We start from the raw sequence: 72089 nt of genomic DNA on the forward strand, positions 1-72089 counted from the left end.
AATTTAAAAGTTTTTAATTTGTTTCATCTTTCATAATACATGGTCCTAGTATATATAAATCACTCTACCAGTTATTGGCAAGAAGCAAAGCTGTGATGTACCAGAAACTCTTCATACCACAAGTCAGTGGTAAAAAGGGTGGGCATCTACATGAATATCTGGGAGTATAGAAATACTACAAATTTTATATAATTTGTATTTTTCCAAGATAACAAACCTCAGTCATTTATATGGGGTCAACTACCAATCCTGTTTTCTACGACCAACCAATAAAAAACTTGATTGATTATATCATGCTCCTTGCTGGGTAAACACAGCGCATGTTTAAGTACCAAGCCGTTGAAGCGGGACCTTTGGTAAATGACTCAGGTTTGTAGAGCTAAGAAAATTCAAATTATATCAAATTTTTAGTTTATTTCTATGAAGATACAAACTTCTAAGTCATTTATATAGGGGAGTCTTCTGGGGGGGGGGGGGAGTCTCCGTGAAGTTACGAGGTATACCCATCCCCTCTGGAAAATCAAATTACTTTAAGTAATAGCAAGATATCAACGTAAATCGTTAGAGAACAGTATACCTGGCTCATAAAGAGGCAAGGCCAAACTTCCGATTCTTGTCAGGAGTGAAGTCTCTGTAAAGTGAGAGTTATACCCTTCTCTGATACAATTACTGTAAGTAATAGTAAGCAATCAAAGAGAAATGCCAGAGAACAGAGTAGCCAGCTCATAAAGAGGCAAGGCTGCTTGTTCAAATCTAAAAAGGGAATCTTCACCAGGGGTGAGGAGGTATGAACATCAAGTATTACATAACAAAAAGCCATTTTCAGTATACTACTGTATAATCAAATACTAAAGAAATTGGCCACACTTGCTTGCATTAGGGTGAAAAACCCATTGCAGGCTTCAAGTCCAATCAAGATCATTACAGTATCTGCCTTAGAGTTTCTCCAAATAAATAATGTAGAGAATAATTAGGCCTGAGGCTAGAACTGGCATGTGTTCTGTGAGAGCTGACAGTTGGGTTATTTATTGTGCTGTAACACTATCAAGAGGTTGTCCAGAGTCTTGAAAGTCCCACCTTTAAGGTAAATGTTCATAGGTGGGTTTCCCTTCCATCCATCCACCAGCTTAAAAACAGGGAAAATAGCCTAGTGAGGAAAGGAAATAAGGAAACCACAAGAGAAGTAATTAACAGCTACAATAAAACATTTTAAGAGCAATAACAATATTTTAATACTGTTACTGTTCTTAAAATAAATATTTCATATATTAAATATAAAAACTTTAAAAAGCAAGAAGAAGAGAAATAAGATAGAATAGTGCGCCTGAGTGTAGAGCAAGAGAACTCTAACCCCCAGACAGTGAAAGACCATGGTACAGAGGCTATGGCAATATCCAAGACCAGAGAACAATAGTTTGATTTTGGAGTGTCCTCTTAGAAGAGCTGCTTACCATAGCAAAACAGTCTCTTCTACCCTTACCAAGAGGAAAGTAGCCACTGAACAATTGCAGTAGTTAACCCGTTGAGTGAAGAAGCTATGAGGGTTATCGAAAGATTGACCGACGTTCTGGTCTTGTCGAGTACTCTTCTCATCTGACAGAACGGTGGGAATGCGCAATGTTGATGTTGTCCCACTGTTGTTGGTACGAATCTTGCCACAGAGCCTTGAGGTCTGGGACTGGGGAGCAGTACAACAGACGCCTGAAGTTCAGGGCTGTTACAAACAGATCCACAGCCGGAGAACCCCACAAAGTCGGGACTTTGTTGGGTACTAAATGATCCAAAAACCATTTGGAACCCACTGTCTACGATGCTCTGCTCAGATTATCGGCAAACACATTCTTCGTGCAGGGAATGAAGCGAGCTGATAGTAAGACTGAGAGGACTCCCCCCCCCATCTTGGTATCTCTACTGCTAGATGGGATAGAGGGTGCGAAAAAGTACCTCCTTACTTTTCTATGTAAGCTACTACTGTGGTGTTGTTGCTCATCACCACCACAGAGTGACCTGCCAGGAACTGGTGGAACTCTTGAAGGGCAAGATATATGGCCTTCATCTCTAGGAGATTTATGTGAAGGTACCTTTCGGTCTCTAACCAAAGGCCTGAGGTCATATGGTGCAGCACGTGGGCCCCCCACCCTTCTTTTGATGTGTCTGAAAACAGCATCAAATCGGGAGGAAGGAACAAGAAGATAAGACACCCTTCAGCAGATTCTCATCTGCCAGCCACCATCTGAGGTCCGTCCTTTCCTCTGGTTCCATGGGGGTCAGTGTCCAGGGAATCAAAGGCCTGATTCCAATTGGACTTCAGGTGCCACTGAAGAGATCAAATCCTGAGGTGGCCGTTGTGAATTAGATGGTGTCTAATATCATGCCCAGTTATATCAGTCTTTGAGTGGGAAGCATCCCCAGATCTTGGCAAAGACTCAAGTTTGTCTTGGTGCTGAAGAAGGGTTGCAACCGAGTCTGCAAGGATCAGCTGGTCATCCAGGTAACAACGGAAATGGATGCCGAGCCTGTGTGCCCAGGATGAGACTGGGGCAAACACTATTGTGAAGACCTAAGGTGCTGTGGAAAGGCTGAAGCGCAGCACCTTGACCTGGTATATTTTGTTGTAATGTTGAATCTTAGATACTTCCTTGAAGACGGATGGACTGGGATCTGGAAGTATGCCTCCTTTAGATTCAGTGCACACATGAAGTCCTGTGCCCTCATTGCTAGCTGACCGTGTCTGCTGTCTCCATGCTGAACGAACTCTGTTCAACAAGCTTGTTCAGTGCCAAGAGGTCAATGACTAGTCTCCAACCTCCAGAGTCGACTGAAGAAGTCTGGGGACCCGTCAAGGACCTCTTGGAGCGCACAAGCACTGGATTCTTGGTCAGTGGAGGGAGAGATGAGATGAACGGGAAGCAATTCCCTGAACAAATCACGGAGACCGTCCAAGGTTCGGTCCCGAGCTGCATCCACCTGGTCCAGCAGCTTTGAAGGCATCCACCCACTCGTGGACAAACAAAGGGATCGCTTATCCTAGCACTTGCGGCTTCTGCTGCCACTTTTCTGATACTGTCCCCCACCGTTGGACTTGGTGCCATTCTGTTCCTTGACAGGAAGGGGCTTTTTAGACACCTTTATGTTCGCTGCCATTTTACTAGTTGAAGGTTTCGGTCTGCTGGTCTTTGGAAGGGCTGGAGGTCTATACGGTTACGATGTCAGGGCCCTATGAAAGAGGGAGTCCGTGTTGGACTTCCTCCACCTCTTCGCAACCTGGTCGACGTCTTTAAGCTCAAAGAGGAAGGAACCCTCCAGGAGTTCTGGAGCCTGGCGATCTCAGCATTTGGGACCTGCTGGTGGAATCTCTCGGCCATCACATCCCTTCCCTTCAAGATGGTATTGGCCAACAGGTTTACTACCTGGTGGGCCAGAAACTCAAAGGTGCGGCTGCCGGAGAAAAGGAATGTTTCCATAACCTTCCTGGGACTTTCCTTAGAGAAATCTTCGGTCTGTACTAGGATTTCCAATGATCCCATCCAGGGCTGCATTGGACTTTGGAGGCTTCTAGATGCCTAAGACAGTCTAGGACTGTCTCTTTGCCTTCTTGAGGAGCTGTCTCTGGGTCTGGTAACCTGTTAAGGACCCTTATAATGGTCAGAACCTGCCAAAAGGCATGATCTGACTCCCTCTGGTCTTTGCCTGAAGCTAGGCTGGCAGCAATATCATCATCCACCTCCCAGGTCTCGCCCCAGGGTGGGTCGCAGTCATCTTACAGGAAGGCTGACTGAGCTCCTGACCCCCTATGTGGGTCTCTGAGTCCTTGAAGAGGACTTTGGTGCCGTCTTGGAATCCTTCAATTTCATTTTCAGGGGAAACAGGGTTTCCAAGACCGAAGGTCTCGATATAACGACCTCCTTAGCCGGAAGAGAACTGAGACCCTCTAGAGGATCTACGGGAGACACGGAGTTCTCTTTGTGGAGTTTTTCCGCCGGTGACGGAAGGGGAGAGTCCGAAACCGACTCTTTCATCTGAGAGCCTCTTGGTTCGGTGGTTGAGACATTGGTAGGTAGAAGAGATGCTGGGTTTACTGGGGAAACCTCTGATTGTGGAGCCCTGACCAGACTCGGCTTAACTTTCGATGATGGATGTTTGTCAGGAGTTCCTCTCTTCCTCTTCAGGGGAGAAGCAGTCGTGGTCCGTCGTCTTGGGTCGGTCGAAACTGAGGACGTCCCAGAGAAATTCCAGGGGATTACGCAGGTGGCGCAAGGAGCAAAGGGACGAAGGCCTGGGCCACAGCCCTAACCAAGGCGCTGAACCCTGGCTGCTTCCTCATAGAAGCACTATTCGATAATTCCCTTGAAGGAATTGAGGTCGAAGAGTCCTTACGAGTCTTCATTCCTGACGATGAAGTCTTCAGCACCAATGAAGATGGTTCCTGCCTAAGTGCTAGAAGTTACCAGATTCTATACCCCCTGAAACTTGCCTACTTCCTCCTTCCCTGGTGGTCGCATCATTATACATTTGAAGAGAGGGGAATGGGGCGACGGTGAATGGTCTGTAACAACCTTGTCTTTCTTTGTAGCTACAACCACCGCTTTCGGTGGCTGTAGCTGGCAATCCTCGCTTGGATAAGGATCAACACTCACCTTCACAGTCGTATGTTGGATGAGTAACGGCCGTTGATGCATTGGGGAACGCAGAGGAATCTCCGATCCCTGATGTGAAGCCTGGCGATAAAGCGATGGCTGTCAAGTAGGAGGTTGTCCAAGCGTTGACAAGCAATGCCAAGAAATCGCGGGGTCAATCGCTACTGATGGATGAGAGGATGGGCAGTGGGTTGACGATTCACGAGGAGGCGATTATGCAACGCTGGACGGGAAGGATGACAGTGGGACGACGACTCGCGTTGAGGCAATTCACTCACCAACGGGCATTTGCATTTGGATGGTCCGGAAACGCTCCGGCTTGTTGAGTGGTGAGTGAGCGATTCACGAGAGGGTAAAGGCTTACTTGACGTCTGTGAATGCTGTGGAGAACGCAGTCAGGTAGATCATTGTTCCCGGTGCTGATGATCAGGCGATTTCCGAACACCTGGAACAGCAGGAAATGTAGAGCTGCAAGCGGTTCATGCGTAGCAGGTGATTTCGGAGAACATGTAAGAGCAGGTGGTTGTCAAGCTGCAAGCAGTTCACACGTAGCAGGCAATTTACGAGAGGTTGAACGTGCCGGCGATTTACTAGCTGACGGAACGGTGGTCGATTCTCGTGTTGTAGATAGATGGTGAACCTGGTGAGCAGGTGAACGTTGAGCAGATACCTGACGAGATGGAGAATGCTGCCGATAAACTGCTGCTGGGCACTTCAGTGGAGAAATGTGACCCTCATGAGAAGACACATACTCAGGAAGAGATCATGAACGATCCCTTGCAGGCAACGAACGAACCGAAGTTCGTTGAGGAGAGGCCAATGATGAAGGCGAAGGTCGAGAACCAAAAGAGTCAGGCTGGGCAGATTCCTCTGAAGAGGAATACAGTGAAGGCGATGAAGTGAAGAGGCGTCTCTTTGCCAAGGAACCAGAAGCACCCAGAATGCGGAGGGAGGACAGACACGGCGAGGTCTTCTGCCACCAAAACGACTTTGAACGACGAACGTAGAATCAGCAAGCTGACCGTCAGCAGCCCTCCGAAGAGGAGTCTCTATGAGTGACCCTTCACTGGAAAGGGGAACACTTGCAGGAGAGACGTGCCTTGGACTGTGCTCCTCCCCGAAGGATGTTCATCAAAGGAAGGAGCTTAGACCTCGGCGGCGGCAGATGATGATGCAAAAGACGCAGCCACAGGAACCGCAGGCGGGACAGCAGATGTGTCCTCCAACAGTACCACGTTGATTAAGGTCAAAGGGTCGATGGCTGACGCTGACACACCTTGGGTGCAGGAACCGCAGCAATGTCTCCTTGGAAGGAGAACTGGGCAAACCCAACAAAGGCTACATCTGCAATAAAGGAGAATGAGATGAGGCCTTGCTCAGGGGGAGAGCCAGGGCCACCTCACTAGGGGAGGCAGCACCATCTCTCAAGGACCGAGGTTGACCAGGTGTTAAATGGCCCACGCTACTAATTGTCACGCCTCTGGAGGAAACCATCCAAGTAGGAGCCTAGGAGGAAGGTAGGGAGGTAGAGGAAGAAGCCTTGGCTTTCTTCTGCTTCGAAGCAGCTCTCAAAGGAGAAGAGTCCTGCTTACATTTCTTTTTCCGCCTGCACCCAAACTTTTCCCATTGGAAGGCAGATCACTTCTGGCACTCATCACACTTGTTGTTTTCATCACAGCGTTGTCCTCTGCAGACAGCACAAAGGCTGTGGAGATCTGTTTCCATAGTGGACATGACTTGCCGCAGGTGAGGCTCTCCGACCCAGTCCTTTCAGCTTCGCCGAAAGTAATACCCCTATAAATAATGTTGGTTTGTATTCCAGTTATAGAGCAATAGAATGTTATACTGTATAAGCTTAAAAGCAGAGTAAAAATGGAATAGTTCCAAATCTATCCTGAGATGGGGAAGCTGTTTTACTAATGGCGCTATGTTTATCAATTTTCTGAGTACTACTTCAAGTTTTTGAGGTATAACTTCATTCTTCCTGTGGCCTATCAGTGTTTTAACTGTCTAAAATATAGAGTGGTGAAGATGCTCATCTTATAACTTCTTGCATAACATGGCCAAATTACAGAAAAAATATGGATAATGTGTAAGGAATCTTTTTACAGTAGAGACTAACTACTTAAGATGAAAAAAAGAGTGAATGACTACTCTACCACAAATCCCATTTAAAAGAAGTTAATTGGCAACATAAAAGAGGAATAAAACACAGTTTGATATGAATAATTTAAAATAAACTCAAGGTGAAAATAAATAGTAGTTTTTAATAAAACTTACCCTAGTTCAATGCCATTTAGCTCATAACAATCTTAAACTCTAGCTGAAGTAAGCCTAAGTGCGAGTGTTATTTCTTGACAAGGAAGTATGTGTCTGCATCTCCTTTCTCTCCTGCTGTAAATTGTCACCAAAGGTTCTAGGCCAATATCTTAACGAAATATTTCATACCATCTTGACTGGGATACCTGCATGCATACTATGCACTGTGGGCAATATCAAATTACAGTTAATACAAAGTACTGCAGCCAAACTTCTAGCTGTTTTACTTCGCCATCATCTATATTTTCTTTCTAACCAACTTGCAGCAATATACCACCATTAGCTTACATATTGATGGATGAGATGACTGAAGTATCTCTCAAAATATACACCTTGAATATATTCTCAAATAAAAGAAATAAGTTATTGAATACTTCATAGGCATCTCTTCTGTTACACATTTTAAAACTGAATGTTTCTCCATTTTTTATCAAATGTCTAACTCCAAATAGTAAACAGTAAAAAAATCAAAGCTGCTGATTCTACACACTATTGCACCTTATTTTAGTTACCGGTAATTGAATGAACTAATTATGTACTTTACTATGAACATTTAATTCTTCAACTGTTATACAGTTGACCCTCAACTTGCCAGTAGGATTTGTTCCAAAAGGTCCCTTGTACAGTATTCCTGTAATTTCAAATTCTATGAACAAAATATAATAAAGTATATCTGCATACATATGCAAATCTTCCTATATTTAATAAATCATCTCTACATCATTATCTAAAACAATGCAAATACTAAATACTGGTTTAAGGATTCCTGTCGTAAACACAGTATGAAACAATTCTTGACATAATTTTCATATCTGTGTAATTAAATCCTATGTAAGTCAAGGACCAGCTGTAATGTAGAATCCATATTTCATCATGTTTCAACATTCCACTCGTGTAAATATTCAATTTTACACGGAATACAAACAATGCAGTTCTAAAAATAAAAAGTGAATAGTTACAGTATTACAGTATGAAATAAAATCTCAACAAGAAATCTTACTAGCAATTCATTTTTCTGCTTTTTCTTCACAATCTTCTGCTTTCTTCACTTTTGCAGCTTCATGTAACTCATACAACTGATATATCTGCTCATCATTAAACTTATCTAAATCTGCCTCTTCTATTGGTTTACCCAAAGAACGAGCAGTGTGCGCACCACGTAAACCGAGCTGTTTGGCTAGCGTGATAGCATAGTTAGTCCATTCCATCATGAAGGTCTTTGTATGTTCTGCATTTGCATCTTTGTGCCTTTTGAATTCATCTCGGGCATACTGATCCCCTGAAATCAAGAAAACAGTTATAAAACTTACATAACAAAAGGGCCTGACACAAAATTAAAAGCTCCATTTCAACATACAACTTAAACTGAGGCATTAATGCCTATCCACAAAGAATATAAGCATACTTCTCGATGAACGTCGGTCCAGAGGTCTTTCCATTTCTTTACAGTAAAATGTTTAAAATAATTTTCTGACAACAACATTAATGATAATACTGTATTCTCAAATTTAAGAGAAGCGGTTATACTGAGGTTCCGAAAACACATTGCATTATAATCATCATTATTAACATTACTGACCACGCTACAACACTAGTTGGAAAAGTGTGATGCTACAAGCTTACAGCAACAACAAGGAAAGCAGCCCGGTTTCCTAATTTGCCTCAATATTTCTGTATGAACATTGGTTTTAAAACAATTCCACTACCTTGTAATTAAAATTTGCCCACATTACTAATTTCAAGAAAATTACCTATAGGTAATCAGCACTGCACATACTGTATATTGAATGGATTCTCAGATTCACGGTACATAAATGCCTCCCTTTCTGAACTTCTAAATATGGGAACAAGGTTTCTAATTTTCAAATATGTATGGCTCATTGCATCACCAAAATTAATTTCCCCTTCACTATTTACTCAATCACTTACATATACATATATCGATTTTTAATATTCTGATAAAGTCAAGGTAAAGTTTTAGATAACTGGCTAAGTCAGTCTCTACTTTTTGCTGCAATTTTAGATGGTATTTAGGCCTAAGAAGGACTTTAGTTTTACGAAGTTCAGGTGCCATCCTATGTCCTACAATATTCAAATTCGTGTTGTGAGTGTGAGTGGACAATACCTTGTCTCAAAGCCTACTCAAACATGGGTACCTTTGAAATGGGAGGCAACTAGGACTCTACCAACAAGATTCATAAAAGCTATGGCTAGGTAAGGTAGTAGGTTGGCCTGGGGACCAGCCACCCGTTGAGATACTACCGCTAGAGTGTTAAGGGGTGTTTTGACTGGCCAGATAGTACTACATTGGATCCTTCTCCCTGGTTACAGTTCATTTTCCTTTTGCCTACACACACAGACGCACACACCGAATAGTCTGGTCTATTATTTACATATTTTCCTCTGCCTAATATACCTACCTGACAACACTGAGATTACCAAACAATTCTTCTTACTGCACTGTAATTGTTCAGTGGCCACTTTCCTCTTTGTAAGGATAGAAGAGACTCTTTAGCTATGGTAAGCAGCTCTTCTAGGAGGACACTCCAAAATCAAACCATTGTTCTCTAATCTTGGGTAGTGCCATAGCCTCTGTACCATGGTCTTCCACTGTCTTGGGTTAGAGTTCCCTTGCTTAATTTAACTTATGCTAAGTGTAAATTATCCCAATTTGTGTTAAAATATGTGAAAAATTACAAAGCGTGCTTCCCGAAAATAAGCAGCTGTAGTTGACTTCGGCGGATTGTGTTATTAAATTTAGACTTACCATGACGATACTTTACAATATATTCATTCTTTCACATTGTTTATTGACAAAACATATATCTGATGGAGAAATATAAGTTAATAAATAAGTTTTGATTCACATTACTTGGTAATTATTTGAGAACAATGAAGGTGTTCGGACAAAAATACTTCCGACCAATCAAGTATCAGGAACCTTTCCGAGCTAAAAGGACACTCCTGTGAGTCGGTGCAAATATGCACCGCTAAAAAAAAAATAGACTATAGGTAAGCATATTCAGAGTTCAAAATAGGAATATTAATTACATATATACACATTTCCCAATGCTTATCATTTAGAATAGAAAACTATACAAGGTTGCACAAGGGAAATGGTTATTACCTGAAGAGGATGATGTCAGCTTGCAGAGGGACCCATGGCACTGTTCCCCAAGAGAGGGGAAGATGAAGAAAAGAAGAGTCAGTCATTCTTATTCATTCATCCCAGACTTACCCGGGTAACCAATGTCCTCAACCATCTGCTACTTGTCCAACAAGGAGCCCCAAGGTAATTTCAAACCTCTTGTTGTGCAGTCACCATAGGACCTATATAAAATGTATTGAGTCTCCTGTGGGTAACGTCTAGCAGATATTGAGTGGTGAAGGTTGTCTGACGCTTGTATCTACACGCCCCCTTATAACACTTGCAACTCAGAAAAGTTGCATTTAAAGGCCAGGGACGTGCTGATGCCCCTGGCATTGAGTTCTAGAGTGTCGAGCTGGAGGAGGGTCAGGATTCAGAGCAGAGTCCATGACTTTACTAAACCAGGATAATATGGTGTTCTTGGTGACCCTCTTAATTCTACCTGTGCATTTAAGATAATACAGTATCTCAAACTCCTGACTGGGTATAGTAACAGTTGATCTGGGTCATTGGTTACAGAATAGAGACACTTAATTTGAAAGGGCTTGAACTTAGGGTCCAGTACTCCCGGATTTTGAGTCTTTGCAATAAACTCAGGGACATAGCAGAGTGTTACCTCAGCCCATCCCCTTGAATGGGCAGTCATATGAGAGACCATGAAGTTCGCTAACTCTCTTTGTAAAGCTTAAAGACAGCAGGAACGCCGTCTTCAAAGTGAGTTTACGGCCTATTGCATGGTGTAATAGTTCGTAGAGAGGGCCCTTCAAGGACCTTAAGACGCAAACCACATTCCAAGGAGGAGGTCTCATCTCCGACTGGGGCAAGTGATCTCATAACTCCGTATGAGGAGATAAAGCTTCAACGAAGAGGAAAGGTCTACTCCTTTCAGTCTAAAGCAGGGGTCACCAACCTTTTTAGCTAGAAAAGCCATTTACTTGAGGAATCATAAAAATTTAGCAGAGCTAAAGCTGCAATGACCAAAAACAGTCTCTGGATATCTAAAATCAACATCTGCTGTATATCACACATAACAGAATATAGTTCAGTAAGCCTACTTAATAAAATAGTCCTAGTGATATTATTCATTATACTTATGTTCACAAAGCATATTCGGCATCAATGACCTTAGATGTCAAGATGACAGATAACTCATAATCAATCAAAAAGCATAATAGATATATTCTTTCAGTCATTATAATTTCAATTAAATGGCAGCAGTCGTAAGAAATATGAAAATTTTTTTATTTCATTTTGCATTAGTGGTATGAAAGAATAGTAGTGATCACAAAATATAAAAGAAACATGGCTGCATTGCATTCTTAGAAGGTATAAGATCATACCTTTAAAATTGAAGGGGAAAGTATATTATCAAGATTAGAAAATTATATAATCATGTTACATACATACATGTACCAAGGCACTTTCCCCAATTTTGGGGGGTAGCCCACATCAAACAAATGAAACAAAAAAGGGGACCTCTCCTCTCTACGTTCCTCCCAGCCTAACAAGGGACTCGACCGAGTTCGGCTGTTACTGCTAGGATGCCACAGCCCACCCTTCCCCATTATCCACCACAGATGAAGCTTCATAACGCTGAATACCCTACTGCTGCTACCTCCACGGTTATCTAAGGCACCGGAGGAAGCAGCAGGGCCTACCAAAACTGCGTCACAATCGCTCGCCATTCATTCCTATTTCTAGCACGCTCTCTTGCCTCTCTCACATCTATCCTCCTATCACCCAGAGCTTTCTTCACTCCATCCATCCACCCAAACCTTGGCCTTCCTCTTGTACTTCTCCCATTATCTCTTGCATTCATCACCTTCTTTAACAGACAGCCATTTTCCATTCTCTCAACACAGCCGAACCACCTTAACACATTCATATCCACTCTAGCTGCTAACTCATTTCTTACACCTGTTCTCACCCTCACTACTTCGTTCCTAACCCAGCCATACTCCTTAGATACTTCATCTCAAACACATTCAATTTCTGTCTCTTCTTCACTTTCATTCCCCACAACTCCAATCCATACATCACAGTTGGTACCATCACTTTCTCATACAGAACTCTCTTTACATTCATGCCCAACCCTCTATTTTTTACTACTCCCTTAACTTCCCCCAAACACTTTGCATCCTTCATTCACTCTCTGACATACATCTGCTTCCACTCCACCATTTGCTGCAACAACAGACCCCAAGTACTTAAACTGATACACCTCCTCAAGTAAGTCTCCATTCAACATGACATTCAACCTTGCACCACCTTCCCTTCCCGTACATCTCATAAACTTACTCTAACCCACATTAACCCTCAACTTCCTTCTCTCACACACCCTTCCAAATTCTGTCACTAATCGGCCAACCTTCTCTTCCTCGTCTGCAACCAGTACAGTATCATCCACAAACAACAACTGTTACTATAACAAAATTATTTGCTATGTATTGTACTCTTTCATATATATGAGAATGCAAAAAAATAAGACCAGATTATTAACAAAATTTGTGATTTTTGTAGCAGTTACAGTATTACAAGAGGAAAGCAACATTACATACAAGGAAAATATATCACTTTCTAAAAACTTAGAGGAAATTGATTATTGAAAATTCAAATATAATTTCCTAAAATAGTTATATACATAAATTCAATTAATGAGAGATTTATTCCTGTTTCCATAGAGAGCTGGTCAATATGAGGAGTAAGATGTAGTTATCAACTTTAAGCAAGATCTCAAGGTCTCGTTGTGTAATGTACTTCCTAATTTTCCTTTTATTAGATTCATGCTTGAAAATATTTGTTCTCACAAGTAAGTACTGTAGATCTAAAAATGTATAGAACCCCAAATGCAAACTTTGTAGTGAACTCCAAAACAATAACAATCTTATCTTTGCTTCTTTAAATTTAGTAGTTTTCCTTATTTGTATTGACTATCCAATGTTGTTTATTGAGTTTCTAAAGACTCTAGATTATATAGTTAAACTTTAAATTTTGATGCCCTTTAACTTTTTTTCTGCAAACCAGCAATTTCAAACTGAAACATCAGTAAAAGCTGACAAACTTAGTACAGAGATATCTGCCAAAAATAGTTTGATCTGAAAGGCCAGGGTTGTTTTTGCCCTATCTGAATTCTTAAGAACATCCGTTAAAACCTACTGACATTTTCAAGAATGTAGTTTCTTATGACATCAATATCAAACTCACAATCTACAGATTCTTTGTATTTCTTCAGTGATAGGAAGTGATAAAAGAATCCCTTTACCTCAAGATCTCTGACAAACACTGCATGTTTTCTTTCAATTGACAGCACATCTTATTAAAGACATATAGCAAAGTTTCCCTTTCCTTACAATTTCAGGTTAAGATTATTCAAATGGGAAATCATTTAATGCTTTAAGTTTTTTAAAGTATATATACTGTATTTATAATAAAAAAAAAATAAGTAAAATTTATGCCTTTGAAATTTAATAAAATCTAAAGAAATATTGTCTTAATAGTGTTACAGAATCTCTTTGTTTTAAATGGATACAAAGGTTAGTTCAGTGTTTAGAGCCACAAAAGTATCTTGAAAGAGCCTCAGGTTGGTGACCCATGGTCTAAAGGCTAGGCTTATGGCTGAGCGATAGCCTTCCATTGCTGAGACCGAGAGGAGTTTTTCCTCCAGAAGGTATACAACAAATTCCACTATTACTGGAATAGTAGCATCAAAGGGAGAGATACACTTTCCAAGACACTACCCACAGAAGACTGCCCACTTTGTCTGGTAAACCGAGGCTGAAGATCTTTGCAAGTGTCCAGCCATCCTTCTCGCAACTTGTCGTGAAAAGGCTCTCTGAGAGAGAAGATGCTAGATAGTCTCCAGGCGCGAAGCCGTAGAGACGGGAGGGTCTTGCGGAAGATGTTCCTTGTGGTTGTCCGAGTCAATTTTGTCATGGAGGTAGTTGTCTCGGAAGATCTATCAAGAGTTGCAGGTCTGGAAACCATTCTGCATGATGCCATAGCAGGGTTATGAGTGTCATCAGTAGGTTGTTTGATGCTCTGGTCTTGTTGAGCACCCTTCTCATCCAACACAATGGCGGGAAAGCGTACACGTCGAAGTTGTCCCACCATTGCTGGAATGCATCGTGCCATAGAGTTTGAGGAGCTGGGACTAGAGAACAGTATAGCGGGAGCCTGAAGTTCACAGACGTCGCAAACAGGTTTACAGTCAAGAAACCACACATACTGCACTAGAGTCTGAATTTCAGGGACATCGTAAACAGGTCACCAGTGAGGAACCCCATAAAGTCAGGACTTTGTTGGCTATCAGAAGATTCAAAGACCATTCGGAGCACATTATCCGAGTCACTCTGCTCAAGTTGTCTGTGAGCACATTCCTCTTGCAGGGAATGCAGCGAGGTGGTAGGGTCACCGAATGTTCTTCTGGTCCATCTTAGCATCTCTACTGTTAGAGGGCATAGGGGCTACAAAAAGGTAACAGCTTGTTTGTTTATGTAAACCACCACCGTAGTGTTGTCGCACATCAACACTTCGGAGTGACCTGCCAGCAACAGTTGGAAATGCTGAAGAGCCAGGAAGGCTGCTCTCATCTCTAGGAGATTTATGCTCTGGTACCTTTCGGAGTCGGACCAAAGGCCCCCAATCCTTTTTTTTGATGCATCTGTGTAGAGCATCATGTCTGGAGGAGGGACAAGGTCTAGCTCTTTGAGGAAGTTCTCCTCTGCGACCTACCACTGAAGACCCATCACTTGATCCTGTACCATATTGACTAAGGTGTCAGGAGAGCCGGAGTGCTAGTTCAATACGGACTTTAGCTGCCATTGAAGGGATCGTGACCTGAGGCCGTTGGGAACAAGACGAATCAGGGATGTTAGGTGGCCTAAGAGGCACAACCACTGCCGGGGTGGAAGAACTTCCTTATCTGTGGAAGGGCTTTGCCACTTCCCTCAGCCTGTGTACTCTGTCGTCTGATGGAAAGACTTATTTGAGTTTGGTGTCTATAGTCATACCAAGATAAACTAATCTCTGAGCAGGGAGCAGTGATGACTTCTTAAGATTTACCATGATCCCCTCATCACGACAAAACTCTCGAGAAGCATGTCTCGATGATAAGGAAAGGTCATCTCCGAGTCTACTAGAATCAGCCAATCGCCGAGGTATCTTAAGAGACTAATGCTGTTCATGTGAGCCCAGGATGATACTAGGGCGGCCACCCTCGTGAAGACCTGAGAAGGTGTTGAAAGATCAAAACATAGGGCTTTGAGCTGGTAACATCTGTTCTCGTGTGTAAATCTGAGATACTTCCTTGAAGATGGATGGATTGGGACCTGGAAGTATATATCTTGGAGATCCAGTATGCATATGAAATCAAAGGGTCTTACTGCTTGAATGACTGTTAGCCGTTTACATTCCGAACGGAGTTTGTAGAACAAACTTGTTCAGTGGAAAGAGATCGATGACTGGTTTCCAACCTCCAGGTGCCCTTTTCACAAGAAAGAGTCGACTGTAGAAGCCTGGGGACTCGTCGAGAACCTCTTGGAGAGCGCTCTTCTGCAGCATGGCATGGTAAGGACTTCGGCTTGGAGGGCAAGCCCCTTTATGGATCCCTTCATATAGGAGCTCAATGGAATTGGATCCCGAGTCAGTGGAGGGAGAGATTGTGTGAAAGGGACACAATACCCTACGCCAATCACTGCGATCATCCAGGGATCTGCCCCATGGATCTGCTACCTCTGACAGAGGTGTCACAGGCATACCCCCACCAGTGGATTTGTGAGAGGATTGCCCTTCGCAGTTGGAGCAACCACCTCGGCCGCCACCTCTACCACCTCACTTTCCTATGAAAGGTTTGGGACCCTTCTGGTCTTTAGCCAGAAAGGGTCACTTAGAAACCTTGTTGGTAGGTCCACATGACCTAAATGTAGAGGGATTTGATGAATGAGGCTGATCTCTGGGAGGTTGAGAAACCCTGCCATAGGGACGAGACATCATGGCCCTATGGAGGAGAGAATCCATGGAGGATTTTCACCACCTATTAGCTGCCCTCTCTACTTCCTCTGGGTCAAAGAGAGTGATCCTTCGAGGGTCGAGTTCCTCAGGCACGTCACTTCCACTTTCGGCACCTGCCCGTGCAATCTCCCAATCACACTATCCCTTCTCTTGAGAATAACATTTGCCCACAGGTTGACCACCTGGTGGGAAAGGTATTCCCAGGTCTGGCTACCTGACAAGAGGAAAGGCTCCAGAGTGCCTTGTAGACTCCTTGGATAAACCCTCAGATCTTACATTGTAGCCTGACACCCCGAGCCATAGGTCAAGCCACAAAGTAGCCTGCATGGCGTACTTTGCACCTTTCTCTATGTTGAGGAGCTCAGTTGCTGAAAGGGAAGCTCTCAAGAGTCAAAAGTCTCTGCACAGAGAGACCCCTAGTAAGGGATTCTATGGAGGGATCTAGGGTCAGGGCTGGGAGGGGCTCGTTCTCGATCTCGTAATACTTCCGCCGTAAGATGAAAGGAAGTGGGGGCACCCTGGATGAGGAGCCTGCCCTCCGCAAACTGGGTGCGCCTGCTACCTGAGAGAGAGCTTTCCTTCTGGCCGCTGTCAGTCCCTTGGACCAGGGCAAGGCTGCACTGGTCTTAGGGGGGTCTCTGGGTACCAAACAGTTGGTCCAGGACCATGTCCTTGCCTTCCTGAGTAGAGGTACCAGAGACTGACAGCTTGTTAGTGGATCTCATACAAGCAAGGATTTGCCGGAAGGAATGTTCTGACTCCTTACGCTCGGCTTTAGGGTGAAACTTTGGACTCGCTGCTCTGGGGAGGTAGTCACCATCAGAGTCTAGAAACTCATCTACCTCCAAGCTCTCACCCATACTGGGGTAGGTTAAAGTCGTCAACATTATTAGGTTCTTGGAAAGATCCCGCTACAAGGGATCTCCGATCTGTCTCAGGCCTGCGAGTCTCCCTCCATTTCGTGTTGTTATGAGCCATCTTTGAGTCTTTAGACTCTCTACGAGGAGGAAAATGCTCTTCCAGAATGGACGGTTTGGGAGGAGTTTGTGGTTCCCCTGGAACATGAGACAGAGTTAGGAGATTGCTTGCCTCAGGGTGGTTTAGAGACGGGGCAAAGTTCCGGAGGAGTGATTTCCAGAGGTTGAGGCCTGAAGGGATGAAGGGAGATATCTCAGGTTGAGCCTATATCTCTACTCCCTCAAGATTGGAGTTGATGCACCCGAGGTGGAGTACCACGCGGCATCCTCCTTTTCTGTCTCGTTGTCATCCTAACTCCCAAGCATATCGTGGTAAAAGGAGGTTGACCAATGTTTGATGCTGACTCGAGATCACTCCTGTCCGCACCTCTAGGTCTAGGTGGGGTAGACAGGTAAACCGGAGGTTTTTCAGGCTGAACAGGCAAGGCAGGTTTCCTCCTGGAGTCAGAATGGCTTGCGGAGGAGGACGAAAGAGATAATGACCTCTCTAGCGAGATCTTAGGAGTGGTCCTAATCCATGGCTGTTTGGGAAGGGTTGGAAAGTGAGCCAATGAGAGAATTCCGCAAGTTAGCCACCGAGGTGACATACCAGGACGGAAGTTCACAGACTCACGTCAGGTATGGGATGTCTCTTGGGAGACCTTGGGAAGGAGCATGTCTCTTAGTAGGATGGTGGTTCGGAGCCTGGTCAGCTCTAGGAGACAATCTTTCAGGTATCAGGTCTTCCTTGGACAGTCAGAAGAGATTGAAATGCTCGCAAACTTGTTCTGGGGTTCTTTAAACACTTCTGTGAAGGGAATGGGTCTACTGCTAGATGTAGCATGAAATATTTGTGAAATCGGACAATTCACACGTGAACATTGGTGATTCACCATTTCTCAAGAAATTGACGGCAAGCAAGGAAGAGGGAGCCTCGGTTGCCTTTGTAGTGCTAGAATCGCTCGTCCGAGGCAGTGGAGGAAACTTCAGCATGGGGGCAACACGTCATGTCGGCAAGAGACGCGGTGAGTGTCACGTAGGGGAACGCCTAGCAATTCCCTAGTTTGCAATTTGGTTTTCGTAAAGGCCTTGGAGCATGTGATGCCCTTCTTACAATTGCCAATGCTGTACAGAAATTCCTTGATTTTGGTCAGGAAGTTCGTATGATTGGCCTTGATTTTAGTGCTGCCTTTGCCCGTGTTAATCACTTACTTACTTTTACTTTTAGAGGTTTATTTCTCGCCCTCCGTCAAACACTAAAGGTCTGTTCAGGCGGGCCTTGGTGTATGAAAAAATAATTCCTTACCAGTTAATATTTTGCTCTGTATCGTTATCAGTTATTTCGCTAGCATTTGTATTCAGGCTTAATAGTTTTCAGGTCACTATTATAACACTTTCTAAAAAGATAAGTCTTCAGGTTTTTCTTGAAGGCAGCCACATTTGTTTTCAAACTCAAACAGTTGGGAGCGGGTGGGTTGTTTCTCAGCATTATTACTGATTTTTTAAGTAATAGATCTCAAAGAGTTGTTGTTGATGGGCACCATAGTGAGTATAGGAATGTGATAACTGGTGTTCCACAGGGTACTGTTCTTGGCTCATTACTTTTCATACTATATACACATGATATGTGGTTTGGCCTAGAAAACAAGCTTGTTGCATATGCAGATGATGCTACTCTCTTTGTATCAATTCCATCCCCTGAATGTAGACCTGGGGTTGGTGAATCCCTTAATAGAGATCTAGCTAAAATTAGTGCATGGTGCAAATTATGGGGTATGAAGTTGAATCCTAACAAAACTCAAAGAATGATTGTAAGTAGGTCAAGGACGGTGGCTCCTCAACATACAGATCTCAGTACTGATAATGTTTCTTTAAAATTGTATGACACATAGAATTTTAGGTGTGATTCTCGACAGCAAATGTACTTTTGAGAAACACATTAGGTCTGTGTCTTCTTCAATTGCACAAAAAATTGGCTTATTTAGAAAGTCTTTTAAGATTTTCGGTGATCAATCTATTCTAAAGAAGAGCTTTAATATCACAAATTATTAGTAATTTATATTTTTCCTAATATAATTACCTCGAAACACTTTCTTAGGAGTTACCTGGAACCTCCTCTGAAACGACCATAGTTTTGTGTAGTTTACCCTACTCCCATTTTCTATAATGATAGGCCTAGCGGAGGAATACGTGCCCTGAGGGCAATACCAAGGCAGGCCACATGTTTCCCAGGTCGTGGGCTTCAGTAAGTTCTATGTAAGTAACAATGCTAAAGATCAGTGAGGCACATGGGGGAAGGATGGGGGGTCATAACTCGAAAGTGTTTCTCGCTAAGTATATTAGGAAAAATATAAATTACTAATAATTTGTGATTTGTTCCAACACAGAGACTTACCTCGAAACACTTTCTTAGGAGACTTACACTTTAGGAGTTGGGAGTGCCTCCCTGACAAGGACCCCAACACATGGAAAGTAGGATAAACTACACAAAGAGCTCATTAATTGTGCATATAGTACTCACGCTACAAAATTCCTTGATGTGCTTGATGAATTTTGAACATAACTTGAAGTGCCGGTCTACTGGCTAAGACCTCCACAGACGATGGACAATACGAGAAAAAGAAAAGGAGAAATAATAGATAAGAATGCTTGTGTCTAGAGAGTTTGAAATCCGCGATTGAACCCGGGGGCTTGAGCCGTTAAATCGGTTGGAGCGCTGAGATGACTTGCCCGATCGAAAAACCATCCAATGATTTCCTCGTACAATCCTTGAGGTAGTGAGCGGTGAATGTCGACTGATTAGACCAAGTTCCCGCTCTAAGTACCTGAGCAACAGACATGTTCTTTTCAAAGGCTAGAGAGGTGCTTAAACCTCTAACATCATGAGCTCTTGGCTTTCCTGGAACTTTAAGTCCAGCACTAGAATAAACTTAAATTATAACTTGCCTGAGCCAAAAAGAAATAGTGTTCTTTGAAATTTTCTTTTAAGTCTTACCCGTGGATACAAAAAGATTCTTAATTCCAGGACGGAGATTCGCCGTCCTCTTAAGATATTTCCTAATAACCCTGACAGGGCACAACTTTAAGTCTTCTTGATTTCCTGAGTTTGGAATTGCTGGGATAGAAAAACCCTCAAACCTAGGATCCCAAACGGATGGATTCTGGGTCTTGGCAATGAACGATGGAACAAACTTAAAGGAGATATCCTTTCATCCCCTTGAGTGTTCTACTTCATACGACAACCCATGAAGCTCACCCACTCTCTTAGCTGAAGCCAATGCTTATAAGAAGACAGCTTTAAGCGTAAGATTTCTGTCCACAATATCTTTTAAAGGTTCAAAGGGTGGCTTACTAAGCATGTCTAGAACTCTAGCCAGATCCCAATTTGGAACCCTAGGGGAAGAGGGAGGACATGATTGCTCAAAACTCTTGATGAGCATGGAAATATGTCTGGAAAAACCCAAATCTATTCCCTTCAAAAGAAAGACTTGTCCAAGGGCAGCTCGAACCCCCTTAACTGCTGGAATCGACATGCCCAGCACATCCCTGAGGTGAACGAGAAAATCTGCGATATCGGGTACTGATGCTTCTAAGGGCTCTATCATCTTTGAAGCACACCATTTAACAAAAGTTGTCCATTTTGCTTGATAGTCTGCTGTGGAAGACTTTCTCAAGTAACGAGACATTCTCACAGCTGTCTTTGACGAATACCCTTGTCTTTCAGCAGACACTGGATAACCTCCAGGCATGAAGACGAAGGGATTGAGGATTTTCGTGAAACCTCTGGAAGTGTGGCTGCCTCAGGAGGTCCGGTCTGTCTGGAAGAGGCCACGGAGGGAGAATGGCGAGGCCTTTTAGGTCTGCGAACCACTCTCTCTCCGGCCACCAAGGCACTACTGTACCAAAGTCATCTTTAGGTTGTTGGCTGTCCTTACTCTGTTGAGGACCTGTCTTATCAGGGCGAAGGGAGGAAAAGCGTACACGTCGAGATTGTCCCACTTGTGTTGAAAGGCGTCCTCCAAGACTGCCTTTGGGCCTGGGACAGGAGAACAGAATACGGGGAGTTGCGCGTTCAATCGTGTCGCAAAGAGATCCATTACCGGAGAGCCCCACATCTGAATGATGTAACTTGCTACCTCTGGAGAAAGGGACCATTCTGTCCCTACTACCTGGCCTACTCTGCTGAGGCCGTCCGTTAGAACATTTTTCTTCCCCAGAATGAATCTCGCCAACAGTCTGACCTCTTCGTTTTCCGCCCACTTCAGGACTTGCAGGGCGAGATCGCACAACTCCTTCGACTTCAACCCTCCTTCCTTCTTTATGTACGCCACTACTGTTGCGTTGTCTGACATCAGAGCCACTGAATTTCCTTTCAGAACTTGAGTGAAGTGTAGGCAGGCTTCCTGAACCGCTCTCATCTCCAGGATATTGATGTGAAGATACTTTTCTTCTTCTGTCCATTTGCCTCTCGCTGTTTTCCCCCGAAGATGAGCAACCCAACCTTCCTCTGATGCGTCCGTGAAGAGTAGAAGTTCTGGAGGCCCGGAGGACGCATCCCTTTTAGAGCGTTTGCACGGTTCTGTCACCACTAGAGCTTGTTTGGTTTCTGGAAGAACTTGAACAATCCTGTCTGGGGAACTTCTCTGATCCCACTGATCTTTTAAGTTCCATTGTATGCTCCTGAGGTTCTGCCTTCCGTGTGGAACCAACATTTTCTGAGGACACCAGATGTCCTATTAGCCTCTGCCAATCCTTCGCTCTTCTGGGCTGGCCTTCTAGGAAGGGACAGAGTACTTGGTCCAGGTTGTTCAGCCTGTCTACTGATGGAAATGCCTTGACCTGCAAAGAATCTAGAACTATCCCTAAGTACGTCGTTTTGTTGGTTGGAATTAGATGAGATTTCTCCAGATTGACGGTAATGCCCAGATTTTTGCATAGTTGAAGAAGGGCTGCACCTTGTTGATTCAAGACTTCCTTTGAGGATGAAAGGAGTAACCAGTCATCCAGGTACCGAATTAGACGAATACCCCGTTCGTGAGCCCAAACGGAGATCGTCGTAAAGATTCTTGTGAATACCTGAGGAGCTGTAGAAAGTCCGAAGCACAGGGCCTTGAATTGCATAATCTGGGCACCCCATTTTACCCGGAGAAACTTCCTGCTTGCTGGATGATGTGAAATCTGGAAATAGGCATCCTTGAGGTCTATGGAAATCATAAAATCCCCTTCCCTCAAGGACGTCATGACTGTTCTTGGGGTGTCCATCTTGAAACTCGTCTTTCGTATAAATTTGTTGAGGGCTGACAGGTCTATCACTGGTCTCCAACCTCCTGTTGCTTTCTCCACCAAGAAAAGACGACTGTAGAACCCCGGACCCGGAAGCTTTACCGTCTCCATAGCAGCCTTCTGCATCATTGTGGAGACTTCTTCGTCCAAGGCAGCTCTCTTCAACGGGTCTTTGGGAGTTAACCATTCCGCCTGGCTTGCTGGGATCAAAGGAGGAGGCTCCTCCAGAAAAGGAATCCTGTAACCCTCTTTCAACACAGATTCTGTCCATGGATCTGCTCCGTGGAGCTTCCATGCTTGCCAAAATAGTCTGAGGCATCCCCTTACCTGAGGCTTGGGCAGTGGAGGGGGGCCTCTCACATTACCTCCTACGAGAGGAACGTCCTGATCGGCCTCTCCTGGAGGACGAGTATGAACTCCTGTAGGTGGAAGGAGCTGAAGTAGCTCCCCTTTGGGAGGGATTCGTAGACTGAGCCCATTGATCTGAAGAAGGGTCTCTTCTTACTTGAGACGGAGACGAACGAGAAGTAGAAGGTGCCTCCGCTACAGGTCTCCTAAAGACGGGATGTCTCGCAGATTGCGACTTGGGCACGATGACTTTCCTCTTCTTGGACATCTTCTCCGCTACTTCTTCAGCTTTCTTTACCGGGAACAGTTGTTCATCCCAAACCGAGATGTTCCGAAGAGCCCTTGCTTCCCTGTCAGAGATTTTCCTCGGGAGATTCTTCAACAGCGAATCCCTTCTCCTCAGCACCCAGTTCGCTGAAAGAGCCAATGCCTGAAACGTGAGGAATTTAAGGGCAAGGTCACCAGATCCGACCAACTCATTCAGGGCCTCTCGTTTGGCAGGTTCCATCGAGTCTGTCGGAACCTGCAAACCCACCAAGGTAGTGGCCCACCAGTCCAGCCATGATGCAACGTTAACCACGTCCTTCGACATCTCCTCCATCATCACGGCCTCGGTCTGGGAGAAGTAAATGGGAGCTGTAGAGACCCTCTCTTCCGTGGAACCTTGACATAAGATCTCCAGGACGTCCTCCATCTTACTTGCGCCATGAGATCGACCCTCCAAGGCATAATACTTACTCTGGGACTTCATCCCCTGTAAGAGCTTAGCCGCACTATGCCCTTTAGAAGAGTCGCCATTGCGGGCTATCACCTTGCCTATATGAGCTCGCCCTAGCCTGACATCTCTCGCCTCCGGAAGAGCTAAAGAGGGCTTCTTTTGGATGGGCGCACCCAATATCCTGTTTAAGCCAGAGGTCCAGTCATCATCCTCCTGCGGTAGAGATTCCACTAAATTACTGTGACTCCTTATCAAGGAGATCACCCTCCTATAAGCGGAGTCCTCCGTAGAAAGCGCTGCCTCTTCCTCCACGTCCTCCGTCCTACGATGGGGAGAAGGATCTTCACGGGCACCTCCGCTCAGACGGGACCCTCGGCTCTTCTTCTCATTAGAGACGGGCGCCTCTGTCACCTTTATAGGCTTTGATGAAGGGACAGGCTCCTCCGTGAAATTGTTCGACGGAGGGGCCCGTATTCCTCTATCATCTTGATGGGCAGACCCGTCAAGGCTGCCCGTCCTAGGAGACGACTCCCTCAGCTGGGCGGGTTGAGTGTCTTTAGGTCGGGACTTATGCCTGCTAGACGAGGCCTTACGGTCAGCGGCTGACGCCATCATGAGGCTACTGGAGGCCCTTATAGGAGGACTGTCTCCTAACAGTTTGACCACTGAGCTTGAGACTGTAGTAAGGTCTCTCAGCTTGTCCTCGGGTACGAAGACCCATCTTCCTTGAGGAGAACCAGCTCTCCTGCTCTTCTTCTGCGGAGAACGGGATCTTCTTCTCCTACCTCCCGATACAGAGGGAGACATAGAAAGGGATCTCCTCCTCATGGACCGTTCCCTCTTCCTTCTACGCCTCCTGCGGCGTTCTTCCTCAGACGAGACTGAAGACTCCTCTACCGACGAGTCTGACCCACCAAGGAACCGAGACCACACAATAGATGGAGTCTTCCTTGACACCTGTTGGGTTCCAGACGTCGATGGCTGTAAGAATTTTTCCGGGACTACTGACGAAGGCGCCGGAAGCGTCGACGGACGATCCAAGAAAGGGAAGGACTCGCTCAAGCCTTCTTCCATCCTCAACGGAGACTTGCCCGGAGTCCTCGGCAAACTCCATTCCAGGGGATCTTCCTGCGGGGAATCTTCTCTATCCAGGGCACCCTCCGCTGCCAAAGCGCCAGACACATCCACCCAAGAGTCTTGGGAAGAAAATGGCACATTTTTATTCCACATGGGGTCCTCCAGCGAGACGCGCTCCCTTGCACGAGAGCAACGTCTCGTGAACCCCCACTACACATACTTACAGGCCCCTGGTTCGCCGTAAAAGAATCTGAAACCCCTGCAACAACATTCTCCTGGAGAAGAGGCACCAACTTCTTCCCTTTCACTGACTTACCTCGTCCCCTACTCTGGGTAGGGGAAGACGAAGGAACTCTACATGATCCCTCACCCGCAGAAGACGCAGGAGAAGACATATTGGTTTTCCTGGGAGACCGCTTCGTAGACTTCTTCTTTTTGGTCCCAAACTTGACCCATTGGACCTCACTCCAGTCAGCACATTCCGGACACGTGTCCGAAGAAGAACACATTTTACCCCTGCACGAGGAACAAAGCGTGTGCGAATCAACATCAGGCTTAGACAAAAAAGCCCCACACATTTTCCCGGCTCTAGGCCCAGGACAACGGCGAGCATGCTCCATCGCACACAATCACAAAAACCGCTAGACACAAGCACAACAAAAGAATGAGAACAATAAACACAATGAAAGCACAAGGAATGAAAGCAAAAGCACACAGATAAAGCACCAAGCGCGCGGGCAGAGCACAACGGACCATGCAGTAACCACGTGGCCACGAGACACAAAGGGTCACACTGAGATCAGAGGAGCGTCGTGTGATAACGCGACGCGACCAGAGATCTTACTGAAGCCTACGACATGGGAAACATGTGGCCTGCCTTGGTATTGCCCTCAGGGCACGTATTCCTCCGCTAGGCCTATCATTATAGAAAATGGGAGTAGGGTAAACTACACAAAACTCTGGTCGTTTCAGAGGAGGTTCCAGGTAACTCCTAAGAAAGTGTTTCGAGGTAAGTCTCTGTGTTGGAACAATCTTTCATTCTGCCTTGTTTTGAGTATTGTTCTCCTGTCTGGTCTTCAGCTGATGATTCTCATCTTAATTTGTTGGACAGAAACTTACAGTCTATTAAATTTCTTATTTCTGATCTAGATATTAATCTTGGGCACCGTCCTTCAAATAGTTCATTATGCATATTGCATAACATTTTTCATAACTCTGACCATCCTTTACATTTAGATCTCCCTAGACAATTCTATCCTGTTCGTAATACTAGGCAGGCAGTTAATTCTAATATTCAGGCCTTCTCCATCACGAGGCTCAATACTACACAGTATTCTAGAAGTTTTATTCCAGCTGTGACAAAGTTGTGGAATGGTCTTCCTAATAGGGTAGTTGAATCAGTAGAACTTCAATTGTTCAAAGTTACAAATGTTTTTATTTTGACCAGGCTGACATGAGTCTTTTTATAGTTTATATATGACATATCTGTTTTGACGTTGTTACTGTTTTTAGAGAGTAGAGGTCCCCTTTTTTGTTTTGTTTCTTGTTGATGTCGGCTACCCCCCAAAATTGGGGGAAGTGCCTTTGGTATATGTATGTATTGTTAATTTGTTCTCATCATTTATTTATTTCCTTATTTCCTTTCCTAACCAAGCTATTTTTCCCTATTGGAGCCCATGGGCTTATAGCATCTTGCTTTTCAAACTAGGGTTGTAGCTTGGCTAGTAATAATAATAATAATAATAATAGGGTACTCCAAACTGTAAAGAGAGCAGGGGCTACATGATAAAGAGGACGTCTATCTGGAGATTTCCGTTCGGGAGATCGTTGTTCGAGCGTAGATCGTCGGGAAGGAGCAGCAGGAGATCGCGGGGTTGGAAAGCGTCACGTCAATCGTGAGGGCAAACACCTACGTTGTCCTCATGAAGAGGATCATTTCAATCGTGATCGTGAACGTCTTGTTCGCGATCCTGAGCATCCTGCTCGTAATTGTAAGCATCTACCTTGTGACCATGAACATTCAGATCGTGATCTTAAGCTTCTAGCTCGTGAGTATGAGCTTCTAGCTCGTGAGTATGAGCTTCTAGCTCGTGAGTATGAGCTTCTAGCTCGTGAGTATGAGCTTCAAGCTCGTGAATGAGAATGCCCTCTTGAGGAAGTGTCGAGATCGTGATGACCTGCAATCTCTTGATCTATGGCAATCACTGGAGCGTCGTGAACGATGTCATGAAGGGGACCGTCTGGAAGGACAAGAAGATGACTCGTCTCGTTCTGCTGATCGGAGAGCGGGTGGAGAGCTGGCCATGTGTCAACAATCAGTATCCCCAGCAGGCGAGCGTTGTACACACGGGCTGGAACAATGCCTTTGGAGAGAGATAAGAGTCTGCAGGATGCTAGGTGACAATGTAGCCTGAGGATGGCGAGGAGACTTGTCGATAACAGGAGGCCATCGGATGGGCAAACAGGAACGCTCACCTTGGAAACGTGTGGAGGGGCCATGAGAGGGCAAGAGAGGGACCTGGCAGACATCTAGGGCATTAGCTGTTGAAACGACTGGCAAAGGGTCTTTCTGCTCTCCGTGCTGAAGGAGAGCTTCCTTAGAAGAGGGGGCAGCAACTCCCAAGGACAGCCATGCCTGCAACACATCTGAAAGTTAAAATGGCTCCCCACCGGCCGGAGCTGAAGATGTTCCTCTAGGGGAAGCAACAACCTCTCAGGTACCCTGAGGTTGCCATGGAGTTAACTGGTGTGCGCTCCTACTCGATTGTCCATTGGAGAAAGACAAGCGAAGAAGAGCTTCAGAAAGAGACCTAGGTCTGTGAAAAGAAGAAGCCCGAGGTCTTTTTGCCCTTGAGGAAGACCTTATAGCGAGAGAGCTCTCTTGGACTTCTTCTTCCTACAACGACTAAAATTCTCCCACTGGTAGGCAGGCCATTCTCTACACTCAGCATAGGGTGAACCCTACTCACAGCAACTGCCCCTGCAGGTCGGCCACAGTGAATGAGGATCGGTCTCAGCCGACAACATGAAGGTGACACAGGAGCACCCTTCACAATCAGGCCAGGTACGTATGGGAGCGTCAAAGAGAGAAACAGTCACCCCTGAAAAAGAAGTTTTGTGCATAAAGCGACAGTCTATACAGTATATGGCAAAGCCTTGAGGAGGAGGGAATGGAGACTTCCGTTATCTACCAGCCAAAAGAAAAAAAGTGACGTAATTCAGAGATGAGTGAATAGATACAGGCGGCTGGGTAACCCCCAGCCACCCCCTACCCTCCCCGCTATAGCGCTCGGGTAGGGTTGCCACCTCGCATTAAAAGTCTATTGGCTAACCTTCCAGCTTCACTGTAAGATATCCCTATAAATCACGTAAGGTTTGTTAGTAAAGGAACAAACAGTACATATATTTTGACTCCTTATTGTGAATTATTAATTTGTATTCATTTCTGGTGTTAGGGGTTATAAATTGTTCAATAATTAGCATTACAAATCTTTAAAAATTAGTCTATACAGTACTGTATGTGCACTGATGGATGTGTGGAATGCATGGGTTGAATTTCCTTTATTTCTTTAGGTAAAATTTCTTTCAGTTTACGTGTATTTTAGTTTGTGAGCAAGCAAATTATACTCGTAAACCGAGGTACTGCTGTAAGTGAAAACCAGTCGATGTGTACTACACATTTATGAATACATATATACACTAATTTTTAAAGGTTTTGTAATGGCAATTATTGTAAAATAACTCCCAACATCGGAAATTAATAAAAAAAATTACAAATTTTAAAAGTAATTTGTATTTTCCTAATTATACAGACCTGAGTCCTTTAAAAGAAGCATGACTCCAGCAAAGTTAGAATGTAATATGACAAATTCGAAGATAATTTGTATTTTTCCTAACCATACAAACCTTAGCTATTTACAAAGGGTTATTACTTTTAGCGTAGCTGAAATGGCGAGCCATTAGAATTTAACGAGGGTGTATTACCCCCGCGCTAGTTAGCGGGGGGGTAGGGGAGTGGTAGCTAGCTACCCCTCCTCCCCCTCACACACAGGTGAATACTCACTTTCACTTAGAGGTAGGACTTGTCTTGGGGGACAGGGCTGGCGGGCAAATATGTGTAAATAGCTAAGGTTTGTATGGTTAGGAAAAATACAAATTATCTTCGAATTTGTCATTTGTTCCGTAACCGAAATACAAACCACGCTATTTACAAAGGGTGACTTATCCCTTAGGAAGGGTGGAAAGTCCCCAGCCATACTGGCTTTGGCTTTACCCGGGGACTCAGAATCCGAGTGAGTCGCACTCGAGAAAAGGAGTCCCTGCACCTCACAAGTTCCTTGCACCGCAAGGAACCATGTGGCCTACGTAAGCTTGTGTGTGAAGGAAGAAGTTTGACCCGTCTTAGGCAGTTGACCTGGAGTTCCAGAAGGAACTCTGGGTTAGGACGTTCCCAATACCACCTCGTCAGGGTATGGGGGACGCGACAGTATTGACTCAATACTCGGAACACAAGGAAGCATGGTTTACCTGCAGAGGTTCGAGGTCAGCTATGCAGAGACCAGGATGCTGCTTCCCCGTAGAGGGGATGATGAAGAAAGAAGTAAGGGCCAGACATACTTCTTTCGTTCATGCAGACTAAAACCTGATAACAATGCCCTCAACCTTCTGCTACCTGTCCAAAAAGGAGCCTGAGGTTAGACCAGCTGTTGTGTAGCCACCACAGAGCGATAGAAAACGTATCGAGACTCCTGTGGGTCACGCCCTGCAGGAAGCGGGCTGCGAAGGTCATCAGACGCTTCCAGACTCCAGCTTGTAGCACCTGCGTCACAGAGTAGTATTACTCGAAGGCGAGGGACGTTGCGATGTATCCAACATCGTGCTGTAGGGCGACGTGACGGGGGAGGGTCTGAAGACAGGTCGAGATGAATGTCCTTGAGTCCGGGCTGAAGAGGTATACTGGTGACTCTCCCCCCATGTCCTCCTTGTGTTCCCAAATCGGCTGCAACTGAGGCCAAACTGCAGCTGTTCCCAGCGCTAACCTCTCGATTCCTGTACTGGCAAGAAAGAGAAGGTCTTGGGACATCAGACACAGAATGGAGACTCAAAATCTTGAATGAATCGGACCGAAGGGTCGGGACCCTCAGATTCTGAGTCTAGCCAACAACTCAGGAGCGAGCCTGAATGTTGCCTTCCCCTCTTCCTTAGAAAGGGGGGGAGTAGTAAGAGACCAAGAAGATTGCTTACACACTGGCCGTGGCCAGAGTGAGCAGAAGACCCAAGGCGGAATACAATCCGAGGCCTGTCGTAAAAGGGTCTTGAGAAGATCTCTTAAAGGACTAAAAGTCCGAGCCATGCTCCAAGTTGGAGGTCTTCCTCCGACTAGGGCAGGGACGATCGTAGCTTCGCATGAGCGAGGATAGATCCAGCGGGCAGGAAAAAGTTATTCCTTTAAGCCTGAAGGTCAGGGAAAGGCTGAGCGACAGGCTTCATTGCCAAGAGCGGAAAGGAGTTTCCTCCCGCCGAAAGGCAATAAGACCGTTATTGCTGGAGAAGAGGCCTCACGGGAAGAGGTATATCTCCCACGGCACCAACCACCTTAGACTCTTCACTTTGCCTGGGAGACCCCTGTGGATGACTATCGCAGATGACGCGACCTCCGTACCGCGACTGTAGCGGGTTGTCTCTTCTAGAGGAGGAAGCGTAGTGTCTCCAGGCATGAAGCCGAAGCGACGCCCCGGTTCGGGAGAGATGTCGCAGTGTGGTTGCTTGAGTAGTCTGCGCCGTGGGAGAAGCTCTCCCGGGAGTTCCGTCAGGGGAAGCAGAGGGTCCAGAAACCGTTCTGCGCATAGTCCCAGTGGAGCTCTCCCATTGAAAGGTTGACAGACAACCTGGTTTTGTTGAGACCCATTGTCCGCAGACAAAAAGGAGGGAAGACGCAGGCGTCGAAGTTGTCCCACCATCACCGGAATGCATCTTGCCAGAGTCTCGGGGTCTGAGACTGGGGGGAAAACTAGCGGAAGCTTGAGGTTCCAAGCTGTCGCGATCAGGTCCCCCAGACCAGCACTTGCTGGTTACCCAAGGTCAAAGACCCCTAGGTACACTCTCTCTATGAGGTTCTGCTCGGATAGTCTGAGAGAAACATTCCCCTGCCTGGAATGAGAGAGCCGATGGTGGAATTGAGAGAATCTCAATCATCCCGGTATCTCTACTGCAAGATGTGAAGGTGTGAAAATGCGTCCCCTGCTGGTTAGCATGAAGTCGACACGCAACGGGGCGACTTGGCAGGAGCGGTAGGATCTGAAGAGGGGCCAGACTAAGGCCCTTAAGCCTGCCTGCATGATGGAGAGGTATCCTTCAGGTCTTGACCATAGGCCTGGACCGGAACATGCCCCCCCCCCCTTTCCTTTGACGAGTCCGAGAACCGCATCAAGAATGTGGGGAAAGGACGAGAATATCCACTACCATCAAGAGGCTCCATAGGTCAACACCCATTGCAGGTTTAATAGTTCCGCTGGTCCCATAGGGCCAGGGAGTCCGGTTAAACATTGCCTGAAGCCACCGGAACTTGGATCGCCCCACATGGAACTTATCCTGAGGCGACCGTTCGGACTATAAACGGGTCAATGAGGAAAGAAGAACTAGGAAACGTTCCAAGGTAGGGCTGAAAACTCTGCTTGACTGAGAACAGGTACTGCGACTCTCCTCAGTCTTGCCACAGTCAACCGAAAGGAAGGCTCGGAGGATGTGGTAACAGAATCTGGCGTCCCCAGGTGGTCACCCATCCAAGTACCGACGTTGCTTAACCTCGCTGGACGGACGAGAAGCGGGGTTTCCAACGTGGTAAGGCGGTTGACTCAATATCATGGCCAGATACTCCAGATGTTGAGGCAGAGGAAGAGAAGGCTCCAAGCAAAATACCATGAGCCCACACTCATGGTCAGCATTCGGAAGCTTTTCCCGGCGCTGAAGAAGGTCGAAACCCGAGCCTACCGGAGTTGACCAGCCCTCCAAACAGCAGAGGAGGCGGAAGTCTGCACCTGAGCGGCCAAGAGGAAGGCAGGGAGAGTTCTCTGGGGAAACAAACCTGCTATGCCACGGCGGGATAGCCACACTGCATCATAAGCAGGAATACTTGCAGTTTAGGCTGAATTCGACGAGCACCCTGGAAGATGGATGGAATGGAAACTGAAAGTACCCGTCCTTCCGATCCAGGGTTAAAGGAGTCCTGTCGCCTCGTTACCAGTCTGATCGATTCTGCTGGTCTACGCTGGCCGAAGTTTGTTCGACAAACTTGATCAGGGCTGAGAGGTCGACTATGGACATCCCCTCTCAGATCCTTCCTTACCAGAAAGGATCGACTGAGGGGGCCGGGGGTGAAGCCGTCGATGATCCTAAGGAAGACCTTCGCCTAAGGTATGGATCATTCTGCCCAACCGGGCAACTCTGCTGATGCTATGGCATAGAGGTTCAGAGACACTGAATTCGCTGACAGAGACGGCAGGCGCGATATCCTTGGCTACTCACAGAGATTGTGCGGGAATGGGCATCGGGAAGCTGTCATTCGGATGAGTAACCTTAAGCATCCTCCCAGCGAAAAAACCTGCAATCCTAGAGTTCGTGAACTCCTTTTAGGACTATGCCCCCCCCCGGGGGAGTCTCCCGTGCCATCTGTTCCTGACAGGAGGAAACTGCAATTGGACACCTTGTCCCAGTTGTCGTAGCCGATAACTTAGGCCGACGTGGTTGAAAGAAAAGGGAGCTGGAGCCCTGCAGAGTCTGGAAGAAAGCGCCTTTCCAGATGGTACAACATCGAGCTTGTCCGCAAGTAGATACTTAACGACGAAAGGCCAAGGTGCCTGAGCTCGAGAGGAGGAAAGTACCCTTGATCTTTCTGTAGCTTCCTTGAACCAAACCTCGGGCCGTAACCGAGGAGGGAAAGAACCTGGTAAGCTCCCAGAGGAAGAGGTAAGCAGTCACCCCTTGTCCGATGGAGAAATCTTGAACGGAAAGCCCCCCCGCCAAAAATCCTTCCAGGGCGGGAGAAGGAGAGAGTACTCGTGCAGGAGAGGGGACCCTCGAGACCGACCTCTTGGGAACCAACTTCGCCCTGGGGGAAGTCACCACGAAGTCCACTCCTCTCTTTCTCTTCAGCGTAGGAGAGACAGCCGCTGGTTTGTTACCCTGGCCGGTGAGTGCTGGTTTCATAACCCTCATTAACGCCCGTGCCAGCGGATCAAACCATGTCTGCTGCTCCAAGGACACAGAGTCCGAAATCCTCGCTAAGGTGAAAGGGATCGGGCGATCCTTTGGAGAGGACACGACAGTTCCTGCCTGAAAAGAAGGTGGGAAGAATGCTGTACTGACCTGTCTTCGTCCTGCACTACCAACCTGTGCTTGGATGGAGGTGATCCCGAGTGCCGCCTAGGAGCACGCGTCCCTGCTGCTACCACCGGCTGTGGAATTCGCCGCGAACTATGGTCGCGCGAGGGCGAACGGTCGCGCAAAGGCGAATGGTCGCGCGGGCGCACAGGCGAGCGGTCGCGCGGGCGCGCAGGCGAGCGGTCGCGCAGGCGAGCGGTCGCGCGGGCGCGCAGGCGAGCGATCGCGCGGGCGAGCGATCGCGCGGGCGAGCAGGCGAGCGATCGCGCGGGCGAGCAGGCGAGCGATCGCGCGGGCGCGCAGGCGAGCGATCGCGCGGGCGCGCAGGCGAGCGATCGCGCGGGCGAATGGGCGTGAGGGTGGGCAGGTAAATAAACACGTGTTCGAGGCGACGAACGCAAGCGATGGCGTGACGGCGAGGGATCGTGCTGCCGCGTAGGTGAAGAAGATCGCTGGCGGTAAGCGATGGCGAGCAGCATGTGTAGGTGAATGATCGCGTGATAGGGTGCGATGGTGATCAGCATCCGCAAGAGGGCGAGCGTTCAGGGTTGTGCGATGAGGAGCAGCATGCGTAAGCGGGCAATCGTGCAGGGTTGTGCGATGGCGAGCAGCATGCGCAGGTGAATGATCGCGTGAAAGGGTGCGATGGTGATCAGCATCCGCAAGAGGGCGATCGTTCAGGGTTGTGCGATGAGGAGCAGCATGCGTAAGCGGGCAATCGTTCAGGGTTGTGCGATGGCGAGCAGCATGCGCAGGTGAATGATCGCGTGAAAGGGTGCGATGGTGATCAGCATCTGCAGGAGGGCGATCGTTCAGGGTGGTGCGATGAGGAGCAGCATGCGTAAGCGGGCAATCGTTCAGGGTTGTGCGATGGCGAGCAGCATGCGCAGGTGAATGATCGCGTGAAAGGGTGCGATGGTGATCAGCATCTGCAGGAGGGCGATCGTTCAGGGTTGTGCGATGAGGAGCAGCATGCGTAAGCGGGCAATCGTTCAGGGTTGTGCGATGGCGAGCAGCATGCGCAGGTAAATGATCGCGTGAAAGGGTGCGATGGTGATCAGCATCCGCATGAGGGCGATCGTTCAGGATTGTGCGATGAGGAGCAGCATGCGTAAGCGGGCGATCATGCAGGGTCGCGCGATGGCGATCAGCATCCGCAGTTGAGGGTTGCGCGATGGCGATCAGCATCCGCAGTTGAGGGTCGCGCGATGGCGATCAGCATCCGCAGTTGAGGGTCGCGCGATGGCGATCAGCATCCGCAGTTGAGGGTCGCGCGATGGCGATCAGCATCCGCAGTTGAGGGTCGCGCGATGGCGATCAGCATCCGCAGTTGAGGGTCGCGCGATGGCGATCAGCATCCGCAGTTGAGGGTCGCGCGATGGCGATCAGCATCCGCAGTTGAGGGTCGCGCGATGGCGATCAGCATCCGCAGTTGAGCTAGTAGCTGGCGAACCATGTTCCTTCAGAAGTGTTGGAGAACGTTGGCGTGCCAGCTGTAACACACGTGGGCGATCCGGAGATCGCTGGCGAGCTGATGATCGCTGACGAGCTGACGATCGCTGGCGAGCTGATGATCGCTGACGAGCTGATGATCGCTGACGAGCTGATGATCGCTGATGAGCAGAAGGCTACGCGTGGAAGCCTGCGCAAAGAAGAAGAGTCCTTGACCCCGACCTGAACCGAAGTTCTAGATCGCGAGGGCGAACGTGGGCGCACAGGGCACGTAACAGGAACCGCAGGGAAGATCATCTTGAAAGCGCTGACGAACAGGAGAGCGCTGACGAACAGAAGGGCGCGCAGGGAAACCCTGACACGCAAGGGAAGAACCCCCGTGGGGGCAACCCTTTGCCCCGAAGGGATCGTTGTCCGCCGGGAGACTGATGTCCGTCGGAAGACCGCTGTCCGTCGGGAAGACCGTTGTCCGTCGGGAAGACCGTTGCCCGTCGGAAGACGAGATTAGACTGCTGTCCATATGCACCAAGACGGAAGATCGAGAAAAAGAAGTTGTAGGCTGCAAACGGAGATTCAAAAAGGCGCCTCAAGCACCCTTATAGGGAGATGAGAGGCCCTTACGACGAGGCGGACGGAGGGCCTTACGGCGAGGGAGGCCAACAGCAACAGCAACAGAAGAAACCTCCGAAGAGGAGTCTCTATGAGTGTACTCTCTCGCGAACGAAAGAGAAACACTTCGTGGAAGAGACTGGTCAGCCAGTGACCTAAAAGGGGCAATCCTCCGAAGAGGAGCTCCTGCAGTTGCCCAGCCCCTTGAGCGAAACTGCAGGTGCGACCGCTCAGCACCAAGAGCATAGTCGCACGAAAAAAAGGCAAGAGAAGAACCCCCCAAAAGAGGAAAAGCTCAAGCCTGGACAGGAAAAGAAACTTCCCTCGGAAGGAAAGTTATCCGCCCAAGGAGGCAAGCCTCCTGACTGTTCTAAAATGAACTGGAGAGCTGTCCGTCGACACGGGAGTACTACCAGTAGAAGGAGACACGCCCCTGACGACAATACAAGGGGGGAGGCAGCAACAGCCGAATCCCCAGGACTCAACCAGACAGCTCACACCGTTGCTATATTACAGAAACGAACTAGATCGGTAACTGTAAAAAAATAAAACAAATAATATTAGTACACATTCATTCCCCCGGGAAGGCTCCGAAGAGGAATCCCGAGGAAAAGGAACAAGAATTACACAACAGGCACGTGCCCTCACAACCACTTACACTCGCGGAAGGAGAGCTGTAACCAAAACAGAATTATAACAATTATAATTATGTAACTATGTAATTATGTAATTTAAAAATGAATGAACACTAAAGAAAAAACGAAAACCCCGAAAGGAATCGTTCTACAAGCTGAAAAATTAACAACTACAATTAGATTCATAAACTAATTGAGACAAAATGTACGGCGTAGCAACCCCACCCACACGGGAAGGAAGCTACAAGGGCGTAGTAAAACATAGTAAAAGGGTGAACGACCTCAAGAGAGAGAGAGAGAGAAAGACCGAAGTCAAACTCGATCGCAACCCATAAAATTAGGCCGTGGTGGCCTAACTGCCGAGGCCTCCACGTAGATATCGTACACTACACACACACATCTGAAAAGGAAACTTACTTATTTCTATACTCAAATATATATACAAACATGAAAACATGTTTACATATATATTGAGTAAAAGAAAAGTAAGCGATTAAGTAAAGACAAAACAGACAATGGCTGCCAAGCGAGGACCAAGACAGAGACGTCTGTCACAGTCCGAGCCAAAAGTGAAAGTGTGTATTCACCTGTGTGTGAGGGGGAGGAGGGGTAGCTAGCTACCACTCCCCTACCCCCCCGCTAACTAGCGCGGGGGTAATACACCCTCGTTAAATTCTAATGGCTCGCCATTTCAGCTACGCTAAAAGTAATAACCCTTTGTAAATAGCGTGGTTTGTATTTCGGTTACGGAACAATTCAAACTTTGAACAAGTACTGATTGGTAGAGGGTAACCCCAGCCCACCTGCCAGTGAGAGAAACCATCACATTGACCTTAACCTAGGATTTGTGGGGCGGTTGAGGAGGGAAGCATAACTTAATGGATTCAGGTTTATGTAGTTGTGAGAAATACAAATTATAGTACTTTTAAAACATGATTTTTTTCTTACATGAATACAAACCATGAAACTTTAATACGAACCTTACCCTAAGAGGACTAAAGTCCATATTGTTGAAGGGGCTGGTTTACCAACCCAGGATATGTCAATGCGCTTTCTGTCCTTTGGAAGAGAAAAAGTGAGGACTCATGTCAACCTCAATAATACCCGAGCATGAAGATGTTGCATGTGCTAGGCTAAGTCCCTTTTAGGGAACTGGTAGGCAGGTATGAAAGTACCTATATCCCTAAAGATACAATGACCTAAGGTCTGGCCATTTATGAAAAATGGGTTTGCATATATTACACCTATCCTCACTCTTATCTAAAAGGATGAGGGAGATACTTTATTACAACAAATTCGGAGATAATTTGTATTTTTCCTTAAATAATACAAACCTGTAGTTATTTATGTGGATATTACTTTTGGCGGAGCTAGAATGTTGCCATTAGATTTAAAGTGCGAGGTGGCAAACCTGCCTTATCACTTGAGTGGGTAGGTAGGGGGTGAGAGGGGTATCCAGCCACCTATTCTGTATAGTACTCTCACAGCTGTGAGCTACATCACTTTTTTATTGCAGGCAGGACTTACTGAGGGACAGGTGATGGCAGGCCAGTTTATATAAATAAATACAGGTTTGCATTAATTAGATAAAAATACAAATTAACTCCGAATTTGTCATTTGTTCCCATACAAACCTTTCCTTATCTATGAGGATGACTCACTCTTAGGAGGGTTGTAAGTTTGACTACTGGCTTTAGTCATTGACCAGGTTTACCTTGTACAGTATTAAACAGTAATCGCGGGAAACCTTGCCACCTCGCTTATCAATACAAGTGAGCATGATAGCAGGCTGAGCAACCCAAGTATTTGTGAGAGATATCATATGAAGGTCTAGGTAAGAATGTTCCTAGTTGGGACGTGTACAAGTATACAACAATAAACTATACTTAGTTATACTGTACAAGGGAAGTGGTTATTACCTGCAGAGTTTGAAGCCAGCTTGCAAAGGGACCCATGGCGCTGTTCCCCAAAATAGAGGACGATCATGAAAGTAAAAGAGCCAGACATACTTTCATTTATCCCAGCCTTACCCCGGGTAACCAATGCCCTCAACCTTCTGCTACTTGCCCAACAAGGAGCCCAAGGTATTCTTACACCACTTGTGCAAGAAACCATATTGGGTCTTCTGTGGGTGACATCTTGCAGGTAAGGTGAAGTGAAGATAAAACATGCTTTCACTCTACCAACGGCAAGGTCTGTGTCACAAAGGAGCTGCTTCTAAATGTTATGGATGGATTGTGCCCTAAAACATTATGAGCTCTGGGTCACCTCTATGAGGAGAAGGAGAGGGATTCCGTGACTGGTATAAGACCTGTGTCCTAGTCACGAATGAGATCCTTGATTCCTTTGACCTTCCTAAAGTTAGTGAAGCGAAGCATGTTGAACCTAAGTAACGAGCTCTTTTATTGTTTTCATGAGGTATGGCCTCAATATAATCACTGGCGTGAAAAGGAGGAATCAATGACGGCTGAGAGAAAGGGATGGGTGTATTGGACTGATTGGTAACGTCTCTGCCTGGTGTTTGCCAGACATGGGTTTGAGTCCCGCTCTGACTTATCAGTCCCTTTAGCGTCTGCAACCTTACCCTCCTTGGGAGCTAAGTTTTGGGGGGTTTGAGGAGCCTATAGTTCTATCTGCTGAGTTATCAGCAACTATTGCCTGGCCCTCCCTGGTCCTAGCTTGGATGTTGAGGGGGCTTGGGCGCTGATCATATAATATATGGTCAATATTTAGGGCATTGTCCTGCTTGCTAGGGCAATGTCACTGTCCCTTGTCTCTGCCATTCATGAGTGACCTTTAAACCTTTAAACTAAGGGAAGACCATACAGCCACCTTCTCCAAACCACTCCCAAAGGGTTGAGAGCAGTCGCCCTTCCCCCAATAGGTTTCCCCAGAAGAAGAAGCCTCGGAAGAAAACGCAGGGGAAACAGCTGGTTTCGTTCCCAAAGAAGGGACGTTCCCAAAGAAGGGAAGAAAGAGCAAGTGAGTTTCTTCGGCTTCAACTTGGGCATACCCTTTGATGCCAAAGAATCCCCTAAACTACTTTTTAAATTCCACCCACAGCAAAGGATACTTCTCACAGGAGATGATAAATCACAAATTACATGCTGTTCCACCTTCAGTTTACTCATATACCAGCCACACCTGAGGCCTTCTTTACTAGGGAAGAGATCACAAACACTATGGAAATAGAGAAATAAAGTAATCATTGTAACTGCCAAGTCAAGGAACGCAATTGTGTACATGTGTACTTGACAGCGGCCAAAGGCTAAGTGAGGGCTGCTCTCTTTGTAGGGTAAGCGACAATGTTTACCTTGTTAAAGTTTAACAGCAGTTCAGTTTCACAGACTCTTATGCTTCTATTGAAAATTAATGATTTGTATCACATGTAGGAACAAAATAACATTGATAATAGATAGCGTGTACAGTATCAACAATATGAGTTACTATTTGGCTTATTACTGTATGAATGAAAAAACATCTACATCGTATTTTGGCGCTTGCATAGAAAATATGAATTCCATTCCATTTTGCAGCAAGTACAGTAATTTCTAGCCCTGTGGGTAAGTAGTATTTTGGCATTACAGTATTCCAATTATCTAATTAATCACCTAGTTCAATTGGCATTTACTATGATGTGGCTCCTCTTCTTGGCAAGTGGTACATGCTACTCTATGCATGTTGGCTGGGTGGGTGGCTATTTTGGAGCTACTTCAATTATCTAATTAATCATTAGTCTAATAATCTAATTGGTCTTTGCTCTTGATAAGCATAACTTTTCTTGTTGTAAATGTTAATATAAAGTGTATACCTGTATTGCAAACTGTACTTTGGCACTCACATAGAATAATATAAGGTATATGTCGCAAACTAAAGTAGATTCATAACACCTAGAAAACAAGTCAAAGTAGCACCCAATATAGTATACCTAGGGCTTGAAGTTCGAGAGGCATTCCGCGATGTAACTTCAGAATAGTCTTGTACAAAAGTCGAACTCGTTGGGGATGTGTGAAAGCCTGCTGTGCAGCCTTTGCTCCCCCCATGACAATCACCTAAAACATAATCATAAATTACTTTACAAAATGTAATGACAACACCTCATGGCTAACCAAGTTTCCCTTAAATCATTCAGTACAGTACAGTATATCCATTAAAAAAAAAAAAAATGGAAAACTTCATTTCATAAAATAAATACTTTTTCATAATAAACAAGTTTTAGTGGAAATTGGGTGATCACAAGCACAATTAAAAATACTGTACTGTAAAACCATATAACTATCCCTTAACCAGGTTTCATTTGAAGCTGCTCTGAACTAAGAAATTGAGATGTAAATTACACAAATGTAGAAATACAGTGATCATTTGATAAATATAAAACACCATATAGTTTCAAAGCAAAACTTTGCAAACAATGAACTACTTGGATTATGCAGACAGAAATTCTATTATGGAAATACTACACATTTTAAAAGTAATTTGTATTTTTCCTATTTATACAAACCCAAGTCATTTATATGGGTTGGCTCTGTAACAGTTTTGTTACGACCAAATTAAAGAAACATTATGGGTCTGGTGCTAACAGCTTTGTTATCACTTGTTCTCACTTTGTTCATGGTCGGTACAAGTGGGGTGGATATGGAATGAAATATTTGTATTTTCCTAGCAATAAAATCTTGATTCCTTTAATTAGCAAATTACTTCAGTGCAAGGTGGAATTGGTCATTGATATTGGATAACAAGCAGTTATCCGATCAGTGAGGGAGCAGGGCAAAGCCCCACCCGCCTTCCAGTCAGTTGACTATACTGTTTTACCACTTCAACCCAGTACTTAGAGAGGTGGTTTGAGGAGGGAAGTTACATTAAAGACTCAAGCTTGTAAGGCAAGGAAAAATGACATATTACTTTTAAAATTTGGTATTTGTACTTACATGAACATACAAACCCTTGTCTTTTAAATAGGGATATTCACTGCTTAGTGGGTTGGAAGTCCCCCTTATATCAAATTGGAAGATTCTTTAAATGTCTCTGGAAGTAAATCATGCTTGGTCAGAGGAGAGCAAAGTGAAACCAAGACCAACCCCCTATCTGTTTATCATAGGGATGATACTGTACATCTGAAAGGACCTGGGGTGTACTAGAAGTACAATACTGTACCAAAATCAAAGCCAACCTTTTCTCCTCAAGAGATGTTGGCAAATTTGTATACTTAGCATAAGAGTAATGGGTTAGTAAGGTACTAGATTCATCATTCCCCAGCTTGCATGGGGATGGGGAGATGTAATTCTCTGGTTCAAAGAACGGAGCTATGAAGTTCAACTTGACGGCATCTAGTCCAACCCAGCTTGTAACGCTTTGACCGCTGATCCCCAAGAAAGAGGCAGAAGAGTTAAATAAGACAAGCCAGTTATACAGTACTTACTTTCAATCCCGACAAGTCAAAACCAAACCGTAGACAAAATGCAATTCTGTTCTTGTAATGAGCTGGGCTTGCTATACAGTAGACTGAGCAGCCACCACAGGTAAAAGTATAAAAGTGTCAAGGGACTTGTGGTTATAATCTCTTGGGTAAAAGGCTGTGATAATGGTCTGTATCTTCCTGACCCCTACCTTCAAAATTTAGACTACTGACAAGTTCCTCTTGAATAAGAGAGATGGGGCAATACAACTGACTTTATGAACTCTAACCATGACCAGAGCTTTGGCACTCTAATCAGCCAAGCCATAGGCCCTCCTGATTGTCTCGCAAAGCCAGAAAGTTATTATGTTTCTTGACACCTCTTTCTTGGACCTGCCAGTGCTCACGAAGATTCTCCTACTCTTAAGCCCAAGATGGGTCCTCTTTAGATAGCACAGCAGTGACCTTATGGGATATAAGAGCATCTTATCTTCATCACCACCCTATACCACCTAGAGGAAAGGGATGGCAATGGACTCAAACATAAGGTGCCACAAACTGGCACAAAATTAAGAGACCTCTTTCCATTTACTAGAGTGGGTAACTAAGTAAGTGACCGTACAACTCTCTCCATCTGTTCACCAACACTAAAGCTAGCAAGAAGAAAGTGGCTACTTTCCTCTTGGTAAGGATAGAAGAGTCTTTAGCTGGTAAGCAGCTTTTCTAAAAGAACACTCCAAAATCAAACCATTGTTTTCTAGTCTTGAGTAGTGTCACAGCCTCTATACCATGGTCTTCCACCATCTTGGGTAGAGTTCTCTTGCTTAAGGGTAATCTTGAGTACACAATTCTTTCTTAATTCTCTTCATCTTGGGATTTTTACAAGTTTTTATAGTTTATAAATGAAAGACCTATTTTAATCTTGAAGTTCTAAAATCATTTAATATTAATTGTTCATTACTTTGCTTATAGTTTATTCATTTACTCATTTCCTTTCCTCATTGGGCTATATATCTCTGTTGGATCCCTTGGGCTTATAGAATTCTGCTTTTCCAACTAATGTTGTAGCTTAGCTAATAATAATAATAATAATAATAATAATAATAATAATAATAATAATAATGATGATGATGATAATAACAGAGACCCTCCGACGAGAAATACCCATTCTACGACACCAATTGCAGAATAAGGCCCACTTACCCTGGTAGACATCTGTCGCAGACCTCCAGAGATACCCAGACATCTCCTATGCAGTGCCTCACAAAAATATTTAAGCTCGGAGATGTTGGATAGTCTTCACGCGTGAATGGTGGTACCTCTGCTGGTGCGGCTGATAGAGAAGAGTAGACCAGTGGGGTAGTTCTCAAAGGATCTCAACCAGAAGAGCAAGCAGACTGGGATACCACATAGCATGTGAGAATCTGGGATCCACCAGGGTCATACTGATTCCTGGCAGAGCCAACACTGTTGATTACTAGCTGAATCAGACTAAACGGGAGAAAGGTGTAGATGTTCAGATGGTTGACCAGGGGTGTTGGACAACCCATCTTCGAACACAACCCAAAGATCTGGGATGGGAAAGCAGAAGAGGGGGAACTTCCCATTCAGCCAAGTAGCAAACAGGTTGATCACTTAAGAGCATTACAGGGCAAGCAGCCTTTCCGCTACGAGAGGATGTAGGGACCACTCCGCTCCTACAACTTGCCCATGACGACTGTGTGTGTCTGCTAGAATATTCCTCCTGCCAAAAATGTATCTTGCTGACAATTGCAAAGCGTTAAGCACCACCCAGATGTGCATCTGCATCTGCTAACGCCCCCCTGGCGACCCCCCTTTCACTGCCATATTCTAAGTTAGCCGTAATCATACGTACAGGTGGCCGCTATCATACATATGCACCAAGATTTGTTTGACATTATATACCGTTTTCCCTGTATGTTTTCCCCAACCAAAACCCGGGGTTCCCACTTGGGGTTCCCCATTACCGGCAGATATAGATGTACATGTACTGTGCTGTATATATATTTCATTAGGTATGTATTTGGGGTAAAAATATATGTCATTTTCTAAGGAAATGGGCATTTTCCTAAAGGAAAAAGTTGTCTTTTGGTAGAAAAGTTTTCACCGTCCGTAACTATAATAAAACCTGAAAACGCAGGATTTAAAGTTTGTATAAAATTGAATAATCATAAATGTTTATATAGGTTTGCTAACTCATTACCAGTGCATTGAGCCCTAACATTATACCTATCCTAACCTTTGGTAGGGAAATGTAATTAATCAACAATGACTATAACGTGTACAAATCAACATACAAAACTGTTTTTACACATCAAAACTTCTAAAATTCCACACGAGTAAAGTTATACTCGTAACGTACCAAAATATGGGTTCCCACAAAACTGGGGTTGGCATTGGCCTTCTTGATAACTTGTACTTGGACGCCAATATAAATGTTAAAATTACTCAACTACTCTCTGAAAATATAAAATGGAGCATTTGTGGTTTGTTGGGACAAACTGAAAAATCTCATTTTACAAAGACACTAGAAAAGCCACCTAACCGAAGGTTCTCCTCCTAACCTAACCCTAACCTAAGGTTCCCCACCTAACCTAACTAGAAGCCATATCCTTATATACTTACACACCGGGAGAACGTCGCAACCCCCCCCCCCCAACTGCCTTAAAGTTAACCTTACCTAACCCCAACCTAGGGTAACCTACCATAACCTAACCTAAGGTTCCTCACCTAACCCAACCAAAAGTTCCCCACCTAACCTAACCTAGGAACCATATCCTTACATACTTGCTCACTGGTGGCTATGTCCCCCAGGGAACCCATTTAGAATGGCGTACTCTTAGCTTACCCTGTCCCAACGAACTACAATCACCCCTATGAAATGAATACGAATTAACCTAGTCAAAAGAGTAAATTGGCCAATATAGCCTATAATGGAACGATAAATAAACTTGTATATAATAGACTACCTACCGGGTAGGTTAGCCCTAACCAGAAACCGTTTAATAACTTTCTATCCTGTATTCTTGGATATTTCTTCTTTAGTAATACTCACGCAACAAAATTGCTGGTTAAATAATAGAAAATTGCTTATGTGTCGTAACTATTTTGATGAATATTCTTAACGTTTACTGTTACACAAGTTAAAACTTGGAGTCGTCAGAACGTCTACACAATTCGGCTGTCTATCTGTATTTTCAAGTCTGTGGAACTGTTGGTTACGTAACTTACGTTGATTACTATTTATTATTATTATTATTATTATTATTATTATTATTATTATTATTATTATTATTATTATTATTAATTGCTGAGCTACAACCCTACTTGAAAAAGTAGGATGTTAGAAGCCGGCGGGCCCAAAAAGGAAAATAGCCCCATGAGGAAAGTAAACAAGGAAAAATGAAATACTTTAAGAAGAGTAACATTAAAATAAATATTTCCTGTTTAAACTATAAAAACTTTAACCAAACAAGAGGAAGAGAAATTATAAATTAGCAAGAGAACTCTAACCCAAGAGACAGTGGAAGACCATGGTACAGATGCTATGGAACTACCCAAGACTAGAGAACAATGGTTTGATTTTGGAGTGTCCTTCTCCTAGAGGAACTGTTTACCATAGCTAACAAGTCTCTTCTACCTTTACCAAAAGGACTGAACAATTACGGTGCAGTAGTTAATATATACACTTTCAATGCCACTCTAATTCACAGATGAACCTAATCACTTTAAAAAAAAATTACTGGTAATCAGATTTACTATTGAAAGCTTAACTATACATTTCAAGTTCTAAATATTCCTTGTAAATATTCATCGTAACTGTACAACTCAAAAATTTTAAGTATTTCGAGACAGGAAATTTACTTTTGAGAAACATTAGGTCGGTAAAAAAAAAGGCTTATTGGGGAAATCGGTATATTTTTAAAATACTTTATTCTAATTATTTATTTCTCAGATTGTTTACTTATTTCCTTTCCTCACTAGGCTATTTTCCCTGTGGGCGCCGCCACTGGGCTTATAGCATCCTGCTTTTCCAACTAGGGTTGCAGCTTAGATGATGATAATAATAATAATAATAATTAATAATAATAATAGTAGGAGGAGGAGGAAGAGGAGGTTGGCCAGGGTACCAGCCACCCGTTGAGTTACTACCGCTATATATATATATATATATATATATATATATGTATATATATATATATATATATATATATATATATATATATATATATATATATATATATATATATATATATATATATACATATATATATATATATATATATATATATATATATATATATATATATATATATATATATATATATGCATATATATATATATATATATATATATATATATATATATATATATATATATACATATATATATATATATATATATATATATATATATATATATATATATATATATATATATATATATATATATATATGTGTGTGTGTGTGTGTGTGTGTGTGTATATATATATGTATATATATGTATATATATATATATATATATATATATATATATATATATATATATATATAGGTATATATATATATATATATATATATATATATATATGTATATATATATATGTATATATATATATATATATATATATATATATATATATATATATATATATATATATATATATATGTATATATATATATATATATATATATATATATATATATATATATATATATATATATATATATATATATATTATATATATATATGTATATATATATGTATATATATATTTATATATATATATATATATATATATATATATATATATATATATATATATATATATATATATATATATATATATATATGTATATATATATATATATATATATATATATATATATATATATATATATATATATATATATATATATATATATATATGTATATATATACATATATATATATATATATATATATATATATATATATATATATATATATATATATATATATATATATATGTATATATATACATGTATATATATATATATATATATATATATATATATATATATATATATGTATATATATATATGTATATATATATATAAATATATATATATATATATATATATATATATATATATATATATATATATATATATATGTATATATATATATATATATATATATATATATATATATATATATATATATATATATATATATATATATATATATATATATATATATATATATATATATATATATATATATATATATATATATAACGGATTTTGAGCGAAGCGAAAAATCTATTTTTGGGTGAGATAGCCATGGCGTCCTGATGGAAGGTTCCTTTTTGGTAGCTTCCTTGGGTATAAGACTACTAAGATATTCCCAGAGAATTTAACCACAGGTTATCACAGAATTCTAACTTCTGGAGCGAGTATCTCAAAGGTTTCCCTTTAAGACATCGTAATACAACAGGGGACGCGCATGTCTGAACGCGCCACATAGCTATCTTCACCCCGAACAGAGTTAATGCTTCGGTGTGTAAGGACTGAGAATAGCTGGGAGCCGTTCCACAGCTAATCTCACTCGTGGCTACTACTGATACTCGAGACGTAAACAAACGGACGCCATTGCTCTAATGACGTCACGCCCGTCTTCATCCTGAAGCCAGTTGCTGCCCATCACCATGATACAATTGCGTAGGGTGGGAACAAAACTGGACGAAGTAGTAGGGAGGGTCCATCAGGACGCCATGGCTATCTCACCCAAAAATAGATTTTTCGCTTCGCTCAAAATCCGTTTTTTGGGCTCAAGCCATGGCGTCCTGATGGAAGAGTACCAGAGAATCAATGTATCGTGGTAGATTTTCCCCCAGTATTAAGTGCCTAGGCATTGACAAAACAGCAAAGTAATCTTAGATAAAGAACCATAGGAACGAAGTATCCTGCCCCCCTTGGCAGGAAGTTCCCATGGGCTATGCCGACGTCAAAGTGGTATTGAAGGGCTATTCATCCTGAGAGAAGAACTTGAAGAACTTAGAGATGAAGCGGAATGTTTGGTATTTGTATAGGAACATTCTGAATTAGACCAGTGGTGGTTGGGCACTGTGTATAGAGTTCATCTCTTGGTTATCAGAAGTAAGTATTCGTGTAGGAACCTTACTGAGACAGGGTGAATATAATTTAGGATTAGACATCTTAAATTCTTCATAACCATAAGAAAGGAGGAATAAATAAAACTATGACAGTATGTATTTCATAGTAAGTAGGAGCTGAAAGAGACGCATAAGTAATAAAATAGAAATTTTATTTCACAATGCAGAAATTAAATAATTTACAGCAAAAGTAAAGTTCATTTACAGTAATAATAATGTACATAGAAATAAAGGCTTGCTCTTGAATCTGAAAAGGAATTTCAGGATTAGTAGGTACTCGTTCTCGAGGAACGCAAGTCTTTAAATAACACATCATGCTCAAGGCATGCGGCACTTGTGTGACACTATGACATTTCACCTGGGATAAGAACAGTTATAAAAGCACTAAGTGTTTTTAGACATCACTATGAATCGCTCGAGGGTCAACATAGGCACCCGAAGAGTTAGAGTCCCAAGTAACTCACTGTTCTACGCAGAGTTAGGTGCAGGTTTCATAACACTACCTGCGGCTACCACAAAATGTTTGACTTCGTGCACTTGTTTCGCATAATGTTTAAAGAAAACTCGCGAGGACTTCCAGCCCGTAAAGTTTTTAAGGCTTTCAAAGTCCATGCTCTGAAAGAAGTTCAGAGAAGATGCCACTTTTCTAGGATCATGACCAGCGGGTGTACTGTTCGGATCCGCTCTGCGAATGAAGTAGGTGATTTTCGCTCTTAATTGTTTCAGTGACAGGTCGCTGCCCGATGTTTCTCCTTTGAAGAGTTGGCCTCCACCAAAGTTCGAAGTTCTGCGAAGATAGACCTTGAGACTCTCTACTGGACATAGAGAGACATCCTCCTTCAGGGGGCATATTCTCCAAGGGCCCCATCTTTTGGTGGGTAATTCGTTTTTAGCGAGAAACGTCGGATCAGGGGAGAGGGTCACTTCTCCTGAATCGGTAAACAGGATGTGTCCTTCTTCTCTTGATAATGCCACTATTTCGCTGACTCGAGCTCCCGAAGCGAGAGCAAATAAAAATATAACTTTCTGAGTCAGATCCTTGAGGGGGCATGAATCATTGTCCAAGTTGGAGGCGAAATGGAGTACCTTGTCTAGTGACCAGGAGATCGGTTTCGGAGGGGGTGCTGGACGTAGGCGAGCACATGCTTTTGGTAATTTGTTGAAGATGTCGTTGGACAGATCAATTTGGAAAGCATATAGAATTGGTCTAGCCAAGGCCGATTTGCAGGTTGAAATCGTATTGGCTGCTAATCCTTGTCCATGAAGGTGAATGAAGAAGGACATACAGAAATCAATTGTGATTTCTTTAGGATTTTTTGCCTTGACAAAGGAGACCCATTTCCTCCAGGATGATTCATATTGCCGTCTCGTGGATTCGGTCTTGTATTCCTCTAGGAAGTCTAGACTTTTCTTCGAGATCCCAAACCTCTTCTTTGCGGCAAGGGAGAGAAAATCATGAGATGAAGGTCCTTGATTTTCGATGATGAAGCGAAGACAGTCGACTTCTGTACTTGTTGAGAGAGAACTGGGCCCGGGAGAGGGATCAGCTTGGGCTGCAGCTCCAGGACCAGGGGGTACCAGTTGCTCCGGGGCCACTTGGGAGCCACTAGGGCCGCTGTCCCTTTGAAGGTTCTCAGTTTGGAGAGGACTTTCAACAGAAGGTTGGTGGGAGGGAACAGGTAGATCTTGGACCACCTGTTCCAGTCCAGTGACATGGCGTCCACCGCTTCTGCTTTGGGGTCCTCGTACGGGGCTACGTACAGAGGAAGTTGATTGTTGTCGCTCGTTGCAAAGAGATCTATCTGAAGTTCTGGGACTTGGTGAGAGATGAAGGAGAACGATCTTGCGTCTAGAGACCATTCCGACTCTATCGGGTTTGTCCGAGATAGAGCATCCGCTGTCACATTGCGGAATCCTTGTAGGTGAACTGCAGACAGGTGCCACTTCTTCTTCTCCGCCAGACGGAAGATTGGGAGAAGCACCTGATTTATCTGGGGCGATCTTGAGCCTTGGCGATTGAGACAACGAACTACCACCGAGTTGTCTAGGGTTAGACGGATGTGGATCGAGGGCGGCGGGGATAACTTCTTCAGAGTTAGAAGGACCGCCATGGCCTCCAAGATGTTTATGTGGAACGTCTTGAATAGTGGAGACCAGGTACCTTGAGCCTGTTTCTGGTGGGAGTGACCTCCCCAACCTTCCAGTGAGGCATCCGTGTGGATGTTGAGTGATGGAGGAGGGTGTTGGAGAGGAATGGACCTTTTCAGGGCCTTTTCTTCCGACCACGGCTTTAGGAGGCGTCGTAGTCTGTTTGGAAGCCGTCTCTTGAGGTCTCTTCGAGCGATGGATGCCGAGCGTCTCCAGACTCCCGCGGCATCCTTTAGCTGTGCACGAAGCACTGGGTTTGTCACTGAGGCGAATTGTAGAGAGCCTAGAACTCGTTCCTGCTGTCGTCTTGAAATGCGTTTGGATTTCAGTAGTCGCTTGACAGACCCTGCTATTTCCTTCCTTTTCTTCTGGGGGATGGAAAGGCGGTGTGACTGAAGATTCCAGTGGATTCCCAACCACTGAAACTTCTGAGCTGGAGAGAGGCGAGATTTTTTCTCGTTGATCTTGAATCCCAGGTGTTCTAGGTACTGGGTAACTTCGTTGCAAGACTTTGCACACTCTTCGGGCGATGGAGCCGAGACTAGCCAGTCGTCGAGGTAGGCCATCACCTGGACGTTTCTTAGGCGGAGCTGTTGTACTATGGCATCCGCCAGTTTTGTGAAGATCCGAGGGGCCACATTGAGGCCGAAGGGCATGGCCCGGAAGGCGTAGCTTTTCCTTTGGAGTCGAAATCCTAGGTAGGAGGAAGCGTGATGGTTCATTGGAATGTGCCAGTAGGCATCCGCCAGGTCTATAGAGACCGTGTAGGAACCTTGAGGCAGAAGGGTCCTTATTTGTTGAAGCGTCAGCATCTTGAATTTGTTGTTCTCTATGAACTTGTTGAGGGGGGATAAGTCCAGAATGACTCTGAGTTTGTCTGAGTCCTTCTTGGGAACACAAAACAGTCTCCCTTGGAACCTGGTGGACTTTACCTTCCTTATCACCTTCTTGTTCAAGAGGTCTAGAACATATTCTTCCAGAAGGGGGGTTGATTGCTGGAAGAACTGCTGGAAGATTGGGGGTGGTTGCGTCCAACTCCAGCCTAGACCGTTCTTGATGATGCTGTGTGCCCAGGGATCGAAGGTCCAACGATCCTGGAATTGGCGGAGTCTTCCTCCCACCGGAAGCACTTCATTGCTTCTGGTGTCCCGAGGACTTGTTGCCTCGGCCGCTAGCTCCCTTTCCTCCTCTACCTCTGGAGGGACGGCGAGATGCGTCTCTGCTTGCACCCCTGAACGAGCCTCTACCTTTGGCATGAAAGGTAGTTGATGGTTGCTCAAAGGCAGGGGTGAAGACCGGTGACTGTGACAACACCGGTTGGGGGACCAATTGAAAGGTCTGTTGTGGTTGGGCAACCACTTGGGAGGTAGCGGGTCCCGGAAACTGACGTCTTTGCTGACGTTGCTGGGGTTTTGGCTTCTGAGGTTTCCTCTTAGGCTGAGGTCCATCGTCCTGAGAGGGTTTCCTTTTCCTGGACATGCCCCACTTGTGGAGAAGGTTCCTATTCTCCGTGGCGGCTCTGTCAGTTATTTCCTTCACAAGGTCAGAAGGAAACAGGTGCTTTCCCCAGATGTTGGAGGAAATCAGCCTCCGGGGTTCGTGTTTCACGGTGGCACCGGCAAACACGAATTCACGACAGGCTCTTCGAGCCTTTATGAAGTGGTACAAGTCCTTCATTACTGTCAGTAAGTGGGATTTGGAGAGTACCATGTAGTGATCTGGTACTCTAGTGTCACAGGCCATAACTTCCAGTTGGACTTGATGAGAAAGAGATGCCGCAAGCCTCTCCTTCGTGTCTTGTTCCCGGCGAAGGAGGTGATCGTTGAGCTTAGGGAGGTCTTCATTAAACTGACGTCCGGCGACGTCAGGATCGAGCCTTCCCACGACGAAAGTATGCTGAACATCTTTCCAGTGTCGAGCGTCAGGGGGGGTCACGATGGAGAAGGGTCTGCACTCCTCCAGTGCAGGGCAGGGTTTCCCTTCTTCCGCCGCTTTAAGGCATGCAGCTAAGGCCTTTTCCAAGAATGGAAGAACCGCAGTGTCAGGTGCAACGTACGTAGGGTGCTTCTTGCTCAAAGCCGGAAGCTTAGAGCAGGTAAAGCCTCTACTCTTAAATGCGGAGGCTAGCATAGCCTGGGCCTTTGTGAGATCGAACACTATCTCTTCTTTAGGTTCGGTCTCTTCCTTCGAGGCAGGTTCGGAACGAAGCCGGACGTAACAGTCCGGGTAGGCCTCAAAGCTTGGGAAGAACTCCACATCTTCCAAAGGGACCGTGCCGATCTTATCACTGACAAAGATCCTGCCGGTCGCAATAACCATATGCTCTGCATACCTCCACGGGTTGGCATGAGAGCAAGCGGGGAGATCCTTGACCGAAATCTTCTTCGGCTCTCTGGATCCAATCATCGACCTGATGGACTCCTGGTTCTCCTTCAGCCTGTCGTCCATGACGGCTCTAATCAGCCGGATCAGTTCTTGAGTAGAAGAAGAAGGATCCGGAGTCGAGGAGGTAGACGGAATGGACATTTCCGTCGGTGTAGGAGTAGGAGGGGGGATGGACGAGGGAGCAGCTCCTAGCTCCGACTCGGTGTACTCCACCTTGTCTTCGTCCTCTTCGGCTCCTTGAGCCATAAGCGTCTTCTCCGTGTCTTCCGAGACGTCTGAAATCTGTTCATCATCCTCGGAATCTAAACGACACTCGTGCATGGACTGAGCCATGACCACATCAGGTTCCACCGTAATTTGGACAGTGGGGATCACATCTTTTGGTACCACTGAGTCAGGGGAGGCCTTAGGGAACAATAGTGACCTCAGTTCTTCGGTGGCCAGGTACGGTCCGGTAGCATTTTTCTGAAAGCCACGCACCCACTTGCGCAGCTTTTCACGAGAAATGTCTCTAACCTCCGCTGAAGGAGGGTTATGGAAGGCCTCAACTAGGTGGGCCTGGCAGACCGTACAATCCAGTGGATTCCAAAACTTCAAATCCCCTTTCTTGTCTGCACAAGGGGCGTGAGTCCTGCAAGCCGTATGCCCGTAAAACTGCGGGCGTTTCACAGCGCAGAAGGCGAAATCACACTTCATCTGCTCCTCCTGTGGAAGAAAGAGAAAATGAGTATGGGGGAGTCATAAGAATGGCTCTTAAACTAAGTTAATATTAATAATTAATTTTAACTTAAAGAAGGTGTGATGCATAGAGAATGAAAACAGTCAAGGAGAACATGCTCCATGCATCTCGCCCGGCTGGTTACCATAAGCTTGGTCCCTGGATAATCCAAATGACCGAGGTCACTGGATATAGTTTCCTAGAATTCCAAGTATTTTGGAATTCCATGGAAAACCAAGGACAAGATTGGGATCGAATTCATTCGGTTCCCAGTTAAGGGCCAGAAGGCCTCATTTAAAAGGTAACTGCTTCTGGCAACCAGCCGTGCTAAGATGCACATAGCATGCTGGAATTAGAAGAATGCAAAGAGACAGCATGATCACTAATAGAGCAGTACTAGATACTGATCTTAATAGCAGAAGCAGCTTATCTGTTTGCGATATAGGGCTATCATAGTCTTATGATAGCTACAGTAAGGGGGTGCAAGTATTCTTGACGCCTCCGGGGCATCCGGCAAGCCGCCGGCATGCCGGAGCTCGCTCCAGCATAGATTCTGGCATTAGGACAGACAATTTTCAAAAGTCAGTTAAATACCAGGATGGCGGCCGCCGGCACAACGGCGGCACGCCGGCAGGGAGCGGCGGCTCCGGCAGTCGGAGGATGCCAGGTTGGTGACTGGGATAAGGATGGTAAAGGCTATATCGGGTTGCCGGCAGTATATGCCGGCACTCCGGCGATCGACCGGCAAGCGGACGACTAGATAGGAGTAGGAGAGCCGCCGGTAGTAGCCGGCGGCAGCCGGCAGTCCCTCGGTACACGGGGGGTTGGCGGCAAGGTTAGGGAGAGTCACCAAGTAGGAGGCAGGTATTGCCGACAGTAGAGGCGGCAAGAGACCGGCACCCGGATAGGGAGAGAGACAGGGGGGAGGGGGGAAGGGATGTAGGAAGTACCATCAGGGTTCCAGACATCTCTCCCCCTCCCTGAGGGGGTGTACCCATGATAGAGGCAGGCTCTAACATCCATGAGCAGGGGTCACTAGGGACCGGGAGCAAGGTAGCCCAAGGGGGGGCTAGGGAACACCCAAAGAGGGGGGGGGGGGAGACTCCCATATGCAGAACTATACTAGTAACTAACCTTATAGGACACTATGAAGGTATATGTACCAGAGCGGACTGCACAAGGAAGCTCGGGTAGCCCTACTCTTCCACCCTAAGGAGGAGTTGTAGGACAGGGGACAGATGAGTATAAACTAACCTAAGCATAGGCTAGGCTATACAAGAGATAGGTGGGGAGGGAGAAGAGAGAAGTCTTCCCAGGAAGGGTTTCTGTACCAGAGCGGCCACTAAGGAAAGGGAGGACACTCCCTAACCTAAGATCAGGCAGATCGGCTAAAACGGTGCAAGAGTACAGTTTCAGCATGGAACAGAGAAACCTTCCTAACCTAACCTAGAACAGGGCTAAGAGTCCTGAACTAGGAAAGGAAGAAGACATATCGCTATCGCAGGAAAGTCATAGACTATCCTAGCCATAGAGGTAGGCTAGCCTAACCTCACTCTCGGACGCAGCCCTAAAGGGGGTTCATTCCTTTAGGGAGGACAGAGAGGCGATATATACTCTATTAGACAATTAATCCCTTTACTCAGAAAAGGAATCAAGGCTAAATAGAGGGAATGCCAAGGCAGGGGATGAAGGAAGCATATAGGGGTCCTAATATTAGGTTAGGCTAGAAAGAGTCACTGACTAGCCTATCCCCTATATGGTCCCTGAAGGCGAAAACATTTGCATCACTGTCAAAAGTATTGTAAAATAATATTGCCACTATCTTCATAACTTAGTCTAGGATCACTAATAAATCATGCATGAACACTTGTATGTAGGCTCCTGGCCTGGGGGCTATAGTAGCCGACTGGTATGAGGTCAATCGATGACCGATAAAAAGCGTCTAAACACGATATAAAAGTTCCTAGCTATGAAGACTAAATAAACTAATGTATTCGATTAGTATATAATGCCGGAAACGTTGTTGTGGCTAACTAAATAAGACATGCATAACAACAACGACGCCATAAAATTGCGGGTCCGGTAGAGGCACAGCTCTGCCACAAAACAGCAATTATTTCGAAAAGTAATATTTACTTTACGGCCAGAGCTTAATTAAACAATACTGGAACCTTGTACTCAACTTTCCAGAAGAAGGCGAGGCTGAAGGTAACGACATAGCGAAGATGCAAAACGATAAAGTTAACACAGGGAAAATCCGTCTAAGTAGGGCAGCTACTAAACAAAGGATGAAGACGGGCGTGACGTCATTAGAGCAATGGCGTCCGTTTGTTTACGTCTCGAGTATCAGTAGTAGCCACGAGTGAGATTAGCTGTGGAACGGCTCCCAGCTATTCTCAGTCCTTACACACCGAAGCATTAACTCTGTTCGGGGTGAAGATAGCTATGTGGCGCGTTCAGACATGCGCGTCCCCTGTTGTATTACGATGTCTTAAAGGGAAACCTTTGAGATACTCGCTCCAGAAGTTAGAATTCTGTGATAACCTGTGGTTAAATTCTCTGGGAATATCTTAGTAGTCTTATACCCAAGGAAGCTACCAAAAAGGAACCTTCCATCAGGACGCCATGGCTTGAGCCCAAAAATATATATATATATATATATATATATATGTATATATATATGGGGTGTTTGAATGTGCGTGGATGTAGTGCGATGGAGAGTAAAAGATGTGAGATTGGAAGTATGTTTAGAAGTAGAAGGATGGATGTATTGGCCTTGTGTGAGACAAAGATGAAAGGAAAGGGTGAAGTGATGTTTGGTGAAATGTCTGGTAGAGTGTCTGGGATTGAAAGGGGAAGAGCGAGAGAGGGTGTGGCGTTATTGCTGAGTGAATGGATGACAGGTAAAGTAGTGGAATGGAAGGAGATATCATCTAGGTTAATGTGGGTAAGGGTTAGGTTGGGTTGGGAATGTTGGGCGTTTGTCAGTGCGTATGGGCCAGGTAGTGAGAAAAGTGAAGAAGATCGGAATGAGTTTTGGAATGATTTAACTAGGTGAGTAGAAGGACTGGGTAGAAGGAATTATGTAGTTGTTATGGGTGACTTAAATGCTAGAGTGGGCGCTGGAGAGGTAGAAGGTGTCATTGGTAAGTATGGCGTACCAGGTGAAAATGAGAGTGGTGAGAGACTGGTAGACATGTGTGTTGAACAAGAGATGGTAATAAGTGCTAGCTTCTTTAAAAAGAAAGATAAAAATAAGTATACATGGGTAAGAGTGGCAAATGGAAGAGTAGTAGAAAGGGCATTAATGGATTATGTGTTGGTAACTAAAAGAATGTTTGGAAGATTGAAAGACGTGCACGTGTTTAGGGGTATGGCTAACGGTATGTCTGATCATTTTTTGGTGGAAGGAAAATTAGTTGTAGCAAAAGAGTGGGGGAATAGAGTAGGTGGATGTAAAAGGGAGGTAGTGAGGATTGAAGAGCTAATAAAACCGGGGGTAAAAAGTAAATATCAGGAAAGGTTGAAAATGGCGTATGATGAGGTGAGAGTAAGAGAAACTGGTAATTTAGAGGAGGAGTGGAAGTTAGTAAAAGAAAATTTTGTTGGGATTGCAAGTGATGTATGTGTCAAGAAGGTTGTTGGAGGCAGCATGAGGAAGGGCAGTGAATGGTGGAATGAAGGAGTGAAGGTGAAAGTGGAAGAGAAAAAGAGGGCTTTTGAAGAATGGCTGCAGAGTAATAGTATAGAGAAGTATGAAAAATATAGAGAGAAAAAGGTGGAAGTAAAGCGCAAGGTACGTGAGGCAAAGAGGGCAGCTGACCTGAGGTGGGGTCAGGGATTGGGTCAGTCATATGAAGAGAATAAGAAGAAGTTTTGGAAAGAAGTGAAGAGAGTAAGGAAGGCTGGCGCAAGAATTGAAGAGACAGTGAAAGATGGAAATGGAAGGTTGTTAAAAGGAGAGGAGGCAAGGAAAAGGTGGGCGGAATATTTTGAAAGTTTGCTGAATGTTGAGGATAATAGGGAGGCAGATATAATTGCTGTTCCAGGTGTTGAGGTGCCAGTGATGGGAGATGAGAATGAGAGAGAGATAACAATAGATGAAGTGAGGAGAGCACTAGAGGAAACGGGAGTAGGAAAAGCATCTGGTATGGACGGTATGAAAGCTGAGATGTTGAAGGAAGGGGGTGTGACTGTACTTGAATGGTTGGTGAGATTGTTTAATATGTGTTTTGTGTTGTCAATGGTACCAGTAGATTGGGTTTGTGCATGTATTGTACCACTATATAAGGGTAAGGGAGATGTGCATGAGTGTTGTAATTCAAGAGGTATTAGTTTGTTGAGTGTAGTTGGAAAAGTGTATGGTAGAGTATTGATTAGTAGGATTAAGGATAAAACAGAGAATGCAATCTTGGAAGTACAGGGTGGTTTTAGAAGAGGTAGGGGTTGTATGAATCAGATTTTTGCAGTTAGGCAGATATGCGAGAAATATTTAGCAAAAGGTAAGGAGGTGTATGTTGCGTTTATGGATCTGGAGAAAGCATATGATAGAGTTGATAGGGAAGCAATGTGGAATGTGATGAGGTTATGTGGAGTTGGTGGAAGGTTGTTGCAAGCAGTGAAAAGTTTATACAAAGGTAGTAAAGCATGTGTTAGAATAGGAAATGAAGTGAGTGATTGGTTTCCGGTGAGAGTGGGGCTGAGACAGGGATGTGTGATGTCGCCGTGGTTGTTTGACTTGTATGTTGATGGAGTGGTGAGAGAGGTGAATGCTCGAGTGCTTGGACGAGGATTAAAACTGGTAGGCGAGAATGACCATGAATGGGAGGTAAATCAGTTGTTGTTTGCGGATGATACTGTACTGGTAGCAGACACAGAAGAGAAGCTTGACCGACTAGTGACAGAATTTGGAAGGGTGTGTGAGAGAAGGAAGTTGAGAGTTAATGTGGGTAAGAGTAAGGTTATGAGATGTACGAGAAGGGAAGGTGGTGCAAGGTTGAATGTCATGTTGAATGGAGAGTTACTTGAAGAGGTGGATCAGTTTAAGTACTTGGGGTCTATTGTTGCAGCAAATGGTGGAGTGGAAGCAGATGTACGTCAGAGAGTGAATGAAGGTTGCAAAGTGTTGGGGGCAGTTAAGGGAGTAGTAAAAAATAGAGGGTTGGGCATGAATGTAAAGAGAGTTCTATGTGAGAAAGTGATTGTACCAACTGTGATGTATGGATCGGAGTCGTGGGGAATGAAAGTGATGGAGAGACAGAAATTGAATGTGTTTGAGATGAAGTGTCTGAGGAGTATGGCTGGTGTATCTCGAGTAGATAGGGTTAGGAACGAAGTGGTGAGGGAGAGAACGGGTGTAAGAAATGAGTTAGCGGCTAGAGTGGATATGAATGTGTTGAGGTGGTTTGGCCATGTTGAGAGAATGGAAAATGGTTGTCCGTTAAAGAAGGTGATGAATGCAAGAGTTGATGGGAGAAGTACAAGAGGAAGGCCAAGGTTTGGGTGGATGGATGGTGTGAAGAAAGCTCTGGGTGATAGGAGGATAGATGTGAGAGAGGCAAGACAGCGTGCTAGAAATAGGAATGAATGGCGAGCGATTGTGACGCAGTTCCAGTAGGCCCTGCTGCTTCCTCCGGTGCCTTAGATGACCGCGGAGGTAGCAGCAGTAGGGGAGTCAGCATTATGAAGCTTCATCTGTGGTGGAAATGTGGGAGGTTGGGCTGTGGCACCCTAGCAGTACCAGCTGAACTCGGTTGAGTCCCTGATTAGGCTGAGGGAACATAGAGAGTAGAGGTCCCCTTTTTGTTTTGTTTCATTGTTGGTGTCGGCTACCCCCCAAAATTGGGGGAAGTGCCTTGGTATATAGATAGATATATATATATATATATATATATATATGTATATATGTATATATATATATATATATATATATATATATATATATATATATATATATATATATGTATATATATATATATATATATATATATATATATATATATATATATATATATATATATATATATATATATATATATATATATATATATATATATATATATATGTATATATATATATATATACATATATATATGTATATATATATATATATATATATATATATATATATATATATATATATATATATATATATATATATATATATATATATACATATATATATATATATATATATATATACATATATATGTATATATATATATGTATATATATATATATATGTATATATGTATATATATATATATATATATATATATATATATATATATATATATATATATATATATATATATATGTATATATATATATATATATATGTATATATGTATATATATATGTATATATGTATATATGTATATATATATATGTATATATATATATATATATATATATATATATATATATATATATATATATATATATATATGTATATATATATATATATATATATATATATATATATATATATATATATGTATGTATATATATATGTATATATATATATATATATATATATATATATATATATATATATATATATATATATATATGTATATATATATATATATATATATATATATATATATGTATATATATATATATATATATATATATATATATATATATATATATATATATATATATATGTATATATATATATATATATATATATATATATATATATATATATATATATATATATATATATATAGACTAATTTCCCCCCAACTAGAAGACGAATAATGACTTTGGTGGAACTGAAGATATACCCTTAACTATTCTGTCTTATGAAGAAAGTTACCAGTTAACAATTGATTTATTTATGATCCATACTTTGTTGTAGTTTAAATTTATGAAAAGTGTATGCTATCCAAGGGCAGCATTGAGAACTATGAAGGCATTCATTTACCACATCCAATTGCGAGAAAATCCATACTGTGAAGTAAAAGATCCTGGATAGCAAAATCAGCAAAATGGAAGTGTGAACAGAAATATGGTATAAGGATATACTCAAGTAAATACCACAGTAAACAGAAAACTCAAGGGCACTGACAGCAATGACCACAACCTCCTAAAAAAATACAGGCTATTCCTTTTGCAATTTGGACATAGATTTCAGCTATCTATGTTTGAGTTGGGGCTTGTGAGGCCATATGGGAACTCAGTGGTTGTAATCTCTATATAAGTTAGAAAAAGGCTACACAAGATAGAAGGAAGAATAAAATAGGGATGGAGCTAAGCATCATTTAAACTCTTGACATAATACTCTGTCTCCCAAACATTTTGGACATTCAATGCCATACAACCAGAATTAAAATATTTTTTTTTTTAAGTGTTAAAAGAATATTTGTTAGCCGAGTTTTTTCTCCTACCTTTTTATTTTCCTGTTTCTCTTTAGTCTATTGTATGCTTTGTTGATAGCTTTCAAGTTTTTTTTTTCTTTGTAATAATAATGATCAGATTAACTTCATTTTACTTAACCAGATACTAATGGAAATATTCCTGCCAATCTGTGAAATAGATTTCATTTAACCCTGATCATTACTGCTTCTTCACTTCATTAGAACTTTGATAACATGTAATAAACAAAAAAAATAACCATAATAAACAATGTATTTTTAATACTTTATCAATAACCCCAATTCAGCAAGGTATTTCAAATATTGTTTTTCTTTCCTGAATTCTATATTCTTTTTTAGCCCACACATTCCTTTATTTGTCCTAAATTAAAGTTCTTTATTCACTTAGTAAACCGTCCCATTCGTTGACATGTTTATAATGTACTATTCTACAGTAAAGACATTATACAAGACGATTTGCTGCATGCAATTTATCTCTCATACTCAATTACTCCTTGTAAAGTTTACTTCCTAAATGAATTGCTTTTATTATCATGGACTTAATGAGCAACAGGCAAAACACCAAGTAATGGATTTAGAGAAAAGTTCACCCTGGCTAAATTTATACGGTACAATACCTATCATACTTTTCCCCCAAAAAATATTTAATACATCAGGAAATATGCTTGCTCTCATTTATGTGTGCATTTGAGTCATCTCACAGTCCTCTCCTTAATACAGTACTGGATAACTCCTACCACAATCAAGCAGATATTCAATTCTCTCACTTTCAATCATACTCGCAGGTAAAACATGCATAATCTTTCATACATTCTGAATTTCCCATATAGTATATGCACTACCTGTCCACTATATCTACTTTTACAACTATCACAGGCACAATCTGTCAATATATAATAATAATAATAATAATAATAATAATAATAATAATAATAATAATAATAATAATAATAATAATAATGTTTATTGGACAAAAAAATATTTACATTCAAAGATTTACAAAAAGAAAAAAAAGACTCAGTCCAAGCCCATGTGGAGCAGAGCTCTTCGGGCAATAATACTACGGGCCAACCAAGGGAAAGGCCCGTGCCAACAACAAGTGTTGGCTTTAATACCCCAACAACAACAAAGGGCAATAATACAGCAAAATAATATCATCAATTAAGTAAAAATAAAAAATAAAGTAAATATGGATATCGATATACAAAATGTACACATACATATACATAATCATATGTATAAAAATAGATACATATAAATGAGAATCTTAGCCTAAAAACAAATGGAAATGCATATTTATATGATAAAGAAAGATGGTATATGAAAGCTAATGGTATATACATTGAAAAATTGTAGATATTAAGCAAAAAACTCAGTAAAAGAACTAGTTTAACAAATAAAAAATATTCTAAACAATGAAACATACTTGCGTTGTGGTTAGGTAGGCAAGTATAAATATTTATTAATAAAGCTTAATACCCAGATAACAGGAGATTTGTATATGATTTCTTAAAAGACCAAAAGCTAAGCAGTGCCTTTAGATAAGCGGGCAGAGTATTCCAAAGTTTAATACCTTGGTATAGATACGATTGCTCGCATCTATTAATACGTATGAAAGGAAGAGTTAAGTTTGAATTTCTTGTTCCATATGGATGAACTGATTGTTCCTGAATTATTTTTTGTCTTAAATCTGGAAATTTGTTCAAAATAAGTGTTTTTAAACATCATATTCATTAAGGAGAGCTTATAAGCGTCTTCTAGCTTCAATATCGAGAGAGACCGGAAGAGTGGCGATGTATGAGCTAAGTAATCACTGGAGCTTATGATTCTTACCAGTCTTTTTTGAATTACAATTAATGGTTGCAAGACATTTCTACTACTACTCCCCCACGCCGTATTGCAGTAATTTAGGTGAGGAGATACTAACGAGTGATACAATTGTTTTATAATATATAAGGGGAAATACTCTTTTAATCTATGTATGATACCCATTACTTTGGCAATTTTATTTAACTGTCATATTTACATGCTCACAGAAAGTTAGTTCATTATCAAGAATTATCCCTAAAAATTTACCACTGGACTTCTGATCCAGAGTGTGATTTCCTATAGCAACCCTTATGTTATACGGAACTCTACGTAGAGAAAAGATTATGAAGTATGTCTTTCTTTCATTTAAGGTTAACTAATTTGCTAGTAGCCAGTTTTTTACACGAGTTAAATCATTGGTTAGTGTATCACAGAGGGAGTAGATATTTTTATGTCTAAAATGAAGGGTAGTGTCATCGGCAAAGAGTATGGAGCTTAACCTGCCTACTGATCGAGGTAGATCATTGATATAGGCGAGGAAAAAAAAACGGTCCTAAGACTGATCCCTGGGGAACACCTATTTTGACATCCATAACCTCTGAGAGATGGCCATCGAGGGTCACAAATTGTTTTCGACTCGTTAAGTAGGATTTTAGTAAGAGTAACGCATTTCCACATATTCCATAATGTTCGAGCTTTTTAAGCAGCACATACATACAAACATACTAATCATCACTTCTGTACCACACCCATAACTTTGAAAGCCCATGTCCATTTTCTCCCTTTGCAATATCAATATCACAAATTCTGTAAGTAATTTGTAATTTCCTTGATCATACAAACCGGAGTTCTTTAATTGGAGTAAAATTTCAGCAAAGTAGGAACTCTGCAGTTAGGATTTTTAATGTGTTGGTAGGTACTGGAGGGTGGCAAGGTAGCCCCAGATCAGGCGCCCACATTGAGGACAGTAGCCTTTTGACCTTAAACTAATTATTTCAGGGTGGATGATGCGGGAAGTGTAACATAAAAGACTCCGGTTTATATAGTTAAGAAAAATATAAATACAATTAAACTTCACAAATTGCTCCTATTCAAGTACAAACCCTTAGGCGGGGGGAAATTTCCTATAACCAAACTGGCTTGCTTAAAATCCTGCAATAATAAGAAACCTAGACCTGACAAGGTACGAGTGCAAGTGTTGACCCTAAATCCACCATCTACCAACCTGAGAAAAGTTTCTCTGGTGATAGGCTACGTTTCTGTCATGAGACAGATGGTCATGGAGGAATGAGACAGAGAGTCATGGAGAAACCTATACAGCAGAGGTGTGAAACCTTTTAAAAAAAAAACGGGCCACTAGACAAGACTCTCATGTTATGGAGGGCCACACATAAAGGCCTTAATAAAAAAATTATAGTACAAAATTAGTTTTGTTTTTAACTAATAAAAACATTCTGTAGTAATATGTTATTTTCATTAGTAAAATAAATTTTTGAATATACTTACCCGATAATCATGTAGCTGTCAACTCCGTTGCCCGACAGAATTCTACGGAAGGGATACGCCAGCGATCACTATACTAGAAGGGGGTGTACTCACCAGCGCCACCTGTGGCCAGGTACTGCAGTACTTCTTGTTGACACCACCTCAATTTTTCCTCGGTCCACTGGTTCTCTATGGGGAGGAAGGGTGGGTCAATTAAATCATGATTATCGGGTAAGTATATTCAAAAATTTATTTTACTAATGAAAATAACATTTTTCAATATTAATCTTACCCGATAATCATGTAGCTGATTCACACCCAGGGAGGTGGGTGAAAACCAGTGTACATGTATATCAGTAAGCTAAGTATCCCGTATTTCATATTATCAGTTATTCAAAATAACAATGAAATTATAAGTACCTGGTAAGGAAGTCGACTTGAACCATTACTCTGCCTTTAATAAGTTCGTCTTCCTTACTGAGCGCAGCGTTCCTCTTAGGAGGCTGAACAACCCTAAGGTGCTGAAGTATAAAGGGCTGCAACCCATACTAAAGGACCTCTACACAACCTCTAACCTAGGCGCTTCTCAAGAACGAATTGACCACCCGCCAAATCAAACAGGATGCGGAAGGCTTCTTAGCCTACCGTAACAACCCAAAAAACAACAATAAAAGCATTCAAGAGAAAGGTTAAAAAGGTTATGGGATTAAGGGAATGTAGTGGCTGAGCCCTCACCTACTACTGCACTCGCTGCTACGAATGGTCCCAGGGTGTTGCAGTTCTCGTAAAGAGACTGGACATCTTTGAGATAAAATGATGCAAACACTGACTTGCTCCTCCAATAAGTTGCATCCATAATACTCTGCAGAGAACGGTTCTGTTTAAAGGCCATCGAAGTGGCTACAGCTCTCACTTCGTGGGTCCTTACCTTCAGCAAAGCAAGGTCTTCATCCTTCATGTGAGAATGAGCTTCTCTAATCAGAAGCCTTATATAATACGAAACTGCGTTTTTGGACATAGGCATCGAAGGTTTCTTGATGGCACACCATAAGGCCTCTGACTGTCCTCGTATAGGTTTTGACCTTTTAAGATAGTATTTCAGAGCTCTGACAGGGCAAAGAACTCTCTCTAGCTCGTTACCCACCATGTTGGAAAGGCTAGGAATTTCGAACGATCTAGGCCAAGGACGTGAAGGAAGTTCATTCTTAGCTAAAAATCCGAGCTGTAAAGAACATGTTGCTGATTCGGATGTGAATCCTATGTTCTTGCTGAAGGCGTGAACCTCACTAACTCTTTTGGCTGTCGCAAGGCAGACGAGGAAAAGAGTTTTGAGAGTAAGGTCTTTGAAGGAAGCTGATTGGAGAGGTTCGAACCTAGGAGACATAAGGAACCTTAAGACTACGTCTAGATTCCAGCCTGGAGTGGACAAACGACGTTCTTTAGAAGTCTCGAAAGATTTAAGGATGTCTTGTAGGTCCTTGTTGGAGGAAAGATCCAAACCTCTGTGGCGGAGAACTGAAGCCAACATACTTCTGTACCCTTTAATCGTAGGAGCCGAAAGAGATCTAACATTCCTAAGATGTAACAGGAAGTCAGCAACTTGGGTTACAGAGGTACTGGTAGAGGAAACTGCATTGGCTCTGCACCAGCTTCGGAAGACTTCCCACTTGGATTGATAGACTCTACGAGTGGATAGCCTCCTTGCTCTGGCAATCGCTCTGGCTGCCTCCTTCGAAAAGCCTCTAGCTCTAGCGAGTCTTTCAACAGTCTGAAGGCAGTCAGACGAAGAGCGTGGAGGTTTGGGTGTACCTTCTTTACGTGAGGTTGACGTAGAAGGTCCACTCTTAGAGGGAGAGTCCTGGGAACGTCGACCAGCCATTGTAGTACCTCTGTGAACCATTCTCTTGCAGGCCAAAGGGGAGCAACCAGCGTCAGCCGTGTCCCTTCGTGAGAGACGAACTTCTGAATGACTCTGTTGATGATCTTGAACGGCGGGAATGCATATAGGTCGAGATGGGACCAATCCAGCAGAAAAGCATCCACGTGAACTGCTGCTGGATCTGGAACTGGGGAACAGTACAAAGGGAGCCTCTTGGTCATGGAGGTGGCGAACAGATCTATCGTTGGCTGACCCCACAAGGTCCAAAGTCTGTTGCACACGCTTTGTGAAGGGTCCATTCCGTGGGGATGACTTGATCTTTCCTGCTGAGGCGATCTGCTGAGACGTTCATATTGCCCTGAATGAACCTCGTAACCAGTGTGAGGTTTAGACTTCTTGACCAAATGAGGAGGTCCCTTGCTATCTCGTACAGCTTCCTCGAATGGGTCCCTCCCTGCTTGGAGATGTATGCCAAGGCTGTGGTGTTGTCGGAGTTCACCTCCACCACCTTGTTTAGCAGGAGGGACTTGAAGTTCATTAAGGCCAGATGAACTGCCAGCAGCTCCTTGCAGTTGATGTGAAGCGTTTCCTGTTCCTTGTTCCATGTTCCCGAGCATTCCCTGTCCGTCCAAGGTCGCGCCCCAGCCCGAGTCTGATGCGTCTGAAAAGAGATGAAGATTGGGGATCTGAATCGCTAACGATAGACCCTCCTTGAGAAGGATGTTGGTCTTCCACCACATGAGAGTAGTCTTCATCTCTTTGGTGACAGGAATAGAGACCGCTTCGAGCGTCAAATCCTTGTCCCAGTGAGCTGCTAGATGGAATTGGAGAGGGCGGAGGTGGAGTCTCCCTAACTTGATGAACAGGGCTAACGATGACAGGGTCCCTGTTAGACTCATCCACTGTCTCACCGAGCATCTGTTCCTCTTCAGCATGCTCAGAATGCACTCTAGGGCTTGGCTGATTCTTGGGGCCGACGGAAAAGCCCGAAAAGCTTGACTCCGAATCTCCATTCCCAGGTAAACGATGGATTGGGAGGGAATAAGCTGGGACTTTTCTAAGTTGACCAAAAGACCCAGTTCTTTGATCAAGTCCAAAGTCCAGTTGAGACTCTCCAGACAGCGACGACTTGTGGGGGCTCTTAACAGCCAGTCGTCTAAATAAAGGGAGGCTCTGATGTCCGCTAAGTGGAGGAATTTTGCAATATTCCTCATCAGACGTGTAAACACCATAGGCGCTGTGCTTAGGCCAAAACACAGGGCTTGGAATTGGTACACAACCTTTCCAAAAACGAATCTCAGGAAAGGTTGGGAGTCTGGATGAATAGGAACGTGAAAGTAAGCGTCTTTCAGATCCAACGAGACCATCCAGTCCTCCTGCCTGACCGCTGCTAGGACCGACTTCGTCGTCTCCATAGTGAACGTCTGCTTGGTGACATAAGCATTGAGCGCACTGACGTCCAGCACCGGTCTCCAACCTCCTGTCTTCTTGGCCACCAGAAAGAGACGGTTGTAGAAGCCCGGGGATTGATGGTCCCGGACTATCACCACTGCCTTCTTCTGTAACAGGAGCGACACCTCCTGGTGTAACGCTAGCCTCTTGTCCTTTTCCTTGTAGTTGGGAGAGAGGTTGATGGGAGAAGTGGTCAGAGGGGGATTGCGGCAGAATGGTATCCTGTAACCCTCCCTTAGCCACTTGACAGACTGGGCGTCTGCACCTCTTCTTTCCCAAGCTTGCCAGAAGATCTTGAGTCTGGCTCCTACTGCTGTCTGGAGAGGAGGAGAGTCAGTGTTTGCCTTTCGAAGGCTTGGGACCTTTCTTAGACCTGCCCCTGAAAGCGTCTGGACGGGTACTCCCTCGGCTGGGGGCTCTGCCACGAAAGGGCGGAATAAATCTTGTAGCAGGAGTATCGGCCACTGGGGTGCGGTAAGTTCTAGGAACCGAAGGAGCAACCTTAGCCTTACGAGCTGAAGAGGCCACAAGGTCATGAGTGTCCTTCTGAATAAGGGCCGCAGACAATTCCTTGATAAGCTCCTCAGGAAACAGGAACTTAGAAAGCGGAGCAAAAAGTAACTGAGACCTTTGACAAGAGGTGATACCAGTGGAAAGGAAAGTGCAAAGTTGTTCCCTTTTCTTGAGTACTCCCGAAACAAACATGGAGGCAAGTTCGCCGGACCCATCGCGAATTGCTTTATCCATACAGGACATTATAAGCATGGCCGAGTCCTTGTCAGAAGGGGCAGTCTTCTTGCTCAAGGCCCCCAGGCACCAGTCGAGAAAATTGAAAATCTCAAAGGCACGAAAGACACCCTTTAAGAAGTGGTCTAAGTCGGAAAAGGTCCAGCAGACCTTAGAGCGCCTCATAGCCGATCTACGTGGAGAGTCAACCAAACTTGAGAAGTCAGCCTGGGCAGAGGCAGGGATTCCCAAGCCTGGTTCCTCTCCTGTGGCATACCATACGCCCGCCTTAGAAGTCAGCTTAGTAGGAGGAAACATAAATGAAGTCTTCCCTAGTTGCTGTTTGGACTGCAACCAATCCCCTAACATTCTTAAAGCTCTCTTAGAGGATCTAGCAAAGACGAGCTTAGTGTAGGCCGACTTAACAGGTTGCATGCCTAGAGAAAACTCTGATGGAGGAGAGCGAGGGGTAGCAGAAACAAAAGGATCCGGGTAAACCTCTCTGAAAAGAGCCAGGACCTTGCGAAAGTCAATGGAGGGTGGTAACGACTTGGGTTCCTCCACGTCCGAAGAGGGATCATCTAGGTGCGCAGCTTCCTCCTCAGAAACCTCATCACCTGAGTGTTGAGAAGCGAGAGGTAAAGTTACAGCGGTATGCTGAACAGCAGAATCCTGACAAGCGGGTGCATAAACACTTGCGGTCTCATCCTCAAGTCTCTGTTGAAGAGGATGAGGGCTGGTAATGACAAAGTCATGAGGCTGGGATGAAGGAGGTTGCAGCTGCGAGAGCTGAGGTGGCTGCCTCAAGGATGGTAGAGGTTGTCGTACCTCAAGAGGTTGCTGCCTCGAGGATGGTCTTACTGCAAGAAACTCTTGCCTCAAAGGAAGAGGAGGTTGTAAGGCATAAGACTCCTGTCCCCATTGTTGAGGAGGTTGTCGCGTGGTAAGAGATTCCTGCCTCAAGGAAGGTGGAGGTTGCTGCACAACGCTGGTAACTGGCAACTCCCAACGCGGTAGCTCACGCATGGAGGTAGCTTGAGGAACCTCAACTTCGTACGTCTGGCAGACTGGACTGCGGAGAGGAGGAGGAGCGCTTGCAGGAGGAGGTGTAACCTTCTCTGCCTGAAACTCACGCATTAAGACCGCAAGCTGCGACTGCATGGACTGCAGCAAAGCCATCTTGGGATCAACAGACGATGAGGTCTGTTGAGGCAAAACCTTAACAGAAGTTGAGGTCTGTTGAGGCATCGCCTTACCTCTCTTAGGAGGTGTGCAGTCACCTGATGACTGCGGCGAGTCAGAGCTAGCCCAATGACTACATCCGGGCTGTTGAACTCGTGAGGTCTGGACTTTACGCTTAAGAGGTCTTGAGACCTGAGTCCAGCGTTTTCTCCCCGAAAATTCTTCTGCAGACGAGGAAAATAAAGGCTCAATCGTCTGAGAGTGGAAGTGACGATCTCTGTAAGATACGCCCGCAACCACCGAGGATACTTCTGTGCGCCGATCAAGGCCTGCCGAACCCTTTTGCCCTTCGACATTGCTTCTCCCCTGAGCTTGGGAGCTTGCAAGAGGTCCCGGACTGGGAGGACGACTGGCACGCACAGAAGTACCCTCACGCACAACACTGACACTGACACTAGCACTCGGCACAGCACTGGCACTACCACTTCCCACTGCACTTTTCACTTTAAGTTCCTTGACGTCCGCCAAGAGGAACTTGTGGTCACTCACTACCGACTCCACTTTATCACCTAAAGCCTGAATGGCACGTAAAACATCAGACATATCAGGCTGAGCACAAATAGTAGGTTCGGGGGTAGCCACTACAGGGGGAGGAAAAGGTTGAGGATCATGGGGTGAGGAATAAAGCGAAGAGCGAGCCGAACTCCTCCTAACTCTCTCTCTCTCTAACTTAGTGGTATACTTGAGGAATCGAACAAAATCAAGTTCCGAAAGTCCGGCGCATTCCTCACATCGATCTTCCAACTGACAGGATTTTCCCCTACAGTCGGAACAAACGGTGTGAGGATCAACCGAGGCCTTCGGAATACGCCTAATACAAGTCCTACATCGTCTTTGGGGAGGAGCTTGAGAAAGGTCGGACATCTTGAATCAAAGAACAGTCAAGGGGGATTCCAATTAAAGCAAAAAGATCGTTAACCATTAATCAAATCAATATAAAAGCTATCTAAGCTAATAGACAAGTTTCCAGTATAGCGAAAGCTGAAATCTTAGAGCAATACTTCACCAAAAACCGTGAACAAGACTCCAAAATTATAAGCGTATCCATGTAGGTCTTGCCGGAAGCACGACAGAGGAAAAATTGAGGTGGTGTCAACAAGAAGTACTGCAGTACCTGGCCACACGTGGCGCTGGTGAGTACACCCCCTTCTAGTATAGTGATCGCTGGCGTATCCCTTCCGTAGAATTCTGTCGGGCAACGGAGTTGACAGCTACATGATTATCGGGTAAGATTAATATTGAAAAAAAAGGCTTCACACATGTGAATGTAACATATATAAAATATTAATCCTTTGACCTATATCAAGCAATTTATCTGTTGAACAAAGATTCTTACCATTCCCATCCTAAACAAAATGCTCTCGTTTTACCAGCTACCCATCTGAATTATATCTAGATATTTCTCTGTGTAATTATAATTAGATATGGCTGTAACATGCATGAAAAGATAACTGTGTACTTGAATAGATGAGTATATCCTAACCTTTATGCAACCAAATTTAAAATTATCTAGTGGGATGGCCGACTTTATGTTTGTTGTGCCAACTGGCCAATATCAGTTTGAATAGCTGATGTTGCAACATCTAAGGTGCTTTTACTAGAGTCAATCAGTTAGTGAGGACTGAAAATTATTCTTGACCATGTTCATTTTTTAAAAGAGCTGTTCAGATACATGCTACCGAGCATTGCCATCATTTTCCTTGCATGACCAGATATTTTGTATTTGATAAACACTGCTTATATAGCTAATAAGTGGAGCTAACACCATACTTATTTCTAGTTTATTAAATTGCAATTCATATATATCCATTTATATATCTCTGGAAGTTTCCACATTCACATGAAATTGGAAAGAAAATAGTTCAATAGATAACATGTGTTTTCTAAGGTCATAGAATCTTTGAAAATTAGGCTATTCATGTAGAGCAGACAACCTTCCATCATATTTGGGACACTGCTCATCACTTGTTACATGGTTGTTTAATGTTTGGAAGTGGGCTGTGTTTTGATTTCTGATTACCCCATCCATAATTTGAAACCTTTTTGATCAGGGAGATTGAGTCATTAATGAGTTGGTTTCCCTTGAAGCATAACATTCCGGGTACTGAGATGGTCTGTTATATCTAGAATAATGCCAAGTCAATCTTCTATTCACAACCATTCATTTCAGTGTTAGTGTTACTTTTCATGTTTATGAAGAGTAAAATTTCATTCAAAACTCCATATGGTCTTTTCAGCCTAACTTAGCCACCTGACTTCACAAAACAGTATTCTGCTTCAGATCTGCCAGTAACTTTAAACTGGAGATGATTCAGACCTTTTGACCTAATAAAGGGAGACTGCTTTACAAGAACATTGGTTACATATAGAAAGTTTATTGTCTGCACACAAAGCTTCCTGGTGTATAATACAACGCAGGACAATAAAGTGAAGACGTACTAACCCTTTTACCCCCAGGCTATTTAGAAATTTCCAACCCTTAACCCCAAGGGGGTTATTTTTTTCCCAGCACATTTTGCAGTATATTTTTTTTTAAATTGGTCTACCAGCCTTAATTTTTGTCATAGAGAGGTCAGGTTGGTCTCATTTTCTTGGAAAATGCCTGAATTTTCTAAAAAAAAAAAAATATCATAAATATGAAAAAAAAATAATTTTTACAGCATTTTTTTGCAAGGACGTACCAGTACGTCCATGGGGGTAAAGGGATGGCTTTTGTGAAACATACCAGTACGTCCTTTGGGGGTAAAAGGGTTAATATTTTGAGACTCCATTCTACCCTTTAACAATCCTACCAGACCATTCTTTTAACCTGCCATGGCAGGAGGCCCATCTGCTGCAATGCAAACTAAATCCTTGTAATCCAACCCAAACCGAGCTAACACAAGTACAGTATTACTTTTGACTGGTGAATGCTAGAGCACCCATGTATGTGGACAAAATGACACTTTAGGAATTTAAGTACATACATATACCAAGGCACTTCCCCCAATTTTAGGGGGTAGCCAACATCAACAAATGAAACAAAACAAAAAGGGGACCTCTACTCTCTACGTTCCTCCCAGCCTGACAAGGGACTCAACCGCATTCAGCTGGTACTGCTAGGGTGCCACAGCCCACCCTCCCACATTATCCACCACAGATGAAGCTTCATAATGCTGAATCCCCTACTACTGCAACCTCCACGGTCATCTAAGGCACCGGAGGAAGCAGCAGGGCCTACCGGAACTGCGTCACAATCGCTCGCCATTCATTCCTATTTCTAGCACGCTCTCTTGCCTCTCTCACATCTATCCTCCTATCACCCAGAACTTGCTTCACTCCAACCATCCACCCAAAACCTTGGCCTTCCTCTTGTACTTCTCCCATTCATCACCTTCTTTAGCAGACAGCCATTTTCCATTCTCTCAACATGGCCAAACCACCTCAACACATTCATATATTCATATCCACTCTAGCTGCTAACTCATTTCTTACACCCATTCTCACTCTCACCATTTCATTCCCAACCCCATCTACTTGAGATACACCAGCCATACTCCTTAGACACTTCATCTCAAACACGTTCAATTTCTGTCTCTCCATAACTTTCATTCCCCACAACTCCGATCCATATATCACAGTTGGTACACTCACTCTCTCATATAGAACTCTCTTTACATTCATGCCCAACCCTCTATTTTTTACTACTCCCTTAACTGCCCCCAACACTTAGCAACCTTC

General features: G+C 43.8%; 1 protein-coding gene across 3 annotated transcripts; it reads right to left on the minus strand.

The window, feature by feature from the left end:
• Positions 1 to 6884: 6884 nt before the first annotated feature.
• On the minus strand, positions 6885 to 44172 carry LOC137630469 (succinate dehydrogenase assembly factor 3, mitochondrial-like). 3 transcript variants are annotated; one of them, XM_068361950.1, is made up of 4 exons: positions 44042 to 44172; positions 39499 to 39622; positions 7957 to 8235; positions 6885 to 7120 (listed from the first exon to the last, which is right to left on the minus strand). In XM_068361950.1, exons 2-3 carry the CDS (start codon positions 39611 to 39613, stop codon positions 7964 to 7966), a joined length of 387 nt encoding a protein of 128 aa, XP_068218051.1. In that variant the 5' UTR covers positions 39614 to 39622; positions 44042 to 44172; the 3' UTR covers positions 6885 to 7120; positions 7957 to 7963. The 3 variants fall into 3 exon arrangements, with proteins under 3 accessions (XP_068218051.1, XP_068218050.1, XP_068218052.1); XM_068361949.1 differs by having other exon boundaries at positions 6885 to 8235; XM_068361951.1 differs by having other exon boundaries at positions 6885 to 8235; positions 43960 to 44157.
• Positions 44173 to 72089: the final 27917 nt, after the last annotated feature.

The sequence above is a fragment of the Palaemon carinicauda genome, chromosome 38 (genome assembly GCF_036898095.1).
Source record: "Palaemon carinicauda isolate YSFRI2023 chromosome 38, ASM3689809v2, whole genome shotgun sequence".
NCBI classification, from domain to species: domain Eukaryota; kingdom Metazoa; phylum Arthropoda; class Malacostraca; order Decapoda; family Palaemonidae; genus Palaemon; species Palaemon carinicauda.

Coding starts and splice junctions, on each gene's coding strand:
- LOC137630469 (XM_068361950.1), bottom strand. CDS start 39,613: ATGGGGGGAGCAAAGGCTGCACAGCAGGCTTTCACACATCCCCAACGA. Junction 8,236..39,498: donor TCTCGAACTTCAAGCCCTAG/GTATACTATATT, acceptor TCTTGATTTCAG/GGGATCAGTATGCCCGAGAT.